Genomic DNA, 50,749 nt, shown 5'->3' with positions numbered 1-50,749 from the left:
CAAATAAAAGTACACATGACACAACATAGAAAACTAAAGAATAAACAAGACGAACAGTGTAAGTTCGAATACCGCTGAGGGACTGACAAACATTTTTCAGTAGAAAATCTAACTCTAACACTGTTTGGTGTAATTTTCAGACTTATATGTATATAATGAACATCAGTTGTTCGACCTGTTAGTCAAATGCGTTTTGTTGAAATATACTTTTTCACTTTTTTGTCTTTTAAAAAATATTGTTTGTGCTGTATTTGGACCCTTCTACAACGACATTTGTTTTACATGCACACGTATAATAATTGCGGTCATAGGTTTGGACGTAGTTTTCAATTAAGACTTGTTTATATTTTTTCGTTTGGTCTTGTATCATATTTTCCTCTGGTGTATATGATCCGTTCATTCTATATTGACTGTTAAAATTCATAAGTCTATCTTAAATTGAGGGTAAATTACATGACCTTCCAAATACCGTTTCAATCCCTAACATCACTGAAGAGACATTTATTGTCGAAATCCGGATCTGGTGCACTGTTGTGTTTTTACTATATAGATTTAGGAAGATGACAGTGGTGTGAGTGCCAATGAGACAACTCTCCATCCAAATAACCATTTTAAAAAAAAGTAAACCATTATAGGTCAATGTACGGCCTTCAACACAGAGCCTTGGCTCACACCGAATAACAAGCTATAAAGGGCCCCAAAATTACTAGCGTAAAACCATTCAAACGGGAAAACCAAAGGTCTAATCTATATAAAAAAAAAACGAGGAACGAGAAACACGTATATATTACATAAACAAACGACAACTACTGTACATCAGATTCCTGACAAAGGACAGGTGCAAACATTTGCAGCGGGATTAAACGTTTTAATGAATCCAAATCTTCTCCCGTTTTCTGAAACAATAGCATAACATCACAACATAGAAAAACACACGATAAAATATCAATTGGCAGACTTAACTCAATAAAAAACTATACTTATTATACAGCTATAACTACCTTGTATGGCGTCATATTCTATACAGTTGGGGTTGTTAGTTGTCCTTTACAGCAGGATCACGTCCGCATAGCTAGGCCGATTTGTAACAACTCATTAGCCCATAGCTTGCCATTCGGAACACTCGGGACTCTTCATGTAGTTTGTTCTTGTACCGATGTTCTCCACATTCCTCTCCTTTTTATATAATGGGTTCTGTTATTTCTTTCAATTCTATAATGTTCTGTAACTACAATTTTTTTCTTAAATCCAGCAAACTTAGTTATCTTCTGTTTAAAATGAAATGACTAATATATATGGTATAGTTACTGAGGTGTATGCCACATTGCGAGGTGTTGTGAAATATCATCATGCAGGCCGTTAAACTGAATACCCATTATACGTGTGTGTATATATACAAACATAAATGATATTTACAAATCAGTAGTATAAACATATAAGCATTGCAGAAATAACATACACACACATAAATTATACAATATTGAAATAAATTGCATGCTTATATTGGTGATTTTGAATCTGTTCAAAGTTTTGATTTTTCTACCCTGTATACCACATTGCCTCACATTCTCATTAAGAAAAAATTCACACACCTAATTAAATGGGCATTCAAAAAATCAGAATGTGAATATATATGTTCAAACTCTTTTAGGTCATTTTTTAGTAGCAATAAACAAAAAAACTATGTTAATTGGACATGCTTTGATACTATATATGCCCTGGAATTTTTACTAGATAACATTTTTGTTCGCTTTGGGGATTCCGTATATCGTCAGATTATCGGAATTCCAATGGGGACTAACTGTGCACCACTTATTGCGGACCTCTTTTTGTATTGTTACGAGTTACAATTTATGACAAAAATAAGCAAAGACCCATCAAAACAACATCTGATAAACAAATTTAATAATACTTTTAGATATTTGGATGATATTTTGGCTCTCAATAATGACGACTTCAGTATGTATATTAATGAAATTTATCCTGGTGAACTTACTTTAAATAAAGCTAATACTAACAATGACCACTGCCCTTTCCTCGATCTTGATATCTATATCACTAACGGAAAGCTGAATACTAAAATTTATGATAAAAGGGATGATTTTTCATTTCCTATCGTTAATTATCCGTTTTTAGATGGTGACGTTCCCTTGTCACCATCTTACGGTGTTTATATATCTCAACTTGTACGATTCGCTCGTGTATGTAACAATGTTTTAGATTTTAACGAGAGAAATTTATGTATTACTGAAAAATTATTACACCAGGGTTTTCGATATCACAAACTAGTCAAAACATTTACTAAATTTTATCATCGGTATAAAGACATCATTCGTAAATATAGCTCAACATGCAGACTTTTTATACGTTCAGGTATTTCACATCCAATTTTTTATGGAAATATTCTTTATAAAGCACAAAGGTGTCAGTATTCACCTCATAAACTTACAAAACCTTTGAATAGACTTATTAAGAAGGGATATAATTACGATACTGTTGTCAAGTCATTAAAGATTGCATATTTTGGCGTTAATATTGAGTCACTGATAAGGTCTTTGCGTCGGAACTAAACACATTTATTCTAAAAACAGTTGTTGGCATGACACGGGTTATGTTCTTCTCATATATGTTATGATGGTATGATACTAAACCCCTTACGGGAAGGATTGTGCCTGATGTTCATATGATGAAATCATAATCTTTCAGTCAGTTTAATTGAAGTCTGGAGCTGGCATGTCAGTTAACTGCTAGTAGTCTGTTGTTATTTATGTATTATTGTCATTTTGTTTATTTTCTTTGGTTACATCTTCTGACATCAGACTCGGACTTCTCTTGAACTGAATTTTAATGTGCGTATTGTTATGCTTTTACTTTTCTACACTGGTTAGAGGTATAGGGGGAGGGTTGAGATCTCACAAACATGTTTAACCCCGCCGCATTTTTGCGCCTGTCCCAAGTCAGGAGCCTCTGGCCTTTGTTAGTCTTGTATTATTTAAATTTTAGTTTCTTGTGTACAATTTGGAAATTAGTATGGCGTTCATTATCACTGAACTAGTATATATTTGTTTAGGGGCAAGCTGAAGGACGCCTCCGGGTGCGGGAATTTCTCGCTACATTGAAGACCTGTTGGTGACCTTCTGCTGTTGTGTTTTTTTATTTTGGTCGGGTTGTTGTCTCTTTGACACATTCCCCATTTCCATTCTCAATTTTATTTAATCGAATGTACATAGAAAGAAATAACTATATACATTAAATAACATCGTACTGGAATATATACATTACACATATGAATATGTAGTCAACTCAAAAATATAAGGAGGCCAATTCCTTGAATCGCTCCCTATTTCTCAACAATAGCATGTCAGCACTTTTGCTTTTATTTTCCAACAATTTCTGCGCATTGTTCATTAGCTTAACATTTGGTTTTCTTATTTTTATCAAGGACTTCAAACATCGTTGACACTTGCTGGAAATTTCAGTGTACACACATTCTTTAATTACTTTGCCTTTTATAAGACTCACATACTCATTTGGTGACTTCGTCCTCTTCGTCCCCTTCACCTTATTCTTCTTCATCTCTTTCACCTCCATCTTTTTCTCCTTCTCCTGTTTTGTTGTTAGCAGGTTAGTGCTTTGTCTTTTATTTGTCCTGTAAAGGGATCATCCTTATACAAACAATGTTGTAGTTTGTTATCCGAATTAGAGCTGATAAATGAAACAACACTACTGATAGCACAACCCTTTACATACATGTTACTTTCATCTGGCTTCTATATTGTGTCAATCTTTTGAGATTTTTGAATGGTCTGAGTGGCCATATGTCAATTGTTTGAGTAGAGTTATCTACACCTTTACCAATCATCCTTTAACCACGGGTGTGATCTTCAGTTTTCTGAAATGGTACATATTCAAGTTTGTGTTGCAATCTCTACACTTTGACATCAATACCTCATGTTTTCATCAACTCTAGCTGATGTTGCATCCAGTATCCCTTTGGATTCTACGTATTTATGTTGTGTCCTAGGTTTAACTGCATGCACATTCGTCACTCTGTTTACTTTGCATTGTTGTTTCTCTATTCAATTTATCATTTTCTTTTAAGTTCGCTTTAATGCTCTTCAACTTCGTACTGGTTTGGCTTTATAAAAATTTTGATATGAGCGTCACTGATGAGCCTTATGTAGACGAAACGCACGTCTGGCGTACTAAATTATAATCCTGGTACCTTTGATAACTATTAACCAAGTCATGAAGTTTTTTCTTCGTCATAAACCTTGTCGTATTTTTTTCTTAAGAGCTTTTCTTTACTTTCTCCGTCTTTTTATTTTTGATTTCAGTAGCCATCTCTGTAGTACGTGCTCCATTGCATCCTGCTGTGTTTTCATCTGTGAGTTTCGTATCCTTTTGCAAAACATCCATCATTGATCAATCTGTTCGTGATTCTGTGACATATGGCATATCTGCATGGTGTCTATTAAGCTCAAGTTCTCCATAATTGTGCTTCAAATCAAATTCAAAACTTTTTCGCGTATCTGTGTTGTTATTGTCGAAGGCAAACTCACAACTCTTATCTACATTTAATACTGACGTGGTTAGTTGCTCTTCTGCTAAGTTATGTTTTCCAAAAGCATGTATGGACTCCTGGAGATGCGCATAATGAGTATCTATCACGCTAACGCCAACTTTACTGTCATAACACTAATGGATAACAGTTGCATCTTTAGACTTTGGATATTTAACCTAATCACCATCAATGTCATCATGATTTTCGTCTGTATCTCCTTTACTGTGTATGTGAAACTGCTTAGAATCTACTATTGCTACATTCTGTCCATGTTGGAAACTGGTATGGCATATCACATAAATTTTCTTTCTTTCAGTATTCTCTTAATCTAGTTTTTCCTCCCACAAATTTTTGTGTTTTAAAAATCCTTCTGTTCATAGTCTATTTGTATAGTATTTGGCCTCTTCTCATAAAACGTTAGTGCTTTTCCAGATAATTAAAAAAAAACATTTATTTTTGTAGCTGCAAAATCAAGAATTGTTTTGAACAGGAACCATCCTGGTGTTGATGTTCCATCAAAAATGTAAAAATTATTCTGCTTTTTGGATTCAATAACCATTTATATGTTGACAAAATTATATGTAGTTTGTTTCAAGAAAATAAAATGTACTACATGTAGAACTGCAAAATATATGCAATAACACACTCATATATACAGATCTGTAAAATTTCACAGAAGAGTTTGTTTACTATTTGCAACGCTAGCATCAGAACGTCCTGTATAACTTTTACAAGCAATACATGTATCAAAATCAAAAAAAATATATACAAAAATCCAGACAAATACAAAAAACTTGATTCAGTCAAATCAATGTTTTATAAACTCAAATATGTATAATCAATGTGCAAGTGAACAATCAACTTTATAGACAAGTCACATGCATGAATAAACATACAGATATATATAGAAGTATAAATAGTATTTACAAAGATCGATGACAATTTAATTAATCAACACCTTTCCTACATTTAAAAACTGAACTCTTATCATGTCATATAATAACACAAGTATAAGCAAACATTAAATAGTGTTATGTTATATATCAAGCCAAAACGTATTTTTTCTCTCACTTTTTTCACTTTAAATTCGTCGCCAACAAACGTCAAAACAAAGAACTTCCAGTGACCTCGCTGCCAGAGGCGGATTTAGGGGGGGGGGGGGGGGGGGAAGGAAGCTCGCCCCCCCTTTTTTTGGGAAAAATTAGTTGCTTGTATGGGGAATGACTGAAGCGTGACTGGAGAGGGTCCCCTATTAGGTAGTTAGTGGCCCCCTCTTATGAAAATTTCTAGATCCGCAACTGGATGCCGACTTCTGATACCAATTGTTTTGATTTTACTATACTTATTATACAGCTATAACTACCTTGTATGGCGCCATATAGCTTCTACAGTTGGGATTGTTATTAGTTGTTCTTTACATCAGGATCACGTCCGCACAGCTAGGCCGATTTGTAACAACTCATTAGTCCATATAGCTTGCCATTCGGAACACTCGGGACTCTTCGTGTAGCTTGCTCTGGTACCGATGTTCTCCACATTACAAATAAAATATTGATACCTTATGTTTGTGACATAACACAAGTTTATGGTTTTCTGTTAAGTATTAAATTTATATTAAGATCCATTTTGTTACATCTTGTGGTCAATTTTATTTGGCAATCGCCAATGGCAGTCAGCAGGGTTAAAAAACATCATTTGTTAGTCAAATGGATTTTGTTTAGATATGCTTTTTTTGTCTTTTGGAACATGTTGTTTGTGCTGCATTTAGACCCTTCAACAACGATTTTTTATTCACATCCACATGTATAAAAATTGCGGTTTTTATTCAACGCAATCATAGGTTTGCACGCAGTATTTATTGTTTATATCATATATATATATATAATCTCAATCAAAGGGTAATTTGGGTGCTCGGTTGCCAAGTTGTTCAAGTGCTTCTGTAATTACTAGCCAGTCAATACTGAGGTTGTGAGTTTTAACCCCGTTCGTGCGGTTGCACCCGACTCCAATTCTAATTGACTAGGTGTGTCAGTTTTCCTATTGAAGGTTTGTGGTTTTCTCCAGACACTTCTGCTTTAGTTAATGAATGGCTATTATCTATTTTGAGTTTATTGAACCATAAAACTAATTTTTGACTCTTCACATTGAATAATCCGCGAAGCGGATTATGCAAAATGTGAAGAGTCAAAAATTAGTTTTATGGTTCAATAAAATCAAAATTAGTTATTGCCATTCATTATAAATAAATTTCTATTAAAAATAAGGCTCAAAGAACTTTTTATATTATTTATATTAACAATAACAACGTATACACATGTTGGCGTATCAATACACAATGTCAGAGTGGGCGTGTCGCCATCAAAATTGACAACATTGAAAATAAAACTAATTATTTTAACCTATCAGAATACAGTAAAAATACCAAATTTATTTATTTAATAATGCAGATAAAATGAGCATATGCTACCGAAGAACGGATATAATATATGAAAATCCTGTCTGGTTTTCAAAATAAAAGTCAAATTAATAAAGAAATGGTGTTACATTGTATAATAAAGAAAACAAATCTTGTCTTAGAGAGGGATAATAAGTCATTCTTATTCATGCCAAAAAATGAACTAATGCTTGATTTCTTGATTGACAACATAATTATATGTTATGTTTGGAGGACGTATTTTTCAACAATCGACAATCATATTGGAACCTACTGTGCAACTGTTGTCCTATTTGTTCCTTTATTTATAAGAGGCTATTTTCATTTACAGGAGATTATGAAGAATTAAAATTTAAAGAAGCTAGCATTATCCTATAACTTCACGTTCTGCTATCAAAATGATGACTTCTCGCTAATAATTCAAGTGTGGTGACTATGTTGAACGTATCTATCTCATCAATAAAAGATAAAGCAGATATAATAAAGTCTGCCTCATATCTTGACAATGAGGGCTGTTGGATAAAAAAAAAAAAGATTTCAGCTTTCCAATTGTGAACATTTTATTTCTATGTAGCAACATTCCAGCAACAACTGCATATAAAGTATATAACTTTGCATATAAAGTATATAACTTCCAGTTGATTAAATATTCCAGAGCTTGCATTTTTTATCATACTTTTCTTTATAGAGGGTTGATGCTAAGAAGAAAGCTATAGAACCAAGTGTTGAAGTTGAACTTATTCTTTTGATAACAGTATCATCGTTATGGAATATATGTTTCACAGATGACATTTGGTATGTTCCAATTGTTGCAGAATCTATCTACCTTTTCGGAACACATGAAATTACCACCCATTTTTGTGGGGTTCTTGTTGCTCTTTAGTTGTCTTTTTTTGAATGCATTGTGAGTTTATTTTCCACTCATGACTTTGAATATCTCATTTGTATCTTTCTCCTCTCTTTTACAGAGATAATGTCCTTCCTAACGTAAAATATATTTATTTGTGATGTGTAACTATATGTCATATTGAGAAAAGATTCCTTGTTCAACTGATTTTAATATCAAGCTGGAAAATGATAACATGCATCTGTTTTTTCCAAAATTTGCATTTGGGTTTTTTGCTTGTTAGATTATTTGTTATTTGTTCAGGACAAAATCACTTTTTCTTTCAAGTACATAAATATATAGCTGTTTTCTTAGTTGATCATATATTTCAATGCCTAATGAGAGCATCAAGAAAACTTGCAAGCTGTTACTTAACGATGTTGATTAATTTCAATACAATCTTTAAGTCATACTAAATTAAGAGATCTGTCTAATTCAATTTACTTATTGAGGCTGAAAATTTGCTAAATGCAAGGATACTTAATATGTAGTGAAATAAAATACAACTTCTGCACAAATTAGTTTTTTTTGCAAGTTGTAAAATAATTTATGTTTCTGAATACCTTTATGGTGAGAAATATTGTGTAGTTTTCAAAATGGCTTCTATATTAAAACTCAAGTATTAAACATAAACAAATAAAAAAGTAACATTAATATTGCACTTTTATTTCAAAAACACGCATTTATACACAACTACAATATACATTTTTTTAATAAATATAAACCTTATACACAAATATTGTGAGGTAAAATAAATACAACCTAAAAACTTAAAAAACACACAAAAGAAAGAAAAACAATGAAGACAAATATTCATAGTTCTGTGGTCACATATTTGATAATAAATTACAGTTTAATAAATTTCATGATATCACAAACAGTTTTAGAAGTTCAGTAATTTAACTTCATCTTTAAGAACAGTAGCCTCACATGATAAGTTAAATAAAAAGCCGGTTTTATTGAAGAAATTTAAAAATAATGATAATTAAAATATATGAAGATTTTTAAAACAGGGCTCAGATCTTTGGTTTGTGTTTTCATCATTATGTTCTTTAAATATTGTTTCATGAAGAATGACTAGGAGGATTTTATTTCATAGAGACAGTGACCTCTAAAAATAATGACATAGAAGAAGTCTTTGTGGAAGTTGTATCTAGATAAAAAGAAACAAACAAATGGTAAAAAATAAAAAGCCAGTCTGAACATTAAAAAAAAATATATTGAAATAAAAAAACAACAACATATTTTAAAAACCTTTAAATTCAGTGGTGACATAGCTGGTATGATTATTCATCTTTATTAAAACATACACACACACTAACCATGATACTTTCAAACAGACTAGTTACCCTATATATGATTTAATATCAAATTTATAATGAATAAATATGTAATATAAATTGCATGACTCTAAAATCATTCAACTACAATATTAGTAATTCTATAATAAATTATGAACTTCACTGGAATGATTACACACGGAAAAATGTAGACAGCTGTTGTTGACCTTTCACCTGAGGTAGTAACTTTCTTCGACAAGACTTTGTTTCTGTTTTGGACTTTTTCTTTGGTGGAGCATTTGATTCAGTGTTTTTACGTTTCTTTCCCCCTTTCTCTACATTCCCCTTCGTTTCATCTGATGTCTGACTTGAAAGTTCAATTGTTAGTTGACTAGATACCACATCTACAGACTTGGGTTTACATGTTTCACCAAAAGTCTTTGTAATTTGTATTTTCTGTATATTTTCCTGATCACGTATCGATTCTAAAATCTTCTTTGCTAAACCTGCCTTAGATGCAGAAGCAGGATGAGCCAAAGTTTTACTGAAAAATATCAGAGATTTTGATTAACTATGTGTAAACAGATTTATATTTTAGCTTATTGCTAAGATAAAACAGTTGACTTTTCTTAGTTTCTTTAACTTCTGTTGCTTTATCAATTATCTTAATTCTCAACAATATTAACAACTGTTTGATTATTGGTAGATAATTTACTCATTTCTTTTAACCATATTTCTATATTTTTAATTTTGTATAAGCAATTTACATTTTGTTTAATGCCCTGCTAATGCCTGCTTGGACTAACATTTCCATGTTTAGTGAACCATGAAATTTGGGTCAAAACACTAATTCATATTATGTGTCAAACAGTTACTTCATAAAGATAATGCTTGATGTGAATCACAACTACCCTATACAAATGTGTTGTGTATATAAGTGAAATTAAATACCTGGGCAGGACTACAACTGGACTATTTGTTTGACAGATATCATCTTTGTTAGGGAGACCTACATGATGAGCCGGTAAAGCCCAGTCATAGGAGGCTTGGTATGATTGAGTTATCTCCAAAGAAACCTGAAGTCAAAACATAAATTAACTATTATGCAGACAAAATAAGAAAAACTTTGCAATAGTAACTACACACCTTTTTCAGTAAAATCTTCATTTTCTAATGTCAACAGATTCTTATAGTCTGTTGGGTTTCAAACTCCACCAATTTCTAGATGGGGTTTAATTTGATAAAAATGCTGTTTCAAAGTTAAGAATGCTCAAAGTTGTCTAGTCTATCATATCATTATAAAAATTCATAAAGAGTTTTGATGCGACTGATGTCTCACCTGCAATAGCTGCTCTTAGCCTAACATTGTAAATTTAATGATGTCTAGTCAAAAGAATTGTTAAAGGTCCAGATGCTATTGTAGCTGACTATGCTGTATGGGTTTTGATTATGTTAAAGGCAGCAGTGTCTTATAGTTTTAAATTGTTTTGTCATTTAGTCTCTAGTGGAGAGTTGTCTTCTTGGCAATCATACAGGATCTTCTTAATTTTATATACACAATACTGTATACATACCCCAGATTGTCTTTTCACTAATCTTTCTGAGAGTGATAAACTGAGGTCTGAATTCTCTTCATCATCATCACAATTTTCATCGGGAGATCTGTCAATAAATTCAAAATCATCATTTATTTTCTCAATATTTAATATATCCATATATATGAGCTTAATCTTGTTAAAGTACCAGCTTTTATTCCAATCTGGAGGCCAAAGAACAGATAGCAGCTTCCTGTTAATCGTACTTCTTAAACAATTCCAAGAAAAATGCAACTGCCCACTTTCAATAAATTCATTTCAGTATCTCAAATCCATACCCCCTTAATTTTGGAACAGCCCTAAAATAGTTTACACACCTGAATTGTGATAACAGTGAAGGGAATCTAATTGGTGTCTTCTGACTGGAGAAACCGTCACATAAATAATCAATGGATTGAGACTGGTCCTGTTGTGTCAGTATTTTATCTGTGATGTAACGTAAAGCTGTCAATGTTTTCCTTCCCAACAGACTTCCTCCATTACTGACAGACTGAAAATAATAAAGAAATATTCTGTTATGTAACAATGTCTACTCTCCTAAACTTACTGACAGACTGGAAATAATAAAGAAATATTCTGTAGTGTAACAATGTCTACTCTCCTAAACTTACTGACAGACTGGAAATAATAAAGAAATATTCTGTAATGTAACAATGTCTACTCTCCTAAACTTACTGACAGACTGGAAATAATAAAGAAATATTCTGTAATGTAACAATGTCTACTCTCCTAAACTTACTGACAGACTGAAAATAATAAAGAAATATTCTGTAATGTAACAATGTCTACTCTCCTAAACTTACTGACAGACTGGAAATAATAAAGAAATATTCTGTAATGTAACAATGTCTACTCTCCTAAACTTACTGACAGACTGGAAATAATAAAGAAATATTCTGTAATGTAACAATGTCTACTCTCCTAAACTTACTGACAGACTGGAAATAATAAAGAAATATTCTGTAATGTAACAATGTCTACTCTCCTAAACTTACTGACAGACTGGAAATAATAAAGAAATATTCTGTAATGTAACAATGTCTACTCTCCTAAACTTACTGACAGACTGGAAATAATAAAGAAATATTATGTAGTGTAACAATGTCTACTCTCCTAAACTTACTGACAGACTGAAAATAATAAAGAAATATTCTGTAGTGTAACAATGTCTACTCTCCTAAACTTACTGACAGACTGGAAATAACAAAGAAATATTCTGTAGTGTAACAATGTCTACTCTCCTAAACCTACTGACAGACTGAAAATAATAAAGAAATATTCTGTAATGTAACAATGTCTACTCTCCTAAACTTACTGACAGACTGAAAATAATAAAGAAATATTCTGTAATGTAACAATGCCTACTCTCCTAAACTTACTGACAGACTGAAAATAATAAAGAAATATTCTGTAGTGTAACAATGTCTACTCTCCTAAACTTACTGACAGACTGAAAATAATAAAGAAATATTCTGTAGTGTAACAATGTCTACTCTCCTAAACTTACTGACAGACTGGAAATAATAAAGAAATATTCTGTAATGTAACAATGTCTACTCTCCTAAACTTACTGACAGACTGGAAATAATAAAGAAATATTCTGTAATGTAACAATGTCTACTCTCCTAAACTTACTGACAGACTGGAAATAATAAAGAAAGATTCTGTAATGTAACAATGTCTACTCTCCTAAACTTACTGACAGACTGGAAATAATAAAGAAATATTCTGTAATGTAACAATGTCTACTCTCCTAAACTTACTGACAGACTGGAAATAATAAAGAAATATTCTGTAATGTAACAATGTCTACTCTCCTAAACTTACTGACAGACTGGAAATAATAAAGAAATATTCTGTAAGGTAACAATGTCTACTCTCCTAAACTTACTGACAGACTGGAAATAATAAAGAAATATTCTGTAATGTAACAATGTCTACTCTCCTAAACTTACTGACAGACTAAAAATAACAAAGAAATATTCTGTAGTGTAACAATGTCTACTCTCCTAAACCTACTGACAGACTGAAAATAATAAAGAAATATTCTGTAATGTAACAATGTCTACTCTCCTAAACTTACTGACAGACTGGAAATAATAAAGAAATATTCTGTAATGTAACAATGTCTACTCTCCTAAACTTACTGACAGACTGGAAATAATAAAGAAATATTCTGTAATGTAACAATTTCTACTCTCCTAAACTTACTGACAGACTGAAAATAATAAAGAAATATTCTGTAATGTAACAATGTCTACTCTCCTAAACTTACTGACAGTCTGGAAATAATAAAGAAATATTCTGTAATGTAACAATGTCTACTCTCCTAAACTTACTGACAGACTGGAAATAATAAAGAAATATTCTGTAATGTAACAATGTCTACTCTCCTAAACTTACTGACAGACTGGAAATAATAAAGAAATATTCTGTAATGTAACAATGTCTACTCTCCTAAACTTACTGACAGACTGGAAATAATAAAGAAATATTCTGTAGTGTAACAATGTCTACTCTCCTAAACTTACTGACAGACTGAAAATAATAAAGAAATATTCTGTAGTGTAACAATGTATACTCTCCTAAACTTACTGACAGACTGAAAATATTAAAGAAATATTCTGTAATGTAACAATGTCTACTCTCCTAAACTAACTGACAGACTGGAAATAATAAAGAAATATTCTATAATGTAACAATGTCTACTCTCCTAAACTTACTGACAGACTGGAAATAATAAAGAAATATTCTGTAATGTAACAATGTCTACTCTCCTAAACTTACTGACAGACTGGAAATAATAAAGAAATATTCTGTAATGTAACAATGTCTACTCTCCTAAACTTACTGACAGACTGGAAATAATAAAGAAATATTCTGTAATGTAACAATGTCTACTCTCCTAAACTTACTGACAGACTGGAAATAATAAAGAAATATTCTGTAACGTAACAATAGATATAGGAAGATGTGGTGTGAGTGCCAATGAGACAACTCTCCATCCAAATAACAATTTAAAAATTAAACCATTATAGGTTAAAGTACGGCCTTCAACACGGAGCCTTGGCTCACACCGAACAACAAGCTATAAAGGGCCCCAAAATTACTAGTGTAAAACCATTCAAACGGGAAAACCAACGGTCTAATCTATATAAACAAAACGAGAAACGAGAAACACGTATATATTACATAAACAAACGACAACTACTGTACATCAGATTCCTGACTTAGGACAGGTGCAAACATTTGCAGCGGGATTAAACGTTTTAATGGGCCCAAACCTTCTCCCTTTTTCTGAAACAATAGCATAACATCACAACATATAAAAACATACGATAAAATATCAATTGGCAGACTTAACTCAATCAAAAAACGTATGATTACACAAAGAACGAATAAATTTGATCTGCGATATCTGAATACAAATGCACAGTTAATTAAATATTAGAGACAAACAGTCATGACCAAAAGGCTATCAAACAAATTCAAACACACTGAGAAATATTTAACCAATCAATGTTCACTTTAGAAAAAAACCGTTTTTTTATAATCTTGAAGTTTATACAAATGTTGTAAGAATAAGTGAAAAATTGAAGATATTACAAATAATCAAAGCTGGTATACAGCCAAGATCCATATAAATAAAAAATGACAAAAAAGCATTATAAACAGTATCAACAGGTCGAATTAACAAGAAAATACGATTTGAGAGTACTCGCAGTTACTGACAGCTAGTTAAAAGCCAAAACCAATTAATAGTAAAAAATCATGCATCAGAGACTACTCTCCTAAACTTACTGACAGACTGGAAATAATAAAGAAATATTCTGTAATGTAACAATGTCTACTCTCCTAAACTTACTGACAGACTGGAAATAATAAAGAAATATTCTGTAATGTAACAATGTCTACTCTCCTAAACTTACTGACAGACTGGAAATAATAAAGAAATATTCTGTAGTGTAACAATGTCTACTCTCCTAAACTTACTGACAGACTGGAAATAATAAAGAAATATTCTGTAATGTAACAATGTCTACTCTCCTAAACTTACTGACAGACTGGAAATAATAAAGAAATATTCTGTAATGTTACAATGTCTACTCTCCTAAACTTACTGACAGACTGGAAATAATAAAGAAATATTCTGTAATGTAACAATGTCTACTCTCCTAAACTTACTGACAGACTGGAAATAATAAAGAAATATTCTGTAATGTAACAATGTCTACTCTCCTAAACTTACTGACAGACTGAAAATAATAAAGAAATATTCTGTAATGTAACAATGTCTACTCTCCTAAACTTACTGACAGTCTGGAAATAATAAAGAAATATTCTGTAATGTAACAATGTCTACTCTCCTAAACTTACTGACAGACTGGAAATAATAAAGAAATATTCTGTAATGTAACAATGTCTACTCTCCTAAACTTACTGACAGACTGGAAATAATAAAGAAATATTCTGTAATGTAACAATGTCTACTCTCCTAAACTTACTGACAGACTGGAAATAATAAAGAAATATTCTGTAGTGTAACAATGTCTACTCTCCTAAACTTACTGACAGACTGAAAATAATAAAGAAATATTCTGTAGTGTAACAATGTATACTCTCCTAAACTTACTGACAGACTGAAAATATTAAAGAAATATTCTGTAATGTAACAATGTCTACTCTCCTAAACTAACTGACAGACTGGAAATAATAAAGAAATATTCTATAATGTAACAATGTCTACTCTCCTAAACTTACTGACAGACTGGAAATAATAAAGAAATATTCTGTAATGTAACAATGTCTACTCTCCTAAACTTACTGACAGACTGGAAATAATAAAGAAATATTCTGTAATGTAACAATGTCTACTCTCCTAAACTTACTGACAGACTGGAAATAATAAAGAAATATTCTGTAATGTAACAATGTCTACTCTCCTAAACTTACTGACAGACTGGAAATAATAAAGAAATATTCTGTAACGTAACAATGTCTACTCTCCTAAACTTACTGACAGACTGGAAATAATAAAGAAATATTCTGTAATGTAACAATGTCTACTCTCCTAAACTTACTGACAGACTGGAAATAATAAAGAAATATTCTGTAATGTAACAATGTCTACTCTCCTAAACTTACTGACAGACTGGAAATAATAAAGAAATATTCTGTAGTGTAACAATGTCTACTCTCCTAAACTTACTGACAGACTGGAAATAATAAAGAAATATTCTGTAATGTAACAATGTCTACTCTCCTAAACTTACTGACAGACTGGAAATAATAAAGAAATATTCTTTAATGTAACAATGTCTACTCTCCTAAACTTACTGACAGACTGGAAATAATAAAGAAATATTCTGTAATGTTACAATGTCTACTCTCCTAAACTTACTGACAGACTGGAAATAATAAAGAAATATTCTGTAATGTAACAATGTCTACTCTCCTAAACTTACTGACAGACTGGAAATAATAAAGAAATATTCTGTAATGTAACAATGTCTACTCTCCTAAACTTACTGACAGACTGGAAATAATAAAGAAATATTCTGTAATGTAACAATGTCTACTCTCCTAAACTTACTGACAGATTGAAGATGGAACTGATTTCACCTGGTACATAAATCATTTTCCTCAATTAGTCAAACAACACCATTTACTACAATTGGCTGGGTAAGCAGTATTTCATTATGTTCAATATAATTTCTGGTTGGTTAAGCTGGTTACAAAATATCTACTTCAAGTGCTGCACTGGTATTCTTAAGTATTTTACTATTTGATATAGGGAGTTTGAAACATCAAGATGAAATTTAGTTTTTGCCCTTTATTGCTTGCTGTTAAAATTGTACACAAGATATGTTAGCAATGGTGATTTTGATTGTCTTATAATTCAGATTTATAGAATGACAACATGCTTTAATATATTATAATTATTTCTTTCAAAGGAAAGGGTGTTTCTCAATGGTCAACTTGCTTGAGATGAGACAAGAAACATGAGTGTGAAAGACCATTGATAATCTGTTAATAGCTGTTTTCCTAGGCAAAGTCAATGATGTCCAAACATGAAAATATACATTCTCTTTTTACTCAACTGAGAAAAACCAATATGATAATCATGTGAACAGCATTAAATGATAATTGTTTCATTAATGCTCACTCTAATTTAGTACATGTTCTGGTCTGTGGTTATATTGTGAATTCTTACTTTATCTGGACTAGACATCTTGTTCCTCTCGGTCTGGTCAATAACCAGTTTAATCTGCTCCTGTAATCTATCACTGACCGTCTCTATACTACTCTGTCTTAACTTGGTATCTGTTGATCTCAGCAGTTCTTTCTTTATGATATTAACTACTTTACGACAAGCTGACCTGTAATGTTAAATGAGTTTAAAAGAAAAATAAATTTACTCTTAAAGAAATGTAACAATCAACATGAACAACCAGAACATAGCAATCAAAGGGTATAAATGGGGCTTCCCTGTTTTCTATATTCTTATTATGAGATTGAAATAAAATATCAAAAAGTTAACTTTGGCAGATGGCATCTCAGAATGATGTTGAGCTACCATAGCTTTCATAGAAAACATTTTCGTTTACATCTAGACTAAATGAGAAAAATTGCTTGTAATTTTATGAAAAATTCTATATAAAAAATAAAAATTAAAATCACAAAAATACTGAACTCAGAGGAAAATCAATTTGGAAAGTCCATAATCACATGGCAAAATCAAAAAACAAAACGCATCAAAAACGAATGGATAAGAACTGTCATATTCCTGACTTGGTACAGGCATTTTCAAATGTAGAAAATGGTGGATTAAACCTGGTTCTATAGCGCTAACCCTCTCACTTTAATAACAGTCTCATCAAATTCCATTACATTTACATGATGCGTTAAATAAACAGTCACAATCAATAAAATAGTCAAAATATGGGAACATCAGTCATCATCGTATAACAATTTAACAGGACACAACAACATCTACTATCTACGAACACATGGATTGATTTGAGTGTCTGACGTCAGAAAAATTATATACGTCACATAAATTTGTTATATATGTGTTAACTCATTTTTCAAACTTTAAAGTACATTTCTCAAAAACTTTGACATGTCCTTTCCTAAATTAAACATTATCACTAACCTTGTGTTTGATTCCTCTTCAATAACATTCTGTAACCTATGCATCAGATCAACAAATTCTCCCAACCCTTTAACAAACTGTAACAATGGATGACTAGGGTCAGGGGCATATCCTTTACCTCCTAATCTTATCTTCAATATGTATGATACAGCCGTCTACAAAATTCAATCACATATATATGTATATAAGTCACAACTGGTAAAATTACTATTATTATATTAACATATTTAAAACACAACATGTTATTCATGTTACATATTAAAAGATGTGGCACTGTGTAAGAACGTTAAAAAGTGGGAATAACATCTAGATAAATATACCATCATGGGGTTCTGAGGAAATGATTTAAGGTACTATGCTTTAGGTATAAATAATAAGCTCCAAATAATCAAAATAAATCATTGATGACATAATATTTGTTGCCTCAAATTGTGTTTGAGGTCAGAAATATATAATTACATTGAAGTTGACATACCTGATACATTGTCATATTTTTCGTCTTTGCCTCTCGTTTAAGCTCTGTAAATGCTTCATGTGTAAGTTCTCTGTTAGGGACATTGAGGACTCGAGCTAGAGCTAACTCAGATCTAGTGTTCACCAATAATTCTAAATAAGACTGGAGAACCATCTTCACGTAGGACTGGAAATAGAAATACATAAATATAATATTAAACAAAACTTCATTCATTCTTTCTCCCTTAATTTGTTGTATCTCACATCCAGACTGCTGAGACAGTGAGTGCTGAGACAGGTGATAAAAATTAGAATAGGGAGTAAAATTTACAACATGATAACTCTGATTATCTTCCCTTTAGCATTGATTCCTTTATTGAAATTGTCATGCAGTGATCTACAAATAATGTTCATGTTTATGTTATGTTTCATCAATGTTCTACAAATAATGTTCATGTTTATGTTATGTTTCATCAATGTTCTACAAATAATGTTCATGTTTATGTTATGTTTCATCAATGTCTGTGCAGCCTTTTAAGAGTTGATGCACTTGCCACAGATAATGACTGCATACAATAAAATTTAAGTAAGTAAGTTGGCTTATCTCCCCTTGATATGTAGGACTTATGGATTATATTCTATCATGCACATCCTCAGGTTATGCTTTACCATTGAATATTTATAGTTATTACAAACTTTTAACTTCTGAATATTTTTAACAGATTATCTACTCTTTGGTAGGATGTTTTGGAACACAGTCTTAAAGATAAAAGAAGTAAAATCTTGCTAAAAATAGGTGTAATTGTGGGGAGAAATGACATATTACCCTATGATTTTGTCTTGTATAGGAAACATAAATTTTTATAGTTTGTTCATATGTTGTACTGTTATACCACTGTCCCAGGTTAGGAGGAGGGTTGGGATCCAGCTGATATGTTAAACCCCGCCACATTATTTATGTATGTGCCTGTCCCAAGTCAGGAGCCTGTAATTCAGTGGTTGTCGTTTGTTTATGTGTTACATATTTGTTTTTCGTTCATTTTTTTACATAAATAAGGCCGTTGTTTTTCAGGTTTGAATTGTTTTACACTGTCTTATTGGAACCTTGCATAGCTGACTATGCGGTATGGGCTTTGGACATTATTTAATGCTGTACGGTGACCTATAGTAGTTAATGTCTGTGTCATTTTGGTCTTTTGTGGATAGTTGTCTCATTGGCGATCATACCACATCTTCTTTTTATAAAACTTTTATTTTTACCAAGTTGCAGAATATAACCATACTAGATTTTATTAGAAAAAATTATGACATTTTTATATATATTATTAGATAAATTCAATGCAAATATCCAGTAATTATAGAAATGATCCATGAAACAAGAGATAAAGTATCCCTCATACCAATGATTCTTCTCACTGATTTTACTCACAGAGTAAAAATTTGATAAACACTTCACTCCAGTTTATTAAGCGGTTTTAAGCAGTATATTACCTCTGTTATAGAAAGATTTTTACTGGCAATGAATTCCTGAGTGGAATTGAGTTGTATCTCATCTAATGATGTTGGCACAGACAGAACTTGTATATTACTGTTATTTTCTAAAGATGTCTCCATTGTTATTTTATTTATAGTTCTCCCATTGCACAAAAACTTCAGCATATATTTCTGAAATAGAGTAAGTTAAATATTATATCATTTATTCTTTGAGTTCATTAAACCAATTCACTACATGACAAATACATATCATATTTCAATTTTCTACAAAATAATCAGTCCATGAACTACAACTGTACTGGTAGTTTGTAGACTAGTGCTAGACAAACTTAGTATTGCTATTTAGAACTAGTATAAATTTAATTTGTTTATTTATTCATGAAAGGAGATAAAGATAAAACGCTTCAAATTGTATATGTAGGCATTTAATAGCTTAATACACAAGACCATAAGTTTTGCTGATTGTTGAGGCTGTACAGTGGCCACTGAATGAAAGTACTCTAATGTAAAAAGCATCAGATATGCTATAGAAACATAATTTATTTTACAATATAACTATTACTGATAGCTATTAATAAGAAGATGTGGTATGAGTGCCAATGAGACAATTCTCCATCTAGAAATTATGCAATCATACACTCATATAGACACATCATGTATATTAGGCCATATTCATTACAATTTAGACTAAACTGTACCTGTATTTGATGTGATGGAAGACCCAACACAATAATATCTGTAGACTGGAGATCGTTTTTGAGGTTTTCATTCTTGTCTAACCCAGTAACTAACAGCTGTAATATATCACACATATCTACTTGATTACAGTTGCTAAGGAACTGTGTATAGTCCTGTTTTAGCCAATCATCCACTGTCTGTGTTAACTTTATATCGGGTGTACATGTTGATAGTTTCTGTTTGATCAGGGTATTACACTGGTGTATAGCTGTACTAGATTCTACGTCATAGTCACCAATATCCTGAAAATAAATTAAAATTTTGATCAATAATCATAATTCTGTGCAGTTCAGTAAATTGTTACCATGTGTAACCCCATTACTGATATTTCAACATATACACAAAATTTATGTATCTCAAACTCACTGTTTTGATTAATAGTGATGTGATGTATGAATGTGTATTGCCATGTTTTATGAACATGTAGTAAAAAAAAATGATTTTGCAACATGCATTTTTATTAACAACATATACAGTAAAAAAAGAGATTTGTGAACTTGTGATACACACAGAAACATAGACAAAAAAAATGAGCAGTGCCTTTTCCTATCATAAAAAGTGCCCTGCCCTCCACTTGCTCCCTGCCCCTTTTGTTGTTGAATTTTTAGAATGATTTGAGCTACATGTGATACATAGGATTATTTGCTTTAGTTGATTGACAGTGCTCCAGCTAGAAAAACATGTAAAATCATATTTCCAAGGTGTTCTAAACATTAATCATACCTAAACTATGTGTATGCATATCCAAAATACATGGACAATAAAATGTAACATTTGTATGTCTTGTCCTGGTAGGGCCTTCCTAACTTTTTCTAATTACTGATAAATGTACTGTAAAATAATCTGATGTACAGTAGTTGTTGTTTGTTTATGTTATATATACGTGCTTCTTGTTTCTCCTTTTGTTTATATAGATTAGACCGTTGGTTTTCCCGTTTGAATGGTTTTACACTGGTAATTTTGGGGCCCTTTATAGCTTGTTGTTTGGTGTGAGCCAAGGCTCCGTGTTGAAGGCTGTACACTAACCTATAATGGTTTACTTTTTAAATTGTTACTTGGATGGAGAGTTTTCTCATTGGCACTCACACCACATCTTCCTATATCTATGTATATTGATAAACTATTTACATTTTTTGTAAAATATTATGTGATATTTAAGTCTTGAATAATTTTCCAACCTGTTTATTTTTCTCTGCCAAACAGAGCTGTACAGCCACCATCTGATCCATGGATGACAATAAGGTTACTCGTTCATTCTTTAGGATCCCATGTTTACGACACAAAGTCATTACAAACTCTGTTAAGGTGTAATGTTGCTCATCTTTTATTGTATCACAGCATATAATCACAGGTTCTGTAATCAATAAATACAAATAAACACATACAATGTCAGACATCAAAAGTGATTAAGCTAGTTTTATTTTACTTCTTGTAAACAGTTCAAATTTACCTTAAATACATGCACATATAAAAAAGAAGATGTTGCATGATTGCCAATGAGACAACTATCCACAAAAGACTAAAATGACACAAACATTAACAATTATAGGTCACCGTACGGCCTTCAACAATTAGCAAAGCCCATACCGCATATAGTCAGCTATTAAAGGCCCTGATAAGACAATGTAAAACAATTAACATGCATGTTAATAAATATTGTACAAAATTAATTGCACATGTAGAACTTTCTAGTATTAACATTTGGTAATATCTAGCAGATTTCTGTTTTATAGCCAATTTCCCTAGGAATTATAAGCATTTTATATTAAAATAAAATATAATGTTTCTGGTTTTTTAACTAAAGAAAATATATAAACATAATAATTGCTCAACATTCACATAAATGAAAACACAGACTGTCACAGTTAAATGTTTTCTGATCAGACATTCAAAATAATGATCAGATTATTACTTTACAGGATTTTGCATTCCAAGCATGCCTTGTCCCTTACAGAATATTACCTTTAGAACATGTCTTGTCCCATATAGAATATTACCTTTAGAACATGTCTCCTCCCATAATGAATATTACCTTTAGAACATATCTTGTCCCATACAGAATATTACCTATAGAACATGTCTTGTCCCTGACAGAATATTACCTAGAGAACATGTCTCCTCCCTTACATATCATTTACCTTTAGAACATGTCTTGTCCCTGACAGAATATTACCTTTAGAACATGTCTCGTCCCTTACAGAATATTACCTTTAGAACATGTCTCGTCCCTTACAGAATATTACCTTTAGAACATGTCTCGTCCCTTACAGAATATTACCTAGAGAACATGTCTCATCCCTTACAGAATATTACCTTTAGAACATGTCTCGTCCCTTACAGAATATTACCTTTAGAACATGTCTCGTCCCTTACAGAATATTACCTATAGAACATGTCTTGTCCCATACAGAATATTACCTTTAGAACATGTCTCGTCCCTTACAGAATATTACCTTTAGAACATGTCTTGTCCCTGACAGAATATTACCTTTATGTCTGGTCCCATACAGAATATTACCTTTAGTACATGTCTCGTCCCATACAGAATATTACCTTTAGAAAATGTCTCCTCCCATACAGAATATTACCTTTAGAACATGTCTCGTCCCATACAGAATATTACCTTTAGAACATGTCTCGTCCCTGACAGAATATTACCTTTAGAAAATGTCTCCTCCCATACAGAATATTACCTTTAGAACATGTCTCGTCCCATACAGAATATTACCTTTAGAACATGTCTCATCCCTTACAGAATATTACCTTTAGAACATGTCTCATCCCTTACAGAATATTACCTTTAGTACATGTCTCATCCCTTACAGAATATTACCTTTAGAACATGTCTCGTCCCATACAGAATATTACCTTTAGAACATGTCTCGTCCCTTACAGAATATTACCTTTAGAACATGTCTCGTCCTGTACATATCATTTACCTTTAGAACATGTCTCGTCCCATACAGAATATTACCTTTAGAACATGTCTCGTCCCTGACAGAATATTACCTTTAGAAAATGTCTCCTCCCATACAGAATATTACCTAGAGAACATGTCTCGTCCCATACAGAATATTACCTTTAGAACATGTCTCATCCCTTACAGAATATTACCTTTAGAACATGTCTCGTCCCTTACAGAATATTACCTTTAGTACATGTCTCATCCCTTACAGAATATTACCTTTAGAACATGTCTCGTCCCATACAGAATATTACCTTTAGAACATGTCTCGTCCCTTACAGAATATTACCTTTAGAACATGTCTCGTCCTGTACATATCATTTACCTTTAGAACATGTCTCGTCCCATACAGAATATTACCTTTAGAACATGTCTCGTCCCTTACAGAATATTACCTTTAGAAAATGTCTCCTCCCATACAGAATATTACCTAGAGAACATGTCTCATCCCTTACAGAATATTACCTTTAGAACATGTCTCATCCCTTACAGAATATTACCTTTAGAACATGTCTCGTCCCTTACAGAATATTACCTTTAGAACATGTCTCATCCCATACAGAATATTACCTTTAGAACATGTCTCGTCCCATACAGAATATTACCTTTAGAAAATGTCTCCTCCCATACAGAATATTACCTTTAGAACATGTTTCGTCCCTTACATATTATTTACCTTTTGAACATGTCTCGTCCTGTACATATCATTTACCTTTAGAACATGTCTTGTCCCTGACAGAATATTACCTTTAGAGCATGTCTCGTCCCTTACATAGTTCAATATAGCATTATAACTATCTTTAGTCACCTCTGTTCTATCACAGTCTGGTACAATGTAAACATTGGGTTGTCTCATCCTGAAAACAGACAATAAACAAATGGTGAAAGAGTCAATTGTAGGGATTTCTATATGTATTCAGCTCTATCCCATTAGTGTTGTACACTATAAACTAGCTGCGGTATCGTAGCTCTTTAGGTCCTTTTGAAATTTTTTGACTATTTGCGGAAAAAATTTCAAAAGGACCTAAAGAGCTACGATACCGCAGCTAACTATAAACATGATAAACACAGGTTGTCTCATCCTGAAATCAGACACTTAACAAATTGTTAGGTACATGTAGTTAATTTCATATACATTGTACATTCATGAAATTGTATTTATCCATTTGTTTTCAGCTCTGCCCAATCAGTCTGGTACAATAAAAATACAGTAAGTGCACATGCAGTGGGTTCAGGCATGAATTCTTCTGTACAAAATCAAAAACCATTTTGCATGTTTTGTAACCATATACGTTGTACATTTTTTGTACATGTACAAATAAATGTACCAGTAACCAGACAGATTTACTAACATACAATATACATGTACACTAATATTTTTTTGGCCCTTTATAGCTTGCTGTTTGGTGTGAGCCAAGGCGGTTCACCAAGGCTCTGGATTGAATACTGTACTTTGATCTATCAGCATGATAATGCCTAAATGGTTTACTTTTACAAATTGTGACATGGATTGAGAGTTGTCTCATGCCACTCATACATGTACCACATCTTCTGATATCTATATACTCTTGGCTATTTCAAAGAACAGATTCCAATATTTGTTAGATAAATGTTTTATAAACCTACACTGCACACTTGCATTATAACATATGGTTTCAACCTACTTGTATATATGTATGGTACAAAAACAAAAGAAAAAACTAAGAAATATGTACTATTTTTTCTACTTTCATTTTTTTCAGAAACATAAAATTGAGAATGGAAATGGGGAATGTGTCAAAGAGACAACAACCCGACCAAATAAAAAAAAAACAACAGCAGAAGGTCACCAACAGGTCTTCAATGTAGCGAGAAATTTCCGCACCCGGAGGCGTCCTTCGGCTGGCCCCTAAACAAATATATACTAGTTCAGTGATAATGAATGCCATACTAATTTCCAAATTGTACACAAGAAACTAAAATTAAAATAATACAAGACTAACAAAGGCCAGAGGCTCCTGACTTGGGACAGACTCAAAAATGCGGTGGGGTTAAACATGTTTGTGAGATCTCAACCCTCCCCCTATACCTCTAACCAATGTAGAAAAGTAAACGCATAACAATACGCATAACATACATGACCTACATGTACATGTATATGCATGATATGGCACTTTTAGAAGTTAACCATTGTGTACATTTTATCACACAAATTAAAATAAATAATAATAAGTGTTATTCCATATTGGTATTACATGTATTATATTACATGTATTAGTAGCTATATATAGGTTTCTCTATATGAATTGAATTTTGAATAAAAAAGCTTATTCACCTGAGAAAGTGTTATTCACCGTGCTAAACGTCACTCAGTTTTACATGCAACGTTATGGTTAAAAGTTTTATGTCAAATTTGTTTTGGTATACAATGTACTATTCATTAAATGCATATTCTTCTCTCAGAATATGGAATAAAACCATTACTGTCTTTTGTTTCGGTAAATATGGGATTTAAATGACTTTTGAAAAACTGATATTCACATCGGCCGTCGGCCTAAGTGAATATCATTTTTTCAAAAGTCAATAAAACCGCATATTTACCCCACGAAAAGACAGTAATTTTGTGTATTATCTCCAATTATTTCCTCATCGACTTTTGAAGGAAGAAGAGGAAAAATACTACAATTATTTAAATTCATTTAAAAATAATTTAATTTTGGATGTAACGCGTCTTCTGCTTGGCTTTGTTATCAGTCCATAGACATAATTTAGTCATGTGACCATGACGTCATGAATGTTTTTTCATGGTTTTCTACGGTTTAAAATGGAATTTAGAATGAAATTATGTTTTCTACGGTTTAAAATGGAATTTAGAATGAAATTATAAGAAAGGACTGTAATATTTTTTCTGTTTATTCGAAATAACATAAAAAATGTGGTGCACACTGTTAAATAAGCAGCTAAACACATATCACCATGTAAAAAATGTATCACCATATCTGACCATACTTTACCGGAAATCTTTGCACACTGGAATTATCCCTGACGACTGGCAAGCTGCCAACATTGTCCCAGTCTTCAAAAAAGGGGGAAAACACAAAGCTTCCAAATATCAACCAGGACCATTGACTTCGATCTGTTGCAAACTATTGGAACATATTGTTCACAGCACCATCATGGATCACTTTGACAGCCACCAGATTCTTTGTGACCATCAACACAAAAGATCTGGTGAAACACAACTCCAGATATAACATGTATAACTAGACGAAATTGGCAAGAATTTAGACCACTTGAGGAAAACAGACAGACATCATCCTGCTTGATTTCTCCAAAGCTTTTGACAAAGTGCCCCACAAGACAGTCAGGGATATAACTCTATAGGGTTATTACAGGAAAATAACATACATTTGTTATTGTGGACTAAGAAATCAAAGAACTGTGATAACATACGTATGTTACATGTTTCAAAGGGACAATATACATCATATTTTAAGTTTAGTTAAAATGTAAACAAGTTCTATTGATATTACTATTGTCTTTATGTATACTTAACTATTGAAAGATGTAACAGTTCATAGTATTCTAATTTTGAATAGTACACCTATATGTTATTACAGAAAAAATATGCCTGTAATAACTAAAGGGTGTTATCACAGCTCCCCTATATCACTTCAAGGCATTTGCTCAGACATAAATCATGCTTAATTACACTGTATTATAATTTATTGTAAGAAATAATGACCAGAGCATGTAATGCGGTTCTGCGCAAGTTTCTCAGTAATTCCCTAGTGTCTTATATAATTAGTTACATTTCTTTAATAACTAAGCCTTGTTAGCACAGCTAAGTTAATTCTTTAATAGCCTTGTCTCATTTATTAACCATGGTTAATCAAAAATGTATTAATTCAATTTAAAAACTAATTATCAAGGCTATGCAGTTTCTGCGCAAAGTCTCAAGAGTTCCCTAGAGTCCACTATAAATTAAATGATTTTACAAATAACAAACATATGTTATTACAGATTTCGAAAATTTAAGGAAAAGTATCTGTAATAACACACACAAGTTATTTTCTGTAATAACACACACAAGTTATTTTCTGTAATAACACACACAAGTTATTTTCTGTAATAACCCTATAATTCCTATAGAGTTATATCTCTGACTGCAAGAGACTCCTCCAAAAAATGGACTATTATGAAATACGTTGAGTAGCACTCAAATGGATACAAGACTTCCTAAGCAAGAGAACACAATCCTTATTGTTTGAAGGGCATAAATCTGGCCCCCTAAACGTCATCTCAGGGGTGTCTTAGGGAACAGTCATATGACCCCTATTAATTCTGGCTTATATTCATGACCTGCCACAATCAACATCTTCTGAGGCAAAGTTATTTGCAGACTACTGTCTAGTTTATAGAAAAATAAAGAATGTAAAGGATAGCCAGACACTACAAGAAGACCTTAACAAACTCCATGAGTGGGAATCACGATGCCAGATGTATTTTCGAGGGGGGATTGGAGGGGTCTTGATCCCGAAATCCCGGGCTTAAAAACATGATATCCTGAAATCCCGGACTTAAAAACACGAAATCCAGAGGTCCCGAAATTCGAATAAAGAATTCCCAGATCCCGAAATCCCGAGCTTAAAAACACCCGATTCCCGTGTCCCGATAAAGGTCCTATCCCCCCTCATTTCCATCCCGAGAAGTGCTTTGTGATACGGATAACCAACAAAAGAAACCCACTGATAAGGAACTACATGGCCACACACTAGATGCAGTTGAGCATGGGAAATAACTGGGAGTCACCATAAACCATGACCTACAGTAGAAGACACATATCAACCAGATGGTAGGCAAAGCATCAAGGACACTAGGCTTTCTGAGAAGGAACCTAGGACAGTATAAACCAGAAGTCAAAGCTAATGCCTACATCACCATGGTTAGACCAACCTTTGAATATACATAACCTTGAAAAAAATCTAGAACAAGTACAGAGAACTACTACAAACCCCGAGATTCAAGGACTAGAGGAGCCCATCGCATACACCAATAGAGCACTCTGAAAGACCAATATTACAGGTACTCCTTCTTCCCAAGATCAACCAGGGAATGGAACACTCTTCCAGAAAAAGCCACAACAGCAGCTACACTAGAAGAGTTCAAGGCCAGCCTTACCATCCTCACACCTAGAACTCCTTAGATCCCAGATGTACATAGTTTTATTTGTAAATAATTTTCCTGTAAAAAGTTTCCCATTTTTATTCATTGAGGAGGTAAGGCCTGATGATTTCACGAGCAAGTCATTTATATATACCTAAGAAGGAACCTAGAGTCCGACTCTGTACTTACAGAAGAGAAGAAGAAGAAATAACCAGCTACGCATGTTATTCAGTGTGCACCAAATTTTTTATGCTATTTCTGACAGGCAATTGTTTCTGTCAATATGGGGTGTACTATCCATACCAGTACAAAAAAACACTGGTATGGATAGTAAACCCCATATGGCATATTGACAGAAACAATTCAATTGCCTGTGCTATATCTCTTCATAGACAGAAAAAAATATTAATCATTCCTTAAATAAAAAGTAAAAAGTTTAGTACAACAAAATCTCTTTTACAAAAATAAAGGTATGGCTGCAACTATATTTTTATATATACTATTATTACAAGTGGTACATAGACGAGACGACCAAGGCCGAATCAGCCAAGACCGAACTGGCTCCGTGGTCGAAGTTGTGAAACATCTTGAATTTCTAACCTGTATTATACAAAAAGTTACTGTACGTTGTGCGATGTTGTTAAGAGAATCGTCTACAACAACTGAAGTATATTTAGATGGCAACTTTCTACTGACTGACGATGATGTAAGCCTTTGTCTTTGTTTACATTTTCAAAATTAGCGCACAAAAAGTAGGCGTTGACCAATCAAATCTGCCGGAAATACGAAATACAGAATAAATATAAAAATCAACCGGTTTTGTCATGAATATTATACGTAAAACGTTAATTACTTTTCTTTGGTTTAAAATTCTTTAAGGCAGCAACCATTTGACTTTCGGGGGAGGGGGGGGCTATGGAATTTTTTTCCGGACAAACGTTGTTTTCGTCTATGGCGAAAATCAATCTAATTTTTTTTTAGCGATAAGAAACTAACAATTTTTTACCTCAGGGTCAAAAACAAATTATTTTTTTTCTCCAAAACTGGAAACAGACTTTTTTTCCCAAAAAATCCATAGCCCCCCTCTCAGAAAATCACCCCTTCAGGTAAACAGCAAAAAATGTTATCACACAGAACTTCATATAAAAATTATATAAAAAGAATAAATAATAATAACATAAGAAGAAGTATGATTTAGCCGCAATAAACCTTTTGGTCAAGTAATCTTTGACGCAAATTTCTAAATAAATAAAAAAAAACCAACATTACTTGGCAATTAATTCCTATCTTGTATCCCATTTTAATCAAATGTATTTTTTGGGATAACTCTTTTAAACTGGGGGAGCTCGAAAGTCAAATTCGCTATTTCGTGAGAAATGATGATGAAAATGTCTGTTACCTTTGCAAAATTTGTATACATACAACTAGGACAATAGTGATAACATAGTATACAATAAGGGTTAATAGATTTGTTTCGTAAAACTTGTAACTTTGATATCTTTTCTTCATATTGTTTGCTTATGTATTTCATGCATGTAGACTAGACATAGTCAAAATGACATTGAATTAAGAGGTACTAAAGTCTTTCTATGGTTTTCTTATAAACAGTTGGCCTGTCTGTATATGAACTTCAATCTTGAGTTTATCTTTCGTATAATATTAATTTAAAAAAATGTCCAGAAAGAGAATTATCAATATTCAAGCCTAAATATTTCACACAAGTTTGTGATGAATTTGTGTGCTTATTACATTACGAATTTTATACAATTTACCCAAACAGAAAAGTTTCTGTTTACCCAAAAATGGAGTGATAGTTTACTTATCATCAGCATTTACAAATAGATAAGCTTTATTTAGAGTCGGCAATGTATACAAAAAGAGACAACATAAGCTCTTATAAGCTTTTTAGCGACATGGGGATATGATTTAGATGGTAAATATTTTTAGCATAATATTTTAACTAAAAATCTGCACAAACTGTATAGAGTCTGTATACTTACAGTCATTTCCATTCTAAATAATTTTGAACTGACTAAAAATAGCAATTTTTCTAAAATCATCAGGTGAAACATAACTAAGTTTGCATTTGCAATTATATGCAGATCTGATAGTAGTAAAGCATTTTTATCGAGATTGTTATATAGTTTCGTCAAAGCGTATATTTACATACATGTGAGGTATATATTTATATAAATAACACATAATTTTCCAATTCGTATCAACAAAGTTATTTAACTACCTGAGTGTCCTCATTATTAACCTGTTTGAAGTTATAATCGCAGCAAACGTAGAAAATGATATATGATACAATTGTTGTGGGAGCGGGGATAGAGGGGTCAGCCACGGCCTACCATCTGGCAAAACAGGGACAAAAAATACTACAGCTAGAGCAGGTATGCACTTTTTGAATTAATTCACATATTAGATGCTACAGGATGTTACTATTAAGCCCTGGTATTGGGCTTCTGATATTACATAACATTATCAAATCTAGTTTAACAGTTAAATCAGATATCACTTAGGCCAAATCATGTCTTTTCTTTGTGTATCATATTGCCGACATGAAATATTTTATCTTTATAGTTTCCTCTCCCACATAACAGAGGTAGTTCCCATGGACAGAGTAGAATCACAAGAAAGGCTTATGGCCCAAAAGAACATTACACCGTTATGATGAAGGAGGCCTTCAAACTATGGGAAGTTTTAGAACGAGAGAGCAAAACTACTGTATTTAGGTAATTTAAGTAGACACAAACTGAGGTCAATCGATCTTCTATTCAAAGTGCAAAAAATGTAAAGAACATCTGTTTATTCAACGTCCTTTAACGTAATCATTGTGGGTCTGTATATGTTTTATTTTCAAATTCAAGTTTCCGTTGCGCGCATTGGACATGTACTCGATCCCTTCTTCAGTATTGCAGATATTTTCAGTATATTCAATTTATCTTTTTCTTTTTATTTCCCCCTGCCTATTATTTAAGAATTAATTGCTTCTTTTTGTAACTTTATTGGGGTGTAAAAGCGTTGACTGGAGTACACCGAATGTAATTATTTCAAGAAATCTCGCGGAGATCATACTCTATTGGTATTCATACAAAGTTAATTTTGTGTAACCACTTGATTCACGAATGAACGCAGGGCTGTCAAGAAAGTATAGTTAAATGATCACAAAGTAAAGCAAAAACAACCGTATAATTTGTAACTTCAGTGATCGCTGACTGTCAAATTGTTCACATTTTTTTGAAAAATTATCTGACCGGGATGCAAATCAATATACTAGTAGTAAATTTCAGACAAACAGGCATGCTGACCATGGGCTCAACAGATAATATTTTTGTTAACGGTACTATACAATCACTGAGGAAACATAACATGGCGATGGACATTTTAGATTCGACTCAGGCCAAGGCCCGGTACCCTATGGTATCATTTCCTGACGACTTTAGATTTGTCTTAGATCACAGTGGGGGCATACTCAGAGCAGACAAAGCACTCAAAGCTTTTCAAGTAGGTGTTTACTATTTATATTCTTTGGTTGTTTTTAAGTACATTTCTTATCGAATAATATATTTTATTGTTTGAAAATTATTCCATTCATTTCCCCCTATCTTTAATAGAATTATAGTCATTTAAAAAAATGTCTATAATAACTCTTTTCATATAAGCGCTAGGACAGCGAAGCAACAAAAAACCCCACAAAAATGGTTAAACAATGAAGATCGAAGATAAACGATGGTTTTACAAATCACGAATCTTAACAATCTGTGTTTTATACATTGATAGGACCAGTTTCAGAAATTCGGTGGAGAGTTACAAGATGGCGAACCCATGGTTAACATTATACCAGGAGACATAATTACAGTACAGACAACCAAAGGTTCATACAAATGCCGAAGTCTAGTGTTAACTGTTGGTCCATGGGCTCAAAGGATCCTACCTGCTATTGGTGTACACGCACCTTTGAAGGTAGGGATATATAATGATATATTCTAATTCTTAAACAGTCCACTTATTCTATAATTCTTTTAAAATTAGTTCTATTCAAATAGAACGCAATTTTACACGAAATGCGTTTCATATATAATGGAGAAAGGTAGAAAATAAATATAAGGAAACCAGCGACTTTAAATAAGTAATGAAATCTTAAGCTTGACATAACATACTAAAACGTTATAATTATACTCTTTTGCTCATGACTGCGACTTTTTGCTCATCACTGCGTCTTTTTTTCTCATCACTGCGTCTGGAATTTTTTAAATTAGTTGGTTGGTGCATGACATCTATCCAGTACACCATTATTGTGCAGGGAATGATTCCTTGTCAATACGTTTAACTTACTTTCAGTAACAACGGTATGAGTGTTGTCTAGTTTGAGTTTGTTGTTATTTGTTTTACTCTCATTTTACCTATATGCTATTTTCCTTTACTGATATAATTGTATGTTAATAGCGTCGCAAGACGTAACATGGATAATTGAAAATATGTCGGCACGGCACGTACGTTGACGTTTTTTTTTTTTTTTTTTTTTTTTTATCGAAAGCGAATTTGCACTTTCATTTTTTTTTCAAATCTTGTTGTTCTAAAATCATATTGTAAGATAATGTCAATCCGAACGCTACCGTTTTGTTCATCTAAAGTAAGAAACACCGTCAGTGTTATATGTCGTATCTTCATGTTTTCGAAATTTTGAGAAGTGTTCAACTTCTGTTAAATTTATCTCCTTATTTATAGACTTGGAACGAATACAATTTTGGTACATTGAAAGACGCTTTTTTTAAATTTATTGGTGCAGTTGATGTCTTTGATTGATTTTTCCATTGAGCTGTTTTTTCATCTCCTTTTATTATATTAGGTATATCGTTTGACTTTAAAAATTCAATTTACAGCCAATGAGAATTAACGTCTGCTACTGGAAAGAGAGGACGAAAGGAGAATACGGAGCTGATAAATTCCCAGTGTTCTTCCAGATTCCAGCAATAGACGGATACGAAGTGTATGGACTACCAAGTGAAGAATACCCTGGGCATGTTAAGGTACACATCCCATTGGTAACAGAGAAAACATATTCTTAGATTTTAACAATATATATTTCCCGACTGTTATACATCTTAAATGAGTATACGTATATACTGTTGTTTACTAGTGAAACTTGCTCAGCAATAAATAAATGTCTAGATGATACACACATTATTTAGTTGATACAAAATTTAGGGTAATATGTCTGCCAGCATGTTATTGTTCTTTGTCTGGAGATAGTTTTATAGTTCGGAAATAGATAGACAATGGCATCAAATGTATATTATGTAATATTTATATATAGCATGTATTATTTCAGTTCGGTCCTATGTTTTCTTTTCAAGATCTGTTTACATGCTGGGCCAGAGATAGACCCAGACAATAGAGATGCCGTAGATGACAAATGGGTGATAGATAAAATATCGGAATATGTAGCCAGACATTTCCCTAACTTGGTTCCTACTCCTAGTATTGTCGAAACATGTATTTATACGGTATGCTGTTTGAAAATATTGTGTTACCTTTTCTGATTGATCCAATAAGGATTTTTTTACCTCACTTTTAATGATTTATAATGGTCATAGACCAATAAACGATAAGATGAGAAACCCAACAGCATAGCGATTATTGTATTTAGTATACTTTTTTTCGTTATTGTTTTACACATTAATCAGGCCGTTTAGTTCTCTCGTGTGAATCGTGAATTGTTTTACCTTTTAAGGCTTGCTATAGGTGTGTTTGGCTCTTTGTAGAACTCCTTTGTCTACTTACATCTACGTCATTTGATCTCCGTTTCAAAATGTTTGCATTGATAAATTTTTTTTTAGATCTTATGCAGCACATGCTATTCAGTCTATCAATACTATATACTGAGATAGATATAACATGATGTGAATGTGTATAAAAATACTCGTCAATAAATCGAAATATATTCTTTATATGTGTGAATTATAAATGTACCATTACGAACAAAACGAAAGAAAATTATTACAATTTCTACATATTGCCGAAATCGGTGAAATTTAATTTCACATTTAAAATTAAAAGCAAATTTTACCCGCACTTACAAACACTTTAATTAAAGGTACTCCGCCTATATTGGGTTAGAGATATTAGATGATTTAATGTTTTATTCATTTTGATTCATTTAGATGTTACCTGACGAAGACCTTATCTTAGACACTCATCCATCTTGGAAGAATATTATAATTGGAGCTGGATTTTCAGGTAATATAGTGACCGAATGCGGCCATTTATTTTTTCTACTTTGGCATTTCGAATTTCGAAAACACAACAACACGGGCATAAGTTTAGTTTTACGTTGTAACGGTCGACTTTTCGAGGATTCGCGATTTTTATGTGCCACCTACAATAGTAGGGGCGCATTATGTTTTCTGGTCTGATCGTCCGCCCGTCAGTTCGTCCGTCCGTCCGTCCGTCCGTTCGTTCGGTCGTCTGTCCCGCTTCAGGTTAAAAATTTTGGTCAAGGTAGTTTTTGATGAAGTTGAAGTCCAATCAACTTGAAACTTAGTATACATGTTCCCTTTGATAAGATCATTCTAATTTTAATGCCAAATTAGAGAATTTATTCCAATTTCACGGTCCACTTAACATAGAAAATGATAGTACCAGTGGGGCATCCGTGTATTGTGGACACATTCTTGTTTTGCCTTTCCTCATAGTTGTGTTCATAATAAAATAATAAATGAGCTTCAAATGAATGAAAATATCAGTATTGGAGAATATATTTAATAGATTATGAAATATGTTATTGATTTGTTTTATCATTTAGGACATGGATTCAAGCTTGCACCAGTTGTTGGAAAAGTCCTAGGAGAGCTGGCCATGGGAAAGTCACCATCATATGATCTCACGCCTTGTAAAATTAACAGATTTTTTCTAAAGTCCAAAATATAAATGTGATAAATAGATTTGATAAATTATTTATTGTAGGTAGTATCTGCTCAAGACGACTATATAATCATGATGCTTTTAAATGACAAGACAGTATATATAGTGGTTAGTAAGGTGTAATAAAATACAAAAACAAACTAAGTACGTCTGTTTACCTAATTTTATCTGTATGCATAAATATACGTGGTAAATACTTAATACATGCCTTCACCCTTGTCTATGTGTGTAGTGATATAAATGGTACCGTAGATTGATTTAGTGGTGTTGAACGCCACATTCAACACTGTTGTGATATTTTGTATCGGTCAGTTTTAATTGTTGGAGGAAGCCAGAGTGCCAGGAGAAAACCACCGGCCTTCGGTAGGAAAAAAGTTTCAAGGTGTTTCGTTTGACTATATGTAACCACAGTAGCAACATATAAGCCTCACCTGGCTATGATGTAAGAAATAAGTGTTTTCATTTTTCTCATTTTGACCCCTTCACATGCCAATGGGGTATGCATTAGTGTTTCCACATTTTACCTGCCTATGGGTTAGGCATATGCACAGTTGACTTCATTCAGCATGGCATGCATCACCAATAAACTCATCATAGATACCAGGATTGAAATGTTGTATTACTCCAGACTACAAAAGACTCATCAGTGACGCTCGGATAACAAAATGCTTAAAAGGCGTTAAAAAGTAAGAAGCTGAAGAACATTGAGAACCACAAATTTCGCCAAATATAGCTTAGTGTACAATTCGGAGTTTAGTACGACGTCCATTATCACGGTACTAGTATTCATATTTTTTAAGGGGCCAGCTAAAGGACGCCTACGGGTGCGGGAGTTTCTCGCTACATTGAAGACCCATTGGTGGCCTTCGGCTGCTCTATGGTTGGATTGTTGTCGCTTTGAAAATTCCCCATTTCCTTTCTCAATTTTAGGTAATACAAGTATATTCTTGCGATAGAAAAGAACCTATGCAGACTGCAATCACATGTCACATATGACTACTAGGTAATAAACCAATCACCAACCCCAGACCTCAAATTCGGGAAAAATGCACCATATTTCAATTGTGGCCAAACAAAAATAAAGTTCAAACATTTCTCTAAACGAACATGTCATGATTTGGCATGCGTAACGGATGTTCTATTTGACTCGTTGGCTTGGTAACTTCACTTTATATATTAAATTGAATTAAGTTGAGACATTTTGTCTGGATAGCAATGTCATATTTTCATCTACCGGCAAAAACTCATTGAATAGATACAGACGGAACTATTGGTTTAATGTTGTGTTGATGGTGGTCAAGACGTACCATGAAAACTGCACGTCTGCATCCAAAATCCCATTTTGAGACTCCCTGCTACAATGTTGATCTTTTTTGCTGGGTTTTACCACTTTACTGCGACGATTGGAAGATGTTCTACACGGAATTTATTTTTTACGTTGGGCAAAGGAGACCCGCCCTTATGCAACTGCACTTTCTGACATAATTTCTGTTGTCGTGCCTTTTTAATTTTTGTGAATTTCAAGCATCCTAGAAAATATGGTATTTTATGCGACTTTCATCCAAGTTTGAGGTACTGCTAGTTATAAAACCAGGTTCAACCCATCATTTTTTCTTGAAATGTCCTGTACTAATTAAGTGAGGAATTTAGTAAAATGTTATCAAATAGTTCGTTTCTATGTATGTATTTGTTGCACTTCATTGTTTTTGTTGTTCTGTTGTTCTCTAGTATTTTCTCATAATCGATGCGTGTTCCTATGTTTTAGTTTGCTACCCGAATTTGTTTTTTATGACTTTTGAACAGCGGTATACTGCTGTTGCCTTTAGTTGTACATGTTATATGCTATATAACATAGTAGTTTTTAAGTAGAACAAGGTTTATTCGACTTGCAAATCTTTATTATAGTACCATATATCCTTATTGCAGTGTATGTCTAGTGCCTTCAAAGAGTTACGCATTACTTTAACATACCTTTTTAGAAGCGTAAACTCAAAATCCTAATCAAAAGGCAGTGATGAAGATAAACGAAAATGTCATAAAAGGGAGTTAACAAATATTTGTAAATATCGTTTAACCTACAGTATTGTTTATCATTGGACTTGACAGAAAGGGAACATGTCGGGTATCTATGATACTATTGTTGTTGGTGCAGGGATAGAGGGATCGTCTACTGCCTACTATCTAGCCAAGCAGGGACAGAAAACTCTCCTTTTGGAGCAGGTAACTCATTACGTATACCATGCATAACATAATGTAATAACTGTGTCCAGTAAGCAGGACATACCCTCGATCGCTAATCTACACATATAATACGATCTACCTTGTCACACCAAGTCAATTGGATCATTAGATAAACATAATGTGTCACGTACGGTCATTGAGGCGTATACTATAAGCGGAATACTTTTTACATTTATCACATTTGTCAACTACATGTTGTTGATTTTGAGAATTATGTATTATTATAATCAGATATTTATATATATAAGGCCGAACATAACAAGATATAAATGTGGCGCGCTGGTAGTCAATCGGAAAAATGTTTGTTTCACCAATATACTCAAAGTAGAAAGAGTTAAGCAAATAAAAATCTTACCAAACTGATAACTCTATGATCCTTATGAGGAAACATATACACACACATACATATTACATTTGTCATGTCAGGGTTAAATAAGTTCTTATTCTAACCATCATCTAGTTACAGAATTTTGAAGGCTGTATAAACACATCTTCCATTAATGTCAGGCATCTAACTTTTACTTTATGATGATCAATGCCTTTTAAGATTACGATACGTTATTTACTGATTGAGAAATCGTAACTTCAAACTACTATTCAAGAAACAACAAATTCCTCAGTGCAATTTGAAAACAAATTGATCTGTACTGATGAGTCTTATGTAGACGAAACGCGCGTCTGACGTCGTATTAAGTTATAATCCGGGTACCTTTGATTACTATTAACACCACTGGGTCGATGCTACTGCTGGTGAACGTTTCGAACCCGAATGTATCATCAGCCTAGTAGTCAGCACTTTTGTGTTGAGATGAATATCAATTATTTGGTCATTATTTATCAATTTCCTGTTAGAAATCTTTGAATTTTGCGAAAAACTAAGGATTTTCTTATCCCAGGAGTTGATAACCTTAAACGTATTGGGCACAATGTTTTGGAATTTTGGGTCCCCTATGCTCTTCAACTGTGTACTTGTTTGGCTTTATAACTAATTTGATTGGAGCGTCACCAATGAGGCTTATGTAGAAAAAACGCGCGTCCGGCTATCCAGATAGCTTTGACAAATATTTGTAATAGATAATACCAATCTGTAATATTTTAGTAACTTTCAGTTTCCTTTGCCTCATAGCCGGGGTAGTTCTCATGGACAGAGTAGGATCACCAGAAAAGCCTATGGCCCAAAGGAACATTACGCCGTCATGATGAATGAAGCCTTTCATCTTTGGGAGCAGTTGGAAAGAGAGAGTAAAACAGAAATATTTATGTATTTAATCAATATTGTTAAAATCTCTCCAACTCTACACATACACACAAAAATATCCGAATTAACAGTAGATCGAATGATTTTATAGGACAAAAAGTATTCGAGAACTCATCATATCCGCCTAATTAAATCACACGCATTATATTTGCTTAAGATACATCATGATGATGTAATCCATGTTATTTCACCATGAATATTACTTACATTAAACATACGAATCATTTATTCGTCCGTCTGATTCCAAGTTTGTAATGTTCACCAGCTCACAATGTTAACCACGAAACAATTAATTATACCCTGTATATTGTCTATATAAAACACAAATTTACTACCATTTAAACCTTCTGCACCATTGAATGTTAACAAAAAGAAAATCAAAAGAATACTGAACCCCGAGGAAAATTCAAAACGGAAAGTCCCTAATCAAATGACAAATCAGAAGCTCAAACGCATCAAATTAATGGATAACAACGGTAATATTTCTGACTTGGTACAAGCATTTTCTTATTTGTAGAAAATGGTTAATAAACCAGCAAGAAGAAAGTTATACTTTATACACACTAAATAAATAAGATTTAACACTAAAAACGGGAAAAGGAACTAGTTTTACTAAACAATAATGGGAACGGAAAACTCATAATTGAACAAACTATATCAATGGTGTAGTTGTAATATACATTCGTCACAATAGGTTGATTTATCCAGCTTTTTAAAAAGTAAAATCACAAAAATACTGAACTTAGAGGAAAATCAATTCGGAAAGTCCATAATCACATGGCAAAATTATATAACAAAACGCATCAAAAACGAATGGACAAGAACTGTCATATTCCTGACTTGGTACAGGCATTTTCAAATTTCCAGCTTTTTAAAAGACAGACACGAGAAACATTTAAAATTAAATGGTTATTTTAGTTCACACTAGAAAAGTGTAATTTGCAATAGAAACATTTCATTAATAACGTGTTGTTTGTCAAATTTTTTCTAAGAATGGAATTCAAACATTCACCTTGATCCATTTTTGTTTGATATGCATCAGTTTCTTTAGAGTTATTCAAATTGATTGTTAACATTGTGATAATCTTATACGGATTGTTTTTTTGTTTTTTTTATCTTTTGATAAATATTATATTTCATTTCAAATCATGAACTTATCAGAAACACAGGAATGCTATGTGTAGGTGAGCCAGGAAACGAATTTTTCGATGGTACAATCAAAGCTATGAGAAAACATAATATTCCAATGGATATTTTTGGTTCTGATGAAGCAAAGATCAAGTATCCCATGATTTCCTACCCGAAAGATTTCACATACATTTTAGATCACAGTGGTGGAATATTACGGGCTGATAAGGCTCTCAAAGCCTTTCAGGTAAAACATTTTGTTTTCCAAAAGCATGCAATCAGTTTACAATTATAAAGCAATAATCAAAGCATATCAGATGCTACTTAAAGATCTCAGCATATCTTACATTGACGTTGCAAAAACTGTTCAAGACAATACAACAGACCTGTGTGACTGCACCTCCTCGAAACATTCACATCAACAAACAGGCAATGAGTTATATTAAATTTGCCACAAAAATGCTTGATATGTTAAGGCTTTAAGCACACAATTCAAAACATAAATAGTAATACAACACAAAATGTATATAATAAACATGTGAAGAAAGAACATACTATTGTGCAAAATATCCTCTGTTATGATGTACTCTAGCTATTGATATTATCTTTTTTTACTAACATTTTCAGGATCAATTCGAGAAGTTCGGTGGAGATTTACATGATGGAGAGGCAATGGTCAATGTCATCCCTGGAAAAGTTATAACCGTCAATACTTCAAAATCATCATACAAGTGCAACAATCTTGTGTTGACCGTTGGTCCATGGGCTAAAACGATTCTGCCGGCTCTCGGTGTCCATATACCATTAAGGGTAGGATTTTATTATATGATGAATATTTGATGAAACAAATTCAAACAATGATATACACTTAAAAAGTGGTGGAATGCTCGTTGATGAGACTTTTCAAACAAACTAAAGTAACAAAAATTGACATATATAAAGCTGAAAGCGAGCATCAAATAAGTGCAATAAGGGTATGTAAGCCCCATACAAATCAGGTTAGAATCAATTTAATAAATACAACAATTAAGGGACAAAACGCCAGCGTCTTGTTATTGATAGATATACTAGAATTCTGCCAGCTTTTTATTTTTCAAGTACTAAACACAATCCATGCAAGATCAAACAGTTAAAATAATGCTATAAACATCGTACAACAGGGAAACACATTTATAATTATAAATGTCATCCATAGTTATGTGTGTCATGATTTCATAGACTATGTTATGCTTTTTTTTTAAATATATAATGGAGCTCCCACAAAAGGTTTAATTATCTTACCCATTTTTGTATGAAACAAACGAATTATAAGTTCAATGAATATGTAGTTTAGCTTATATTATATTTACTAGCACAAATTTTCAGCCTTTGAGAATAACAGTTTGTTACTGGAAAGAGAAGATTCCTGGGCAATATGCTGCGAACAGATTCCCTGCCTTTGTACAACATCCGGCAGTAGATAACTATAGCGTGTATGGCTTACCAAGTGAGGAATATCCTGGACATGTTAAGGTAACTAATATATTTTAACTTTCAGTTTATGTTTACAATACTTATAAAGATTAAATCTGGTATTTTTTTTAGCCGACTGTGTTCTTGTGTCTTTCGTTATAGAGATCAATATTTCTCTGCTTCATAAATGATTTACTGATGTTCAAATCTTTTACATCGATCAACACAATAAATTACTTTTTAAATTTTGATAGTTTTGCATTGCTCCGGATATAGTCCTATCAAACATATATTATCAAGATTTGTTGACATTGTTGTAGATTTGTTTACATTTTGGTCCAGACATAGACCCTGACAACAGAGATACTGTAGATGATAAATGGGTGTTGGATAAACTGAAAAGTTATGTCTCAAAACATTTTCCCAATCTAGTTCCAGAACCAAGTATTCTTGAAACATGCATATACAGTGTAAGTTGATTTATATATATATCAATAATTGACATTGACATAAGCAGCAAATGTAGTTAGTCTTGTATTATTTTGAATTTAAGTTTCTTAAGTACAATTTGGAGTTTAGTATGGCGTTCATTATCACTGAACTAGTATATATATTTGTTTAGGGCCTAGCTGAAGGACGCCTCCGGGTGCCGGAATTTCTCGCTGCATTGAAGACCTGTTGGTGACTATTTGCTGTTGTCTGTTTAGTGGTCGGGTTGTTGTCTCTTTGACACATTCCCCATTTCCATTCTCAATGTTATAAAATTATATGCATTTTTATAATATTTATATACATCAAAGTGCATAAAGATCATAGCAGTTTTCACAAATTATATACACCTTGAGTATCATTCAAACAAATTAATATTTTCTTATGCATTGCTGATATCAAAACGATTAGCACAATATAGTTAAAAGTAATTCATAAAACAACTGCATAAATTAAAAAAGAAAATTAGTAAAGGATGGAGTTAAAATCTGCTTAACAAGCTCTTCATTTTCTAACCTTTTTGATTTTCTAATATTTTGGCCTCGAGCGTTACTGAAGAGAAATTATTGGTCGAAATGCACATATGGAGCAGACATATTGGAAAATTTAATGTTAAAACTGCCCTGGGTCGATATCTCTGCTTGTGCCCGACGGTATCACATGTCCAGTAGCCAGTTCGTCGGTACTGCCATGAAACTACGAAAAAGTATTATTAGAATTTGCTTTCAAACAGTGTTGAATTATTTTTTCAATGAATGAACAAATCTCCCTCATGTAAAGCTCCGATTCCTTGTATGGCTTTGGTTTATCTTTCGTCTATTTTGTTTTTTGAGCTCTTCCGTGTTTTAAAGAAGTTTAGATTTTCCGATTCATTGGCCTCAAGTATCAATGAAGAGTTTTTTATTATCGAAATACACACCCAGTGCAGAACAAAGGTAACGTTGAATTATTTAACATAACAGGAGAAAAAGACACAGGCGACAGTAGTTTACCGAAGATACTTGATTTGTAATGGAGTCATTCGTTTATAGACGAGGAATAAATAAATTAAGGCTACAAACAAAAAACATGTGGAATAGCTGAAGAGCGTGCCTAAATGCATGTATAGCGTCTACTGCTACACATGCATCCCTCTCTATAAGACCTAATGAAACTCAAAGTAATAAATGGCTTAAGGAATAAATTCAAATATTCTTTATACTCTAAAAATGCGAAAACACTACTTGTTGTTCAGTAAACCTTGAAATAGCGGCATTCTATACTTATTTCTTATTGAAGACTGGAGATTATTTTTTATTAACCTTTTGTATAAAAAGTTAAATCAGTAAAATACTGAACTCCGAGGAAAATTCAAAACGAAAAGTCCCTTGTTAATTGCAAAATTAAAAGCTCAAACACACCAAAGGAATGGATAACAGCCGTCATATTTTTAACTTATTCATGCACTTTCCTATGCAGAAAATGATGGATTGCCCCTGGTTGTTATAGCTTGCTTAACATCTCACTTGTATGACAGTATCATCATATTCCATTATATTGACAACAATGCGTGAACAAAACAAACATACGCAATAAGTAAAAATGTCAATTATACGTTGTAAACATAATTTCAGTGGTTACCAGATGAAGAATTTGTATTGGATAAACACCCAGCTTGGAAAAATATAATTATTGGTGCTGGATTCTCAGGTACAATTTTTTTATGCTATTATTTTATATTTAGTACATCATAACAAAAGTTACTGAATGAAGGAATTAAAAAAAAACCCGCCAACCTGTGTAGATAAAACTTAAGCTGGCATAACATATTAAGAATAATAGTATGGGAAAAGCAATTAAGTGAAATACAATATTCTGCAACGAAAAAGTGTTGAACGTAATTGTAGTTATAAAAAACGATATGAATGATATGTAAGAGGCATTTAGATAAACAGCAACTGTAGTTTACGGTGTTCAAAACTAAGAGATCTATGTTGAAAAGAAAAAACAAGAGAGAAAACATAAACGTTCATCAATCACATTGATAACAAACGAGAAACCCCGAGTGCGTCCAAATGATAACTGTGTCTTGCTTTGATTATACCACTTATCTTGCCAATAACGACTCCGTCAAGAACCAAACATTGATCATGCTCACTTAATTTAAAGCACATGTGATTTATCTGGTGTCCAAATATCAAAGACTGTGTACGCATGTTTCTTAAAGCTGGAACTTAAGCATAGACATATACAAAAACTTGCTTTGAAAATTTTATATTTGGCGTTATAAACACTAACAAAATTTGAATTTCTTTAAAAACACCTTTCGTGTTGTTGATTTCCAGAGTTAGTCCAGTAATAAGTTGCAACTTGTATGTTCATTAACACAAAATACGCGGTTCTAAAAAAATGAAACAGATATTCTGTAACAACACCAAAGTAGTGATTCATCATGTACAACTTTGTTTATTATTTATTGCTACTATAGGTCATGGATTCAAACTATCACCAGTGGTTGGAAAAGTTCTTGGAGAGATGGCCATGGGAAAAGAGCCTTCTTATGATTTGTCACCATGTCGAATTGATAGATTCTTTTCAAGATCAAAGATATAATTTTTTGCCCACTTGTGTACCTTTACTTAAAATAATCAGTATTGCACTTGTTAAAAATAATCAGTATTGAACTTGTTATAAATCCTATACCAAGAAAAATATGTTATGAAACAACTCACATACAATTGTGTATTACTCTATGTTGGTTGACATACTACAGCAATTAAGGGGGTTCGCGGGTCTAAATCATTTTTTTTTTAATATAGGATTTCGCTGTATCTTCTATAAATGAACTTAATCTTATACTTAATAGGAAAATGAAATAAAAGAATGGGATCACCGTTCATATACGCTCACCATTTGCCTTTGAAAGAAACATACATTTTTGTTAATGTCCTTTTTTCTGATGAACTTATAGGAGAATAGCGGTAATATCGAAATAAAAAAAGAACTATTCCTATATCTATAAATTACAGAAATCGCTTAAATTTTCAATTATTTAGTTTATGTGCAGCTTATTCGAAAGCAATAATAAAAAATAAAGGTCACCGATGAGTAAAAAAAGATTTTTCAATTTCAATGCCAAAAAATTGCATTTTTGCACCAAAGGGAGATAATTTGGAGCTTTTTCAAAGATATCCACATTTTAAAAGTCACCTGGGGCCAACACGTATTGATTGTTTGGAATGATTTTTGTACCATATGATAAAGTAACAACTACTAAAGGTAATTAATACAATTTGTAATGAAAAATAAATGTTTGATTTTTTTCTGAAATTTTATACCCGCGAGCCTCCTTAAAGGATCCTGTAAAACTGTACGATCAAATTATATATAATTCGAGCAGAATTAACGTATAGATACTATGCATAAATAGATATATAGGTTAGATTTAAGGATGTACTTAGAGAAAATTTAAAAAATAAAGAAATTAAAATTAATGCTTTAAGCTGAAAGCCTATCAGTAAAGTAACAACATAAACTAAACATATTGATGGCTTATGGAGCTCCCTTTTGAGATATTTCAGTTCTAAAAAATGGCTGGAAAAGGCAGATTTCGACTTTTACCTTGTATTTGCATTGTAGGTTTTATATGTGTCTTTAATCGAAAGAAAAGAAATCAAGATCTGCTTAAAGTTTGGAAAATGAATTTTTATGAGTTATGGAAGTTATGACAAGAAAAATGGGTGTCATGGGGCAAAATATTTTACCCTGGAGTGTTGGAACGAAGGAGTCTGAACATCTGACACAAATTCCCAAAACCTCACCAAAATACATCCTTAATATTTTATCCCATTTTCATTGCTATGATATGTTATATTTATGGTTAAAACATGAACGTTTGATCATTATAAAGCTGATCACTATACTTCCGTTTATGAATACATTTAACCTTTTACCCCTTTGTATATGGTAGAGAGAATGATAATCCTTTTCTTTATGATTAAGTACGAGCGTTATACTTTTATATATCTAGTGGATACCTGGCATTAAACTTTTCCAACTGCACAGGTAAGTCTATACTCAGAGTAGTTTTTGAGGTGGACATACAGCCATTTGTGTCCACTTATTGTGATGAACCTTTAATCAATACGAAATTTTGAGTTACAACTAATTTTATTTCACAGCCAATTTCTGGTATGGATTTTTAATTATTTCATCGAAATTTTTGTAATAACTATATTACTGATGGTCCAGTAAACAGAATTTGGGAAACTAAAGATTTAGGCTACTTAGTACTGTAAACCGGGAAATTTTCGAGCCGTCTTTATTTCGCGATTGGCCAAGTCAATCTTGATTCGCGTCGTTTTAAATTCGCGGTTTTTCGATGTTCCGAAAAAATATCTTTAAATTTTAAAACTGCATACTTGTTTGTGTACCGTTAATTAGTGAACTATATCTGTAGGTCGTACATTGACCTATAATGGTTTACTATTTTTAACTTGTTATTTGGATGGAGAGTTGTCTCATTGGCACTTACACCACATCTGCCTATATCTATGTATTATACTTGTAGTACTTGACGAAGTGGCAAAATTTCTCAAAAAAAAAAGAAGAAAAAACTTGATAATTTTGAAATTGACATGAGATTAAGGTGGTATGGGAGTCTAAAATAAAAATGATAGAATTTGTTCATACTTTGCCAAAATGTAGTATCTATTGATACATGTTAAAAAATATTATAAAAATGATAGGTCACCGTGCATTTTTTCAAGCTACGGGTCGTGACTGACAAAATGACACATTTTGTATGGATTATACAGGAAAAAACACCATTTTGTGAATAGAAACTAAACGAAATGATAGAATTGTAAAATAAATTAGGAAAATATAGCTTTCAAACACTGCTTTGATAATATCAAAAGAAAAGATAGGGTCACCGTACGTTTTTTCCGGCTAAAATACAATTTAGGAAAATTCCATGAACAATCCAACAGAAAATGCACTGTTTTAGAGTTATCTCCCCTTAAATTGACAATTTCAAAATATTTAAAAACAACCAAAAATAATCTACACTTGTACATATATTTATATTTATAAGTTATATTCTTATAAATTGGATCTTTTAAATGTAAAAACACATGAAATATCTGCCTTCTTGCATCAAATTTTGCTAATTTGATAGAAAATACGGACCTTAGATTCTCTGTTTTTTACAATCCAAGATGGCGAAAGACACCCATACCACCTTAAGCGTTATTAAACCACTGCACACTCGCTGGCTAGTGAAAACACAAAAACAATAAGAAACAAAGAATGACCTTATTCGTAGCGCTTTCGAAGCCGCAGGAATAAAAGTTAATCAATAAATCATTTGATCTATGTGACAGCTACAATGTGTTAATTGGTATTCAAACGATTTACAGGTGTACTTTACCTAATTGTAATGTGTGTTGTTTTTATAACAATTTCATCAGTGTCAGAATTAGACTTGAGATAATTTTAATCCATTTGTCATTATTATTAATAAAAAGTAAAATCACAAAAATACTGAACTCAGAGGAAAATCAATTTGGAAAGTCCATAATCACATGGCAAAATCAAAAAACAAAACGCATCAAAAACGAATGGACAAGAACTGTCATATTCCTGACTTGGTACAGGCATTTTCAAATGTAGAAAATGGTGGATTAAACCTGGTTCTATAGCGCTAACCCTCTCACTTTAATAACAGTCTCATCAAATTCCGTTACATTTACATGATGCGTTAAATAAACAGTCACAATAAATAAAAAGGTCAAAATATGGGAACATCAGTCATCATCGTATAACAATTTAACAGGACACAACAACATCTACTATCAACGAACACATGGATTGATTTGAGTGTCTGACGTCAGAAAAATTATATACGTCACATAAATTTGTCGTTCAATGTGCATACAATAGTTATCAAAATTACCTGGATTATAAACAATTTTAAATTTTAATTCTATTACCAAATGTCTTTGTATATAAACTTTTAGAATCAAAGGTAAAGTAGTGTCCATTAAAAAGTTGTTGGTATACATTTGTCGTCGACATATACTATTTTCAGACCATGTGCTTTGAGTAGATTTCGTTCATGACTATACTTCGATATAGGTAGTTAACAATTGTACTGCACCAGTAAGTAAACTTCAATTCATTTTGATTTTTTTGTTTCTTTCACAATTCAACTTTTAGTCACTTTCAATCATTGTGATAACGCCTTTCAATCTGATAAATGTATTTCAGTTGGAACTCATTCATAGTAATTCTTTGTTTTGAACTGTAAAAACCCTAATAGTAGAATAATACCTTACTAAGATAGATTTAGGAAGATGTGGTGTGAGTGCCAATGAGACAACTCTCCATCCAAATAACAATTTAAAAAAGTAAACCATTATTGGTCAATGTACGGCCTTCAACACTTACAAAGAACATGATTTACGTTCTCCTTTTACACTTAAGAAATATCAAATCCTACAATTTTGTAGATCGAGAGCATTTTGCTATATTCTAAACTCTGAAGTATCCATTGTCATATGACATCATCGATAATACTAATCGATTAATTTGTTCACTAATAACACGATTTTTGTAAGCACGCCATAGTGTTGTCGATATTATGGAATTTAAAGCGACTGTCATACAGGTGAGAGGATCAGCTAGCTATAAAACAAGGTTTAATCCCCTATTTTTTGGTTAGGAAATACCTATTCCAATTCAGGAATATAACATTTGTGTTCCGTTCGTTTAATGTGTTTTAGTTTTTTATGAAGCTTTTTGATAAGGGACTTTTGAATACCATAGAGTACGGTAGTTTTGTTATTTATATTTTTTGCTTACATTACATTGAATTACGATCTCTTTCATTTCTTTGGAAAGTCAGAGGTTTAAAACATCGAAGAGAACAAAAAAAGTTCCATACACAACTGTTAAAATAAAAGATTATTGTTATTATATTTTCAACTTTTTATTTGCAGTACTTTATAAGATATATTTAAATGGGGAAAGTGTGTAATATATTTCAAGCCTTTATTTTTATCGTACATAATTTAATCGTCAGGCGTACTTTATAAGTAGCCAAGTATCTTTAACGAGTTAGTATGCATTTATGTTTATACTGTACTGTTTCGTGCTGTAGCATTATATTTGCTTATGTTTTAAATAGTGTTTTATTTATATAACTGTGTTCCTAGTTGATTTCATCGGTATAGATTGCTGTATATTGCTCAAACCAACTCATATTATTTCATGGTACACCAGTAAAGCTGTTTTTTCGGTTTTAGGTTGGTCAAAACTAGGAAATTTGTTTCTGTGTAGTGTTTATCAAAGTGTATCGTTTTTCCTTCATGCATCGGTGTGGTTTTTGTTGGACGATTCTAATTGCCATCTTGGTTTCTTCTCTCTTTTATTTGTAAATATTTTCAATAAACCTATAAATGTACAGGCATAAAATTTCGGTCTTTTTCCAAATATAACAATAACAACTTTCCTTCATAACTTTCTCTAACATGTTGTCGTTTTGAATTTTTTTATAACAGTTTCTTGTCATAATAATAGCGCCTATACTATTTGACAAACCTAACATCAAGATATATATATATACAAACCACAACTGCAAACAAGATTCGGGTCTTGGGCAAACATATGATCATTTGTAGGCGTTTAACATATTAGTGTTTGATTTCAACCGTTTCTCCCATTCAATATCTAGTAGTGCACAAGCGAAAAAACACAACGTTTTTATCAATACAACAGTTGAACTATTGATGCAAAATTCAACTTTTAGATCCTGCAGGTAGAACCTCTTTTCTACAATAAATGGTTGATTCCTCGGTGGCTGAGTTATGATATATTTATCAATTATATATTTGTTGTGTCAGCAAAATCACATAAAAACTGCTGGATTACGAGATAAAATCAAAAGATACAACACATCAAACGAATGGACAAAAACTGTCATATTTCTATATTGGTACAGGCATTTACAAATGTATAACATGGTGGATTGAACCTGGTTTTATAGCGCTAAACCTCTCACCTATCTGACAGTTGCATCAAATTTCGTTATTTTTACAACGATGTTATTAAAACGATGTTAGTTATAAGTAAATAGGAAATCCGATGGGTCTATATCTAAAGTAGGTTACATCTATCCACTACATGTAGTATTATATCAAGTTAAAGCATCTATCCACCTCCATACGATTTTTTTTTATCAAGTTTCCTCTACTTTTAAGAAGTTTTGGTCCTCAATGCTCTTCAATTTTTTTTTGACCTTTTAATATTTTTTTATTCGAGCGTCACTGATGAGTCTTGTGTAGACGAAGCGCGCGTCTGGCGTACATATAAAATTTCAATCCTTGTATCTATAATGATGAGTTTAATTATTCACATCAAAGAATTGAACGACATGGAATAGGTCTACGTATGAATGTAGCAAATGGAGACTGATGAATGCAAATATTTTTGCGAAGAAGACATAGATAAGAAAAGTGATCGATTTCTGTGATTTGTTTGCGTATATCAGACGGAGTTTTTGTC

At 32.4% G+C, this 50,749-nt stretch overlaps 3 protein-coding genes across 4 annotated transcripts; 2 read left to right on the top strand and 1 right to left on the bottom strand.

The window, feature by feature from the left end:
• Window positions 1–8,907: 8,907 nt before the first annotated feature.
• Window positions 8,908–29,520, bottom strand: LOC134697408 (PCNA-interacting partner-like). 2 transcript variants are annotated; one of them, XM_063559673.1, is made up of 12 exons: window positions 29,311–29,520; window positions 24,313–24,422; window positions 21,779–21,954; window positions 20,561–20,842; window positions 19,860–20,033; window positions 18,391–18,555; window positions 17,916–18,070; window positions 16,974–17,139; window positions 11,077–11,249; window positions 10,739–10,826; window positions 10,116–10,240; window positions 8,908–9,708 (listed from the first exon to the last, which is right to left on the bottom strand). In XM_063559673.1, the coding sequence occupies exons 2-12, from the start codon at window positions 24,419–24,421 to the stop codon at window positions 9,357–9,359; spliced, it is 1,965 nt and encodes a 654-aa protein (XP_063415743.1). In that variant the 5' UTR covers window position 24,422; window positions 29,311–29,520; the 3' UTR covers window positions 8,908–9,356. The 2 variants fall into 2 exon arrangements, with proteins under 2 accessions (XP_063415743.1, XP_063415751.1); XM_063559681.1 differs by having other exon boundaries at window positions 29,337–29,491.
• Window positions 29,521–30,940: 1,420 nt separating this feature from the next.
• On the top strand, window positions 30,941–35,773 carry LOC134697398 (peroxisomal sarcosine oxidase-like). Its single transcript, XM_063559662.1, has 8 exons — window positions 30,941–31,103; window positions 31,294–31,445; window positions 32,004–32,217; window positions 32,494–32,676; window positions 33,597–33,743; window positions 34,071–34,220; window positions 34,878–34,953; window positions 35,519–35,773. Exons 1-8 carry the CDS (start codon window positions 31,005–31,007, stop codon window positions 35,641–35,643), a joined length of 1,146 nt encoding a protein of 381 aa, XP_063415732.1. The 5' UTR covers window positions 30,941–31,004; the 3' UTR covers window positions 35,644–35,773.
• A 1,911-nt stretch (window positions 35,774–37,684) lies between these two features.
• LOC134697390 (peroxisomal sarcosine oxidase-like) lies at window positions 37,685–45,183 on the top strand. The gene is made up of 8 exons (XM_063559650.1): window positions 37,685–37,857; window positions 38,988–39,139; window positions 40,298–40,511; window positions 40,892–41,074; window positions 41,630–41,776; window positions 42,037–42,186; window positions 43,819–43,894; window positions 44,673–45,183. The coding sequence occupies exons 1-8, from the start codon at window positions 37,753–37,755 to the stop codon at window positions 44,795–44,797; spliced, it is 1,152 nt and encodes a 383-aa protein (XP_063415720.1). The 5' UTR covers window positions 37,685–37,752; the 3' UTR covers window positions 44,798–45,183.
• The last annotated feature ends 5,566 nt before the right edge of the window (window positions 45,184–50,749 follow it).

Source organism: Mytilus trossulus, chromosome 1 (assembly GCF_036588685.1).
Source record: "Mytilus trossulus isolate FHL-02 chromosome 1, PNRI_Mtr1.1.1.hap1, whole genome shotgun sequence".
Taxonomy (NCBI): Eukaryota; Metazoa; Mollusca; class Bivalvia; order Mytilida; family Mytilidae; genus Mytilus; species Mytilus trossulus.
Note: the sequence above shows the minus strand (reverse complement) of the source record. Positions and strands in the feature narration are given on the sequence as shown.

What these genes read in the sequence shown, in the direction of transcription:
- LOC134697408 (XM_063559673.1), bottom strand. Translation starts at nt 24,421, where the DNA reads ATGAGACAACCCAATGTTTACATTGTACCAGACTGTGATAGAACAGAG. An exon ending in AGATGTCTAGTCCAGATAAA is followed by an intron (nt 11,250 to 16,973) that starts GTAAGAATTCAC and finishes TATTATTTTCAG; the next exon opens with TCTGTCAGTAATGGAGGAAG. An exon ending in TCACTGTTATCACAATTCAG is followed by an intron (nt 10,827 to 11,076) that starts GTGTGTAAACTA and finishes ATTTATTGACAG; the next exon opens with ATCTCCCGATGAAAATTGTG.
- LOC134697398 (XM_063559662.1), top strand. Translation starts at nt 31,005, where the DNA reads ATGATATATGATACAATTGTTGTGGGAGCGGGGATAGAGGGGTCAGCC. An exon ending in AGCAAAACTACTGTATTTAG is followed by an intron (nt 31,446 to 32,003) that starts GTAATTTAAGTA and finishes AGTAAATTTCAG; the next exon opens with ACAAACAGGCATGCTGACCA. An exon ending in GTGTACACGCACCTTTGAAG is followed by an intron (nt 32,677 to 33,596) that starts GTAGGGATATAT and finishes TTCAATTTACAG; the next exon opens with CCAATGAGAATTAACGTCTG.
- LOC134697390 (XM_063559650.1), top strand. Translation starts at nt 37,753, where the DNA reads ATGTCGGGTATCTATGATACTATTGTTGTTGGTGCAGGGATAGAGGGA. An exon ending in GTGTCCATATACCATTAAGG is followed by an intron (nt 41,075 to 41,629) that starts GTAGGATTTTAT and finishes ACAAATTTTCAG; the next exon opens with CCTTTGAGAATAACAGTTTG. An exon ending in AATATCCTGGACATGTTAAG is followed by an intron (nt 41,777 to 42,036) that starts GTAACTAATATA and finishes ACATTGTTGTAG; the next exon opens with ATTTGTTTACATTTTGGTCC.